We start from the raw sequence: 72089 nt of genomic DNA, 5'->3' as shown, positions 1-72089 counted from the left end.
CCACTTTAAGCTGAAAGTTCACTTGGGGTTTAAAGTAGTATTAAACTTTCCACTTTTTTGGGGTTGACTACATTCAAATCCACTAAGGAAACATTCCCCAATATTTTATTCTTAATTTATGGCCAGGCATTTATATTTTGTACTTTTGGAAGCTGCTCCTTCTGAGTCACTCAGGGCCACGTCCCTAAATTTCCGGCTGAGGAGTGGGCACTAAGCACCTTACAGAAAGGTCACGTGACTCCCTTCATGTCCCTTTGGACCATCTAAACAAAACATAAGTGTGCCCCGTCTTATAGACCTTCATAGTCGCAGCAGCTGCTATCAATCATCTGCCTTGAAAGAGGTGGGCAGGAGAGTGGTTTGATGTCATGGGCTTCAGACATACACTATATTGCACTATATATATATATATATATATACACAAACAAGTTGGAAAATTTGGTCCGACGGATATTCCGACGGAAACAGTCCGATGCATACCACACACAGTCGGATTATCCGACAACACGGTCCGATAGGACACATTCCGACGGATTCTCCGACCTTGTGTACGGGGGCTTAGTCCATAGGGTTCAACATCTTCAACTCTTCTGGGAAGGCTGTCTACAAGGTTTAGGAGTGTGTCTATGGGAATGGTTGACCATTCTTCCAGAGGCGCATTTGTGAGGCCAGTCACTGATGTTAGACAAGAAGGCCTGGCTTGCAGTCTTCGCTCGAATTCATCCCAAAGGGGTTCTATCGGGTTGAGGTCAGGACTCTGTGCAGGCCAGTCAAGTTCCTCCACCCCAAACTTGCTCATCCATGTCTTTATGGGCCTTGCTTTGTACACTGGTGCGCAGTCATGTTGGAACAGGAAGGAGCCATCACCAAACTCTTCCCACAAAGTTGGGAGCATGAAATTGTCCAAAATGTCTTGGTATGATGACAACCTTAAGAGTTCCTATCACTGGAACTAAAGGGCCAAGCCCAACCCCTGAAAAACAACCCCACACCATAATCCCCCTTCCAACAAATGATTTTGACCAGTGCACAAGGCAAGGTCCATAAAGACATGGATGAGTGAGTTTGGGGTGGAGGAACTTGATTGGTCTGCACAGTCCTCACCTCAACCGAATAGAACATCTTTGGGGTGAATTAGAGCGGAGACCACAAGCCAGGCCTTTTTGTCCAACCTCAGTGCTGACTTCACAAGTGTTCTTCTGGAAGAATGGTCAAACATTCCCATAGACACACTCCTAAACCTTGTGGACGGCCTTCCCAGAAGAGTTGAAGCTGTTATAGCTGCAAAGGGTGGGCCAACTCAATGTTGAACCCTACAGACTAAGACTGAGATGCCATTAAAGTTCATGTGCGTGTAAAGTCAGGCGTCCCAGCACTTTTGACAAAATAGTAAATCAGTGCATGTCAGTACACACACGCAAAGTTGGGAGGTCTGGCTGTGGTCCCTGTCGAGGATGGCTATGATGGCACTCCATGGAACCTTGGAATAGAGAGGATTTTCAGACACTGGTGCAAATGGAATCTGGTGCCACTGTGCATAGTGACCAATCAGCTTCCATGTTGTATTGTTAAAGCTTAATTGAACAAGTGGAAGTTAGAAACTGATTGGTTACCAGATTCCATGTGCACCAGTTTTATTAAATCTCCCCCAGAATGTCAAGCAGTGATAGTCTTCAAAAAAAAAAGGTCTGCAACCTGTATTTATTTATTTGATAGGAGTTAATAACAATTGAAAGTGCCATATACTTGCATATTCTTCACTCCTCTGCTAATCCCTTAAGGCTGCATTCACACCTGAGCGTAGCGTTTTCAAGCAGAAAATCGCGCGATTTTGCGGCGGTTTTTGCAGCGTTTTTTACCGCGATTCACTGCATTTTTTACCGCGATTTTGTGCTGGCCAAAAGGTCACCAATGTTAAAAGAAGAAAAACGCCCAAATCTGCTCGATTCGAGCGACAAAAAAGGGTCCGGAACTTGTTTGAGCTTCAGGCGTTCGGCTTCAGGCGACATGGAGTGGAGATGTGAACCATCTCCATTGAGAATAATAGATTTTTTCCCCTCCAGCGTTTTGTAGCTTCAGGCTTCAAGCTACAAAACGCTCAGGTGTGAATGGAGTCTTAGAGCTGGGCGCAAATATCTAGTACCTCCTGGTATTGAGGAACATGTGACTAACCCCATGTGATAGTTTTGGGCCAATCAGCAATATCAGTTCATAGCCTTGTGTAAGCTACAATTTTAGTAATTTTTTACCTTGCACAAGTCATAGGGTAGGGACCAATGTGGGTGTACAATGTACAGGGATAGGGGTAGACACTCACTCAGGTTGAACTGGATGGACTGGTGTCTTTATTCAACCTTAGTAACTATGTAACTAAGTCTGTCTTCTACTCCTAGCAGCTGCATAGAGAGGCCGGGGAGCAAAAATGAGGTAGGTACATGCTACTAGGGAGGGCTAGATTAAAGTGAATAGGTTATTTACAGGCACACTCCAATGCAGAACTCCAACCCAAACTATTTTTTAGGATGCACTGTGGGGTTTACATCCTATCAGGTTTTTACTTTTCTTTGTCTTCATTTGGGAGATTTCCCCTCACCTCCTGTCCCAGAAGTATGACAGTAAGGGACATCTTTGCCCGCTGTCACCCGGCCAGGTGCCATGTTTAGAATATGTATACTTTACTGCTGTTCCAACTGTACTGGACTCCCTCTCACATTTTTTTTTCCATTAACAGTAGTCAGGATCTGACCGATGTGGACACAGTCATCAATAAAAGCCTGATAGAGGTCTAACCCCTCATCACACCATCCAAAACTAGAACTTGTCTTCGGGCAGACTGAAGCCTCTGCTGATTACAGTATGCTCATAGGTTATCATTGATCGGGGTATCAGTTATATGGGCTGTCCTGAGCAGGTAGGGCTCACAGTCCTAGTAGGACAGACCTAAAAAAGAAAGGGGACCTGGTTAAGTTGCCATACATAGATGCCCACAGAGGTGGGTTAATGTAGGTGACGAAAAAACAGCAGCACAGCTCACCCTTGATTGATTACATGGCCATTGTTACAATCAAGACTACGTTCATGGAGGTCCATCATAAAAGTGTGCAACATTGTCTACTTATTAACAGAAATGAGAAATCATTGCTGAATCCCTCGGGGGACCAACTGCTTGTAGTACTTGGTCCCAATCTGATCCATGGCTGCACTGTGCATAAAGGCACATCTTTTCTATTCTGCAGGTAAAGTCTACAGGCTTGGAAAAAATCCATTTGTAAATGTATTTATTTCAGGTACCTTCAGTATCTAACAAAAGTAAGTACACCCCTCACATTTTTGTAAATATTTTATTCTACCTTTTCATGTGACAACTCTGAAGAAATGACACTTTTCTACAATGTAAAGTAGTGAGTGTACAGCTTGTATAACAGTGTAAATTTGATGTCCCCTCAAAATAACTCAACACACAGCCATTAACCACTTGCTTACTGGGCACTTAAACACCCTTCCTGCCCAGACCAATTTTCAGCTTTCGGTGCTTTCACACTTTGAATGACAATTACTCAGTCATGCGACACTGTACCCAAATGAATTTTGTGTCCTTTTTTTCCCACAAATAGAGCTTTCTTTTGGTGGTATTTGATCACCTCTGGGGTTTTTATTTTTTGCGCTATAAATGAAAAAAGACCGAAAATTTTGAAAAAAAAAACGCATATTTCTTTGTTTCTCTGACAAAATTATGCAAATTATTAATTTTTCTTCATAAATTTTGGCCACAATTTATACTGCTACATATCTTTGGTAAAAATAACCCAAATTAGTGGATATTATTTGGTCTTTGAGAAAGTTAGGGAGTCAACAAGCTGTGGTGCGAATCATACAAAATTGATCACATCTGATGTACTGGTGGACTATCTCAATTCTTGCGACCCGAACAAGTCAGGAAAGTACAAATACCCCACAAATTACCCCTTTTTGAAAAGTAGACATTCCAATGTATTTAGTAAGAGGCATGGTGAGCTTTTTGATGTTGTCATTTTTTCCCCACAATTCTTTGCAAAATTAAGATTTTTTTATTTTTTTTAATTTTTTTCCACAAAATTGTCTTTGTAATAGGTTATTTCTCTCACATGGCATGTGTATACCACAAATGACACCGCCAAAAGAATTCTGCTACTCCTCCTGAGTATTACAATACCACATGTGTGGGACTTTTCCACAGCCTGGCCACATAGAGAGGCCCAACATGCAGGGAGCGCCATCATGTGTTCTAGGAGCATAAATTACACATCTAACTTGTTGACTATTTATTACACTTTTGAAGGCCCTGGAGCACCAGTACAATGACACGTGACACTGATGACAGATGGCACTGATACGTGGCACTGATGACACTTATATGTGGCACTGATGACAGATGGCACTTATACGTGGCACTGATGACACGTGGCACCGATGACAGATGGCACTAATACGTGGCACTATTACGTGGCACCAATGACAGATGGCACTAATACGTGGCATGATGACGTGTGACACTGATGACAGATGGCACTGATAAGTGGCATTGATGACACGTGACACTGACAACAGGTGGCACTGATGACAAATGGCACTGATACGTGGCACTGATGACAGATGGCACTAATATGTGGCACTGATGACAGATGGCACTATGTGGCACTGATGACACGTGACACTGATGACAGATGGCACTGGGGACAAATGGCACTGACAACAGGTGGCACTGGGGACAGATAGCACTAACAGGTGGCACTGGGGACAGATAGCACTAACAGGTGGCAGATGGCACTGGGGAGGATGGCCCTGGGGAGGATGGCACTGGGGGCGGATGGATGGCACTGGGGGCGGATGGATGGCACTGGGGGCGGATGGATGGCACTTTTACACGGTCAGCACAGAACTTCCCCGATGCGCGCTCACGGGAGCGCGCATTGCGGAAGTTAACAGGAGGCCGTCCAGGGACGGCCTCCTGGCAGTTAGCGTCCACTCTGTAGCCGTCTTTCGGCTATAGGGCGGGCGCGAAGCGGTTAATGTCTAAACCGCTGGCAACAAAAGTGGGGGGTGCTGGGGGGAGAACCTCAGATAATACTTCCCTGGAGCAGACTTGGCTATCAGGCTTTAGGGAAGTCCTACGAACATTAAACATTGGGGAACATGGCAAATGAGGTTTAATGTGGAGGAATGTAAAGTAATGCTCTTGGGGTCAAAAAACAAATGAAAAATATTCACTATGTGGAGAAGGATCTAGGGGTGCTAATAGATGGCAGCATGCAGTGCCAAGCTCCAGCTACCAAAGCAGGCTAAATGTTAGCATGCATAAAAAAGGGGATCTACTCCAGGGACAAAACTATAATTCTGCCACTTTATAAAATTCTGGAGTTTTCCGTTGAGTTCTGGTTATTAGTCCTCTGAAGGGATGTGCTGGAATTGGAGAGAGTTCAAAGAAGAGCAACAAAACAAATAAGGGGACTGGAGGAACTCAATCATGAGGAACGGCTGCAAACACTAAATCTATTCTCGCTGGAGAAAAGACGCTTGAGAGGGGACATGATAACAATTTACAAATATCTCAATGGGGATCCCAGCATAGGAAATTAACAATTCAGTCCTAGGGAGTGTAAAAAGGACACGGGGCCACACAATGAGACTGGGGAAGAAGTGGTTTAACCTTAAACAGCATTACTGTCAGGGCAATAAGGATGTGGAATTCTCTCCCACAATTGGTGGTGGCTGCAGGGAGTATGAATATCTTTAAAAGACTCTTATTCATCTTAAAGGACACAACATACAGGGATATGGGAAACCATTATAGACACTGATTCATGCACCTACACAGGTTGACCTGGATGGACTAATCTCTTTTTTCAGCCTTACCGACTATGTAACAGCTTTGTGCTAACTAGGTTAAAGTATAACTAAAGGCAAAACGTTTCTTTTTGTTTTAGATAAAGTGGAGAGGGATTATTAGAACATCTGTCGGTTTTATTTTATGATGTCTGTGTCCCCATTAGGGAAAGTCACCCTCCCTATTTGTCCTGTTTACCGTTATCATCGAAAGTTGTCCCTAGAAAAATAATAGAGGGGAAATCTTCCAATGGGGACACTAGTTCTGGTGATCTGGGAGAAGGGGCGGGGGGTGGGGCTCCAATGGTTTCCCTTATATTGGAGGGATTTTCCTCTCACTTCCTGTTTGGCTAGGGGACAGGAAGTGAAGGGAAATGTCCGCAATGGAACAAAGAGTGAAAATAAACAGGTGTTATAACCCTCCCTTACTCTATTCAAAAGGTAAACTTTTTTTTGCCTAGAGTTCTACTGTTTCAGTCTTTTTTCTGTCTGTTCTATTCAGAAGAGTCATTATTGAGCGAAACAAGCAACAGAGATTGTAGCACCCTGTAGCTTAGGCAGGGAGCTACTCACAAATTTACTTGCCGGAAGTAGTTATCCTGGTTGATTGATAGAGATCCATTGATTTCTCCCTAAGTTTGGCCTTGTTGCACTTTTCTCTTCTACCACTAGGTGGCTGGGTACTTGGTGGTATTAGATATGAGAAGGGCAAACCAAGGTCAGGTTATGGGGTATCTCAGCCAATGGGCAGGGGTTTTCTTGAATCCCTTGGCCTTCTGGCAGAACCTATTTATTCAGGTGGAGTCAGGTGATCGTTGTTCTGTGCCACCTGGACGGCTGTCTGGGTGGATGTGTGTAGTGTGTCCCGGGCTGCTAGGACAGAGATTGGGCCTATCCTGGGGGCATCTGGCTGCTAGGCTGTCTGAGGGCCTATCCAGAAGCAAGAGAGTATTGCAGGGTTGGGACTGCGGCTTGCAGTCCAACCAAAAGTGACAGTTCTGCCGACCGGAGAACCTGTCAGTGGTCGGAGGTAGAAAGGAAGCTGTCGCCACTTAGGGACCAGCCACCTTATTACCAGGAACCACAGTGAGTAACTGAAGCAAGTACCGGAGCAACACTGTCACCGAACGGGCACGATGGAAAATCTGGAAACCGGTGATCAAGTCAGGGACCCAACCAGCGGAGGTGACGCTCGCAGAGCAGCCTTGGGTGTCAAGCCAGGGACAGAGCCGGTCAGCAGGGGTGAAGCCAGAGAAGTATCTGTGAGTGCCAAGCTAGGGATCCGGCAGGGGGTGACACTTGAGCAAGATACCACCGCAAATATTGGAGGAGATCAAGGGATTCAGAGTCAGTGAATCGAAGGGTCTAGTTACAGACCAGGAGCTCAGTATTGAAGAACTGCAAGGGGCAGTTGTAGTGAATCTGAAGGAGCTGTTACATTTGAATTGTTAAAGAATTTTGCCATAAGAGACAACATTCCTGCATGTGCAGATGTGGCACCTTGCTGGGGCCTTTCCCTCCATGGCTGTCCTCCCATTGAAGTCTCAGAGTCTGCCAAATGGATCTACAACAACATAAGGCTGCCCTGGCCTTAACCCTCTTTCTCCCAAAAATACAAAAAGGACTGCTAAGAGAAATAAAAACCTTTTTAACAACCAAGCATAACTCCCAACTGTCCCCTGATTTCGAGCGACTGTCCCTGATTTGGAGCAATGTCCCTCTGTCCCGCTTTCCTCCTCATTTGTCCCTCATTTTGGTCTGATCTATATAGTTGTATATAAAATGCACTTTTTATCTATCAAAAAGTGTTTCCCAGCGCTAAACCTTTCATCCAATTCTAAATTGCTGCATTTGTACATTTTAAAAGCCAATATAAAGAAATAGTAGTGGTAAGAAAAAACCCTTGTGGATTTAATTAACCATTTTTTTGGGGGTTAATTCTCCTTTAAGGGGGTGTGGCAGGGGGCGTGTCCTATGCCTACATATATTTGCTAGGAGGTGTCCCTCATTCCCATCTAAAAATGTTGGGAGGTATGTCCAAGAAGTGTCTGGCTTGGAAAGTTCTCATTAGACTGGATAAGGCCAGAGACCTTGCTACAGAGACTATTTCTAAATAAGACCTACCTAAGACCTTATTCTAAATAAGTCCTACCAAAGACCTACCTAAGACCTTATTCTAAATAAGTCCTACCAAAGACCTACCTAAGACCTTATTCTAAATAAGTCCTACCAAAGACCTACCTAAGACCTTATTCTAAATAAGTCCTACCAAAGGCCCACCTAAGACCTTATTCTAAATAAGTCCTACCAAAGACCTACCTAAGACCTTATTCTAAATAAGTCCTACCAAAGGCCTACCTAAGACCTTATTCTAAATAAGTCCTACCAAAGACCTACCTAAGACCTTATTCTAAATAAGTCCTACCAAAGACCTACCTAAGACCTTATTCTAAATAAGTCCTACCAAAGGCCCACCTAAGACCTTATTCTAAATAAGTCCTACCAAAGGCCCACCTAAGACCTTATTCTAAATAAGTCCTACCAAAGACCTACCTAAGACCTTATTCTAAATAAGTCCTACCAAAGGCCTACCTAAGACCTTATTCTAAATAAGTCCTACCAAAGACCTACCTAAGACCTTATTCTAAATAAGTCCTACCAAAGACCTACCTAAGACCTTATTCTAAATAAGTCCTACCAAAGACCTACCTAAGACCTTATTCTAAATAAGTCCTACCAAAGACCTACCTAAGACCTTATTCTAAATAAGTCCTACCAAAGGCCTACCTAAGACCTTATTCTAAATAAGTCCTACCAAAGACCTACCTAAGACCTTATTCTAAATAAGTCCTACCAAAAAAAAAAATATATATATATATATATATATTTTAAATAATATATATACCATTTACATAAGATTTTATCACAGTGGAGCTAAACCAACCAGCTGGAGATGTTGAAGTAGCGTAGGATATTGGCATGAACTAAATATAAAAGACAAAAATGAATGATGCTTTGTGTTCATTAAAATTAATATATTGTGGGTAAGTACCAAAAATGTGACCTTGTATCAGCAGCTTCCAGTTCCTGTACAGTACAGCACCGACTGAGGGAGGGAGAAGCAGCACAAAGAGCCAATCAGGTGTGCTACAGTGCTCATATGCTTACAAAGAACATGCCAAGTGGAGGAGAGAGCAGAGAGATGAGTTGATCAGTCTGCTGTTTTTCCTTTCACTGTCCAATCACAGACTGGGGGAGGGACAAGACCTGTAAGTGTTACTAAACTGCAGTAACAAATTAGGTCTCCGTCCCTGCCAGGCAGCTGTATAAATATAAGGACTGGATGGATGGAAATACAAATCCTTTATTAGGTAAAACAGCTCATATATATATATATATATATATATATATATAGCTCCAAACTGTCCCCGATTTGGAGCAATGTCCCTCATTCCTCCTCCTTTATCCCTCATTTTGGTCTGATCTATATAGATGTATATAAAATGCACCTTTTATCTATCAAAAAGTGTTTCCCAGCGCTAAATCTTTCAACTGATTTCTAAATTGCTGCATTTGTAAATTCCATAAGCCAATATAAAAGAATAGTAGTGGTAAAAAAGCACTTGTGTGTTTAACCAATCTTGTTTTTTTTTGTACAATTCTCCTTTAAGGGGGAGTGGCGGGGGGGAGGTGTCCTATACCTGCATACTTTTGCTGATAGGTGTCCCTCATTCACTTCATTAAAAAGGTGGGGTTTACATGGGCAGGGGAAAAAGGGGTGGAGTCAGGGGTGGTGCCAATTGGGGGGGGGGGGGGCGTCAAAATTAGGTTCCGCCTAATGGGTGTCAAAAATCCTTGCACCAGCCCTGTAGATAGGCACACATTTAAACCATTCCCAGCCAGTGTCATTAGTACTGTACAGTGTATATAGTTATCACTAATCACTGTATTAGTGTCACTGGTGATGTCAGTGGTAGTTAATCAGTCCCCCCCCCCCCTCCAGTGTCAGTGTCAGATTGCCCCCCCCACACTATGGCAGTCCAATTATAAGTCACTGATCACCACTATTACTGGTATAAAAAAATAAATACAATTCCAGTATATATCCTTTAGTTTTTAGACTCTATAACTTTCACGCAAACCAATCAATATTCACTTATTGGATTTATTTATTTTTTTTACCAAAGAAATGTAGCAGAATATATTTTGGCCAAAATGTATGAAATTCGATTTTTTTTATTGCATATGTTTTATAGAAGAAAGTAGAATTTTTTTTTTTTTTTTTTTTTCAAAATGTTGGGTTTATAGCGCAAAAAAATAAAAAACCCAGTGGTGATTAAATACCACCAAAAGAAAGCTCTATTTGTTTGAAAAAAATATAAATGTAAATTTAATTTGGGTATAGTGTTGCAAGACCGCACAGTTCTCAGTTAAAGCAGCACAGTGCTGTGCAGCAAAAAAAAAAAAAATGGCCTAGTCATGAAGGGAGTAAAACCTTCCTGAGCTGAAGTGCTTAATTAATAATATCAATAATTAATGTTAATAATTAATACATCGACTTTTTGGGTTAAATTCTTCAGTCATCCTCTAGCACAGGGGTCTCCAAACGTTCTAACCAAAGGGCCAGTTTACTGTCCTTTATGCCTTGTACACACGACCGGACATTTCGACGGACTAGGTCCGGCGGTCTTCCCGACGGACTTTTGGCGGAGTTCCAACTGACTTTGAGAACGAATGGACTTGGCCACACACTATCACACCAAAGTCCGACAGGTTTCAAACATGATGACGTACGACCAGACTGGAATAAAGAAGTTCATAGCCAGTAGCCAATAGCTGCCCTAGCGTCGGTTTTCGTCCGTTGGACCAGCATACAGACGAGCGGATTTTTTGACTGGACTCGGATCCGTCGGAAAGATTTGAAACATGTTTTTTTCTAGGTCCGTCTGACTTTTGGGGGGAAAAAATCCACTGTAGCCCACACACGATCATAATATCCAACGGATTCATTCCGTCAGACCTAGTCCGTCAAAAAGTCCGGTCATGCGTATGCGGCATTAGACTTAAGGCGGGCTGGACTATGGCCATTGGCAGTGGAATTGGGAGCAATTGTGCCCCTCTGTTGGTGTCATTGGGACCCATCATTGGTGTCATTAGGAGGAATGGTGCTCTATCATTGGTGTCATTGGGAGGAATTGTGCCCTTTTGTTGGTATCGTTGGGCCCCATCTTTGGTGTCACTGGGAGGAAATGGGCCCCATCATTGGTGTCATTGGGAGGAATTGTGCCCCTTTGTTGGTGTCATTGGGAGGAATTGTGCACCATGGTTGGTGTCGTTGGGTCCCATTGTTGGTGTCAGTGGGAGGAAATGTGCCCCATCATTGGTGTCATTGGGAGGAATTGTGCCCCTTTGTTGGTGTCATAGGGACCCATCATTGGTGTCATTGGGAGGAATTGTGCACCATGCTTGGTGTCATTGGGCCCCATCGTTGGTGTCAATGGGAGGAAATGTGCCCCATCATTGATGTCATTGGGAGGAATTGTGCCCCTTTGTTGGTGTCATTGTGACCCATCATAGTAATCATCGGGAGTAATTGTGCCCCATCGTTATGTTTCATTGTTGGTATCAGTGGATGAAATTAGTGCCCCAAGGCAGGGCTGTCTTTGATATTGTTTGGACCCTGGGCAAACATTTCTTGCACCCCCCCCCCCCCCCACATACAATTTCGCTCTCCACCTGCTCTGAGACCTACAATAAATAGCAGCTAGACATAAAATCAGTTTAGTGTATCAGATCAGATTGCGATTGGTTGCCAGAGGTTACAGTGTATCATTTCCGTTTACTGACTGGTTGCTAGAGGTTACAGCACACATTATGGCTCACTGATTAGTTGCTGGATGATACAGCAAATGCTTTCTGCTTGTTGATTGGTTGCTAGAGATTACTGTACAGTAATACTACTCACTGATTGGTTGCTAGAGGTTACAGCACATTATCTCCTCACTGCAGGGGGGCGCAATATATACATATGAATAGTGATGGACGAACGTTTCGCCCGGCGGTCGTTTCGCGGCGAATTTCCGACTTTCGCCGTCCGCGGGTTCGAACGCCTTTTTCCGTCGTTCGCCCCGGCGGACTTACGTGTTTAATGTATACAAGAACTTTAACCTTTCGTGACACGTTTATCATGTGTTACAGGACAACCAATTGAGACATGACAGCTCATGGACACTTGGACATTCCCCCTAACCTATAAATACACCCGATCCGGTGGCCATTTTACATTCTTTCTTCTGTCACTGTAGGGAAAGGATCCTGTGTGGAGTAGGGACAGAGAAAACGCTAGCTATTTGGTACACAAAAGTTCTTTTCAGGACTGGTATAGGTGTTAGGTCAGCAGCCTGAGTTTCTTTTGTCAGTTTAGATAAAGGGACAGAGCGCTGTATGCTGCTATTTTAGGGACAGCTCAGCCAGATTAGTCTTTCTTCATCATCATCATCATCATCATCATTAGCTGTTACTATCAGGTCCACAAAAGAGCTGTTCCAGCTAATCGTTCCAGCCTACTCTTTTTTGCCAATTTGTATAGGGACAGGCAGGAAGCAGTGTGTCAGGCAGTGAGGATAATTTTAAAGACTTGCTGTTACTATTAGTTCCACAAAGGTTCTTTTCAGGACTGGTATCAGTGGTACGGTAATAGGCTTGTACACGTATAATATTCTTTCTTCCAAATATAGAAAGAATATTATACTTGACTGCTGCCCTTCTGCTGCAGTCTGCTAATCATTCACAACTCACTTGTTCCACAAAGCTCTTTATCAGGACTGGTAACTTGGTCTGTCTAGGGTGCTACGGTACATAGGCTTGGGTGCGGTACAGTCTGCTGTTCTGTAAGGACCGCTATCGGTCCACAATACATAGGGTTGCCGTGCACTACTGCTGACCGCTGCCCTATACTGCAGCAGTCCTTCAGCGGTATAGGGACTGACGCACAGTCTGCTAAACACTAATACACAACCTGCTTGGTCCACAAAAGTTCTTATAAGGACTGGTAACTTGGTATAGGGTGCTACGGTACATAGGCCTGAGTGCGTTACAGTCTGCTGTTCTGTAAGGACCGCTATCGGTCCACAATACATAGGGTTGACGTGCACTACTGCTGACCGCTGCCCTATACTGCAGCAGTCCTTCAGCGGTATAGGGACTGACGCACAGTCTGCTAAACACTAACACACAACCTGCTTGGTCCACAAAAGTTCTTATAAGGACTGGTAACTTGGTATAGGGTGCTACGGTACATAGGCCTGAGTGCAGTACAGTCTGCTGTTCTGTAAGGACTGCTATCGGTCCACAATACATAGGGTTGCCGTGCACTACTGCTGACCGCTGCCCTATACTGCAGCAGTCCTTCAGCGGTATAGGGACTGACGCACAGTCTGCTAAACACTAATACACAACCTGCTTGGTCCACAAAAGTTCTTATAAGGACTGGTAACTTGGTATAGGGTGCTACGGTACATAGGCCTGAGTGCAGTACAGTCTGCTGTTCTGTAAGGACCGCTATCGGTCCACAATACATAGGGTTGCCGTGCACTACTGCTGACCGCTGCCCTATACTGCAGCAGTCCTTCATTGGTATAGGGACTGACGTACAGTCTGCTAATCACTAACACACAACCTGCTTGGTCCACAAAAGTTCTTATAAGGACTGGTAACTTGGTATAGGGTGCTACGGTACATAGGCCTGAGTGCAGTACAGTCTGCTGTTCTGTAAGGACTGCTATCGGTCCACAATACATAGGGTTGCCGTGCACTACTGCTGACCGCTGCCCTATACTGCAGCAGTCCTTCAGCGGTATAGGGACTGACGCACAGTCTGCTAAACACTAATACACAACCTGCTTGGTCCACAAAAGTTCTTATAAGGACTGGTAACTTGGTATAGGGTGCTACGGTACATAGGCCTGAGTGCAGTACAGTCTGCTGTTCTGTAAGGACCGCTATCGGTCCACAATACATAGGGTTGCCGTGCACTACTGCTGACCGCTGCCCTATACTGCAGCAGTCCTTCATTGGTATAGGGACTGACGTACAGTCTGCTAATCACTAACACACAACCTGCTTGGTCCACAAAAGTTCTTATAAGGACTGGTAACTTGGTATAGGGTGCTACGGTACATAGGCCTGAGTGCAGTACAGTCTGCTGTTCTGTAAGGACTGCTATCGGTCCACAATACATAGGGTTGCCGTGCACTACTGCTGACCGCTGCCCTATACTGCAGCAGTCCTTCAGCGGTATAGGGACTGACGCACAGTCTGCTAAACACTAATACACAACCTGCTTGGTCCACAAAAGTTCTTATAAGGACTGGTAACTTGGTATAGGGTGCTACGGTACATAGGCCTGAGTGCAGTACAGTCTGCTGTTCTGTAAGGACCGCTATCGGTCCACAATACATAGGGTTGCCGTGCACTACTGCTGACCGCTGCCCTATACTGCAGCAGTCCTTCATTGGTATAGGGACTGACGTACAGTCTGCTAATCACTAACACACAACCTGCTTGGTCCACAAAAGTTCTTATAAGGACTGGTAACTTGGTATAGGGTGCTACGGTACATAGGCCTGAGTGCGTTACAGTCTGCTGTTCTGTAAGGACCGCTATCGGTCCACAATACATAGGGTTGCCGTGCACTACTGCTGACCGCTGCCCTATACTGCAGCAGTCCTTCAGCGGTATAGGGACTGACGCACAGTCTGCTAAACACTAACACACAACCTGCTTGGTCCACAAAAGTTTTTATAAGGACTGGTAACTTGGTATAGGGTGCTACGGTACATAGGCCTGAGTGCAGTACAGTCTGCTGTTCTGTAAGGACCGCTATCGGTCCACAATACATAGGGTTGACGTGCACTACTGCTGACCGCTGCCCTATACTGCAGCAGTCCTTCAGCGGTATAGGGACTAAGAGTTTTGTCACAGGGTGATTTAAAAAATGACAGGCAGAGGAAGAGGCAGGCCCTTCCGCAGGGGTGGTAGGGGTAGGGCAGGAGCAACAGCCTTGAGCCAAAGTGGGAAGTTGCAGAAGGTGCGTTCAATTACTTTAAAGGACGCACCAGACTTGGTTGAGTGGCTCACTCAGCCTTATTCTTCTGCACCCTCCTCATCCTCTCGATCTGCACCCTCTTCTTCACTCTCTGCTATGTGCACCCCCAAAGACACTACCACCAACAACACGACCACCACCACCACCACCACATACCTTCCGCTTGAGTGCAAATGGGGGCCTTCATGCTCCAGTGTTTTAATAGGGACCCCCGTATAAAAAGCATGAGGGTCAAGGACCAGTACTGGGTGGCAACGTACTTAGATCCCCGGTACAAACACAAAATGGCGGAAATGTTACCGCCGTCGCAGAGGGCTGTCAGAATGCAGCACTTCCAGGCCTTGCTTCGAGAAATGCTGCATTCTGCTTTTGCGTGCGCTGGCAGAGGAGCAATTCCCACTCCCAGAGAAGGATTTGCGGGTACCAATCCAACAGCGCCTGCAAGAAGAGGCCGGTTTGAAGATGTGTTGGTGACTTCGGATATGAGGTCATTCTTTCAGCCGACCCATCGACAGGTGTCATCCGGATCCAGCATCAGGGAACGCCTAGACCGTCAGGTGTCCGACTACATTGGGTTAACGGCCGATGTGGACGCTCTGAGGAGTGATGAACCCCTAGACTACTGGGTGGGCAGGCTTGACCTCTGGCCAGAGCTTGCCCAATTTGCAATCGAACTGTTGGCTTGCCCCTCATCCAGTGTCCTGTCCGAAAGGACGTTCAGCGCAGCAGGGGGGATTGTGACCGATAAGCGTACTCGCCTAGCTCACGACAGTGTTAACTACCTCACATTTCTAAAAATGAATGAGGCATGGATCTCGGAGGAATTCAACACATGTGATCAGTAGACCATGTATATGTCTATAAACAATTTTTGGAATCAAGCACACAGACCTTCTTAATTCATTTGGCTCACTTCCCTGACCCAAAAAAGCACACCGTACTATATGCCCCTACCCTCCTCTTTGAAGAGGTTGAGCGGTGTCATATTTCTACTGGGGCTGCTTATTATGAGGGGTTCCCACCATCCCTGTGCTGTGCTGACTTCCTCCTGGGTGTTCTTATTATGAGGGGCTCCCACCATCCCTGTGCTGTGCTGACTTCCTCCTGGGGGTTCTTATTATGAGGGGATCACACCATCCCTGTGCTGTGCTGACTTCCTCCTGGGGCTGCTTACGGTGCTGCTGTCAGCGCTGTATGTCACGGAGCTGCTGTCAGCGCTGTATGTCACGGAGCTGCTGTCAGCGCTGTATGTCACGGAGCTGCTGTCAGCGCTGTATGTCACGGAGCTGCTGTCAGCGCTGTATGTCACGGAGCTGCTGTCAGCGCTGTATGTCACGGAGCTGCTGTCAGCGCTGTATGTCACGGAGCTGCTGTCAGCGCTGTATGTCACGGAGCTGCTGTCAGCGCTGTATGTCACGGTGCTGCTGTCAGCGCTGTATGTCACGGAGCTGCTGTCAGCGCTGTATGTCACGGAGCTGCTGTCAGTGCTGTATGTCACGGAGCTGCTGTCAGCGCTGTATGTCACGGAGCTGCTGTCAGCGCTGTATGTCACGGAGCTGCTGTCAGCGCTGTATGTCACGGTGCTGCTGTCAGCGCTGTATGTCACGGAGCTGCTGTCAGCGCTGTATGTCACGGAGCTGCTGTCAGTGCTGTATGTCACGGAGCTGCTGTCAGCGCTGTATGTCACGGAGCTGCTGTCAGCGCTGTATGTCACGGAGCTGCTGTCAGCGCTGTATGTCACGGTGCTGCTGTCAGCGCTGTATGTCACGGAGCTGCTGTCAGCGCTGTATGTCACGGAGCTGCTGTCAGCGCTGTATGTCACGGAGCTGCTGTCAGCGCTGTATGTCACGGAGCTGCTGTCAGCGCTGTATGTCACGGAGCTGCTGTCAGCGCTGTATGTCACGGTGCTGATGTCAGTGCTCTGTATTACGGTGCTGCTGTCAGTGCTCTGTATCTCCTGCACCCTCTTGTTTGCCTACCCTGGTCCCTGACCTTCCCTCTCCTCCATTGCCTTCATTAGCTCCATAGTCCTGAATTGTCAGAACAATTTCCCAAATAAAAAAAAAATGCTTGTAGTTATCGATCCCAAATTCACCTCATACATGTATTATGCTGTTGTCCAGGTGGTGGGACTACGTGCTACCCCCTAATAATTACCCCGTGGCCGCAAATTCGACCTAAAGGTTTGCGAAATTCGCCTCCCATTGAAGTCAATGGAGCCCGCGGCGAACGGTCGTTTTCGCGAACGTTTGTGTCCGTTCGCGTTTCGCGTTCGCGAAACGTCCCGTCGGAAGTTCGTCCATCACTACATATGAATCCCACCTTTATTTACATATCTATGCCACTATATCTATATCGGATGCAGCTATTTACATATGAATGTCTGTAATTGACATCTAAACACAGGGTCTGCAGGTGAGTCATCTGTACACAACAATAGGGCAGAGCTGGGCAGCATTAGTAGCAGCACTTCACACTGAGATATTGGGACACAGCACAGGACTAAAACCTCAAGCGACAAGGGAATTTAAACTGGGATAGTTGGCAAGTATGAGGCAGCTAGCTTCTTTGGGCCCCACAACAATGAAAGGGCCCAGGGCAGCTGCCCCTTTTGCCCTGCCTTAAAGATGGCCCTGCCCCAAGGGCCGGATAAAAACAAGCAAAGGGCCGCAGTTTGGAGACCACTGCTCTAGCAGAATAACTGTCGAATTTGCCATTTGGACATACCATTATATAACATGGGTGACAAATGGCCCCATGCCCAGGAATTGCAGTTTTTACAGCGCCATCAATTTCCCTAATGGACTGATAAGTGATAGATAAGACAGCCTGGGTTGAAGCTCATGGCAAACTCAAGGATGTAAACAAGCCATAAAGTTAAATATTTTATTGCAGGTCCACCTAGGAATGAAGAGTGCGGAGTTAATTATCACACAACCATCTCATTTCACAGTTAGCAGATAATCAGTAACCTGCTGATGAAGGATGAAACGGAATTGGTCACAAAGTGCAGTACCTGTGAGATTAGGCTGTGATGGAAGCATTCCTTTTCCAACTCCCAAGGTATTTCATGCTAGCTTTGTGGCAGAGATGTTACACCTTCCTGAATCCTGCCCACCCTAGAACTAGGAGGTGGCACCACAAGTTAGTTTAATGGCTGCCTCCGTCAGAGCCTAATCGTACAGGTGATTCGTTTCCTGGCGGTATCCAGTTCAATTATAAGAGTATCACAATTTACACAGAATGGGATTTGCTGAATTGTCTCATCCCATCTTCCAGTCTTTATAATTTAATCCATGGTTCAGAAACTTGGCCAAAGAGTGATGGTGGTTCCCTCAGCTCACAGCGCCGTGTCATCATCGTCCTTTGGTTGTGCTTTCACCTCTTCCTTTTTCTGATTATCCTGGAGAAGGTAAAAATACAGTTATTGGGAGGGGGGGGGTAATTATTCATAGGGATGGTGCATAGCTGGTTAAAAAAGCAGTATGGGGTTTAAAAAACAAAAACAAACTTACATACTGACCTAGGTGGACCCAATGCTGCATCTGTCCACCGCTACCTCTAAAGGTGGGTTCACACTAGGAAAGCTCAGAAGTGTAATTCCATACGAGGCACGATCGTTCGATATTCATATAGTATGTACACAACTGTACAATGTACAGGGATGGGGACAATTGTAGACACTCACTCAGGTTGAACTGGATGGACTGGTGTCTTTATTCAACCTTACTAACTATGTAACTATGAAACTTTCCACATCTGATTCAGACTTTCCAAATGAAAAATTCTGAAGGGACAAACAGCTAAATTTTCCTCCTACGTGAACAGAACTAACGATTCCGCCAGCAGAAGTCCGATGAGAGCTTTTGGTCGGAAATTCCGACCATGTGTAGGCTCCATTGGACTTTTGCTGGCGAACGTTCCGCCAGCAAAAGATTGAGAGCAGGTTCCTATCGGAAAAAAAGTTCCTGTCGGAAATTCCGATCGTCCGTAGCAATTCCGACGCGCACAATTCCTACGCATGCTTGGAAACAATTCGACGCATGCTCGGAAGCATTGAACTTCCTTTTCTCGGCTCGTCGTAGTGTTGTACGTCACCGCGTTCTTGATGGTCGAAAGTTCAGAGAACTTTTGTGTAACCGTGTGTATGCAAGCCAGGCTTGAGCGCAATTCAGTCGGAAAAACCATCCAAGGTCTTTCTGACGGAAATTCCAATCGTGTGTATGCGGCATAAGTGTGTACCGTTTTCGTACGATAAAATTCCAATGCGAAAGGCCGCGCATGCTACGTATGACCCGAAGAAAATAAACGTAACAATCATATGCATAACAGCAGGGCCAGGATGGAGGAGTGTTTCCCCTGGCGCTGGCATCGTGTGTGGTTATGGGGGGGCACCATGCCGAGAGTTCCTGCACATTTCTTTTTTTTTTTAAACTTTATTTGAAGTGTACACATCATTCATGACACAATGTGGCACATCATTCTACTGTTCGGTTACATGCAATGCCATCCAGTGCAGTGCAGAAAAATGACACACATGCGGTATTTTTCCACAGTGCAACACACAACAAATCATATAAGTGTTGTGGTGTGAACAGGGCACAATTGTTGTCTATGTGCCTAAGTGATACCTTGTATTTATCCAATGTGGAAAAATGCAGGTCACAGCCTTGAGGGTCCTTTCACACCATTCTGCACATAAAAACTTAACACAACACATCAAAAATGAATATTCATTGATGTGTGTTTTATACATCTACACCAGGTTCAGCTATGGTGAGTGGCAGTTTCATGCTTAAATATTGATGTGTGTTTAGCATGTATTTTCATGTGTTGCATTGCGTTATTGCTTCTTAATATACATTTTTTATTGGTTATTCTTTATTGGTTAGATAACAGCTGATACAGAAAACAAGATGCTAATGTATAATAGCTGATAGAAAAAACAAGATGCCAACGTGTTTCGTCCCACAAAGCCTTCCTATGAGGAAGGTTTTGCAGGCCGAAACACGTTAGATTTTGTCACCAATAAAGAATTTATATTACAAAGCATCCCGGGTAACATCATTATGTTGTGCAATGTGAACTCCCTAGCCATAGCACCGGTCACTTCCAATACAGCAGTTGAGCTAGGGGGAGATTTACTTCTAATTGCATTGCATTACTTTGCGTTTTTATGTGCGTTGGCATACGTGTTTTATGTAATCCATTTTGAAATGACAGGTCCTTTTTTTTTTATTATTTATTTTTTTATCTTTACTTTCAGTTGCATTGCACTTGCATGCATTTATGAATGTTGCAATACGTTAAAATGCAGACAGATTGCATATTAATGTAATGCACATGTAAACAATATTGTGGTGTCAATGAGGTACATAGAAATCCATTGTTTTTAATGTATTCTTGCAGTGACCTGTATTGATGCATTGCGGAAAAATGAACTTCACTGCATACGGTATGACTATCTGCGGTGACCACTAGGGCCTATAGACAGCAATTGTTTTCTATGTGCTCCATGCGCACTGAAACATTGCAGCATGCATTTTTTCTGTTGTACTCCAGAGGGCACCATATTTTACCACACAGCAGTTGCAACACATTGCGCTGCTGTGTACTGAAACGAATGAAGTGACACTTGAAATAAAGTTAAGGAAAAAAAAATAAGTATGCTATGCAATGAGCTGAAACAGGCAACACACTGCTCTCTGCTGGAGCCAGTACTGTGACTAGCGCACACAGTAAAAGGTTCTGTTTTACCGTGCAGGCTAGCATGAGCCTAGTTCTTCTCAATATGTGTGTGCGGATTTGCAGAGGTAGTTCATACATATGCATTTCTCCGTGGACACGATGGGTCCACACTTATATGGAAGAACTGGAGGATCAATGTTAATCTGAAAAACATCAGATTACAGCTGACCATGTTTAGGTGACCATTGTGTTATACAATTTAGGTCAATTATTGTAGATTGTACAATCTTTTTGTAAAATGTAGACAAAAAATATACTAATCTGACAGATGTCCTTCAGCTGACCCACACCTATTGTTGTATATTGTATGTTTATGTTTGAATATGTATAGTGGCACTATGTTGATACTGCATTGATAATCTATGTTCTGTTACATGTGTGTATTGTTTACTTCTAATACTATGTTCCTATATATAGTAGCATATTGTTGCATTATTTTAGAAGTCTCCCGAGGAAGTCAATAATTGGCAAAACATGTTAAGCTGCATTTACTGCATATTTAGAAGTCTCTTGAGGAAGCCAATCATTGGCAAAACATGTTGAGCTGCATTTACTGCATATTTAGAAGTCTCCTGAGGAAACCAATCAATGGCGAAACATGTTGAGCTACATTTACTGCATATTTAGAAGTCTCCTGAGGATGCCAATCATTGGCAAAACATGTTGAGCTGCATTTACTGCATACATGCTATGACCACCTGCATTTTCTGTAAAGATTTTTATCAAATTGTTGTTTTTAACATTTATATATTATAATAAAACTTGATCTTTTATATAAAAAATGTCAATTATGGCACCCTAAAAATCCCACTGTTCTTTTTTTTATACATTTGCTTGTAATATGTATTGTCAAATTTCAGCAAGTTCAAAATGTGTTCCCTATTGGTCACAAAAGAAGGTGATCATCTGCTATCTGTTGGTGTTTTCAATAAATTCAGCTTTAGGATGTTGACTTACCAGTTCAATAGGTTCAGGAGCTGATCTTGCTTTGCTTGGAGGTGTCTTTTGGCTGTCATCAGGTGTGTTTTTATTTTTGTCCTCAGGTGTGGGTTTTTTTTCGTCATCGGGTGTATTTTTAGTTTTGTCGTCAGGTGCGGGTTTAGTTTTGTCTTCAGGTGCGGGTTTAGTTTTGTCTTCAGGTGTGGGTTTGGTCTTGTCTTCAGGTGCAGGTTTAGTCTTGTCTTCAGGTGCGGGTTTAGTCTTGTCTTCAGGTGCGGGTTTAGTCTTGTCTTCAGGTGCGGGTTTAGTCTTGTCTTCAGGTGCGGGTTTAGTCTTGTCTTCAGGTGCGGGTTTAGTTTTGTCTTCAGGTGTGGGTTTGGTCTTGTCTTCAGGTGCGGGTTTAGTTTTGTCTTCAGGTGTGGGGTTTTTTTTGTCGTCAGGTGTGTTTTTATTTTCGGGCAGTGGGTCTGCCAAGGATGCCGTGATCTGGATCTTCTGGGATTTGTAGTATTCGCTGCCTTCTTTGGAAACCACCAGAAGTGTAACGGACCCTCCTGCATTTTTGATTCTCATTATGACGTCATCATAGCTTTCCTTCTCTACGTTGACGCCATTCACTTCCACCAACACGTCATCTTCTTTAATTCCCGCCTTGTCTCCTGGGCCACCTTCCACCACCTAACAAAGTCAATCGTTAGATTGGTCAAAAAGCCAAACCATTTTCCTTAAGGTCAAAAACCAACCACAATGTTTTATTTCGTTTTGGATAGAGTGGAGAGAGATTCAAACTTTTGTTATGTTTTTTTTTATTACGGTCTGATCTCCTCACTTCTTGGCAGCACAGAGCCAACAAAAAATATGTTTTTATTAGAGGGTGGGAAGGTATTTCTGTTCGTGCCTTCCTGTCACAGAGACAATGGAAATCTCCATTTTTGTTTCTACACACAGGGACATCAAACATTTTCCCAATGAGGGCTCACAGATATGAGGGAGCCTGAGCTTCACTGGTTGGAGAGCTAAAGGTCTAAATCAACAGGGGACATGTCAGGCCGCGTACACACGCAGGGACTGTTCGCCCAACTTTGTCCGTCAAACAGTTTCAGCAAACAGTCCGCTCAAAATTAGCATGGACGGACATGGCCACACACGACGAACGAACAGTTTGCTGAAACCGTGCGCGATGACGTGAACGGCACGTACGACGGGACGAAAAATACGACGTCCTATACACTGCATTATAACTTTCGGCGTGTAAATCCTTTCTGAGCATGCGCGGAACTTAGTTTGACGAACAAGCCTACACACGAGGGGACTGTTCGCTGAAACAAAGTTTCAGCGGACAGTTTTTCGGAATTTCCGAAAAACCTTGTTCAGCGAACTGTTCGCTGAAACTGTCCGCTGAAAGCCCACACACGGGCGGACTGTCCGCCGAAACACTGTTCAGCGGACAAAGTTGGGCGAACAGTCCCCGCGTGTGTACGCGGCCTCAGTCCTCTGCTTAGAGACCACTGCTTCCCCACAGAGGGCAATGGTCCTTCTCTACAGCATGCTGGCAGGGGACAGGCTTTTCTACTCAGGCTGTGGCTGCTTTCTAAAGAAAGATGAACTGTAAGAATTTGCACATCTTTTGCTTTGATGCACCTGGAATGTATTTAGGTCAGGCATGTCCAAAGTCAGGCCCGTGGGCCAATTGCGGCCCACGTTCCAGTATTGAACGGCCTGTCTGGTAATTTGGACATGTATATTTTTTGTGGCCCCCAATGAATTATATTATATTATAATGATAATCCTTTTTTCAACCTCTAAAACCTAGGTACGTCTTATGGTCAGGTGCATCTTATGGTCCGAAAAAAACGGTACTCTACCTACAGATAAGCCTTATTATAGGCTTACCTGTGGGTACAAGTCAGTCAAGAGGGATTTACAACCACTTTAAACCTTAGGTTATTACTAAAACCAGTAATATTCGAATGCAGGGGCAATTATTTAATATGATAAAGAGTAGACACTTTTTTTTAGCCTCACAGATACAACTGGTCCTTTGAGGGCAACCATAATTCTGATGCAGCCCACAATGAAATTGAGTTTGACACCCCTAGCCTAGAGAATAATACAGCCATCTGCTAAGCATGTGGCCAATTCTGTAGGCTCAGCTTACAGGTTTGGGGAGGGTATGGGGTTGAGAACCTACAGAAAGGCAGCAATAGCGACTGAGATACATTTTGTATTCAGTTTGATCAACTATTCCCCTAACAGAGGATGCGCAGTTGCCCTGGTGGGCACCCACATGAACAAGTCACATGACCAAGGGTACCCCAGGTCTTGCAGTCAATATTTGTATTAAATCCTTTTAAACCTTTTCCGTAACATTCATTATCATTCATAATCATTTCTACTTTCTTTCCCTTACTCCAGAGTCACTCTGTATTTACCTGCTTGATATACTGGCCCGGTACATCCTTAATCGCATTCAGGTTGAATCCAAATCCCTTGTCCCCTTTCTGTACTCTGCAGAGTCTGGGTTTTTGTTTGGGGTCCGGGGTGGGGGTGGGGGTGGAGGCAGCGGGCTGTGGAGCGGGAGGTGGTTTGGTCAATGGAGTTTCCACTGGTTTTGGCTTTTCCACTGGTTTTGAAGTCTCTGTCTTTGCTGGTGCAGGGGTCTTAATTTCTTTTAAATACACAAATGGAGAGAGTCCAGCCTGAATAGAGAATTAAAAAGAAAACAAATTTGATCATCTTTATTCCATGCTCCCTGTTCATTCTTTGTTGACTGCATTCAAGGTTCAGATTACGAAATGTAGATTCTACAGGCTCAAGGCAAAGCGGTTTTCGGGTTAGGTTTGCGTCTGCCTGGCTTTGGCCTTCCATCAGACTTTCAAAGTCCTTTAAATGTTATGGACTCAGTAGATGTCAATATATGGGTTCCTTCTACCCATACGCTCACTCAGTGCCGGGACAAGGTCCTCCAGAGCCTAGGGCAAACATGCCAAACTGCACCCCCGCCCCCAAGGTGTATGAGCATTATGCATCATCAAAAATCTGAGCACTAATCTTTTTCACCCCCTAAGAATAAATCCCCCCTCCTCCCAGTGCAAATCTGTTCCCCTGCTGAAATCCCCCCCCCCCAGCACAAATCGTATCCCCCCATCCCCCAAAGCCCCCCAATTCAAGAGCCCCCCAAAAAAATCACTCCTTCTAGCACAAATTCTCTACCCCTAAGATTACCCCTCCCAATAACCCCACTGCAAATCCCCCCTTCCAGCACAAAGTGCCCCAGTCATCCTTCCTAGCACAAATCTTCTTCCCCCATTCTTTCTCCACCCTAAATTTTAGCATACCCCCCCAAATTTCCCCTCCTAGAACAATACTTACTCCCTGCTGACCCCCAAATCCCCCTTTCCAACACAAATCCCCCCCTATTTCCTTGTGGTGCCCCCCCACCGCCCATGATACCACAGTGCCCAGGGCAGCCGCCCCTCCTGCCCACCCCTTGTCCCAGCCCTGCGCTCACTGTTTCTTTGTATCTCTTGGGTGGGGGGGGGGGGGGTTACGATCTACTGTATGTAAATCTTAACAATGAACTTCAATTATTGAGTCTCTTCTTTTAAATATACAATTGAAAGCATCTGTTTATCTGATAAGTAAAAAAAAAATACCAGTTAAACTTGCTAAGAACGTCCTGTGCTCTGTGTTGACTCATATCAATGACATGATTCTCTTAGAACTGGAGAACTAGGCCCCTCTCTATTAAGGGCAGTAAAAGCGGGTCAAACTTTTGTAGTCCTGTCTTGTTTCTGTTGTTCTAATAGAAAAGGGCAAGAAAAAATTATCCTAGGACTGGTAATGTGTTAACCGATAGAATCACCACATATAAATAACGGAAACTGTGATAGGCCCAACCTGGACAGAGGCTTTTGGAGGGGACTAGGGGGAAGCCTTCTACCCACTGACTATGGCCCATGGAGGAGACCAGGGATTTTGTCTGCTTCTCCCAGTCAGAGCATGGTGAAGAGCTCAGTTCAGCCTATGATCCCATGGAGAGAGCAGATCATTCTCTAATGATGGACAACAACGTGATGAACACTGAGAGCGAGACACAGACACAGCCCACTCTACTCTATGGGCCCTCTCATCTGATCAAATGGAAGGGGACAGATCCACTTTTCTTTTTTTTAGTAGATCTGATTGGAAGGAGGCAGGTGTAAACGGACACTAGTCTGTTTACATCTGCCGCTCCATAGAGGTGAATAGAGGGTCTGATTGGGTCAGACCAGGGGCGGACTGACCATTGGGCCTCTCGGGCACTGCCCGAGGGCCCCGAGCCACTAGGGGGCCCCATCAGGGTTGCCAGCCTCAGTAAAACCAGGGAAAGTATGTAAAAATCTGTGTTTTTTTTACATCTGTCTCTGAAATGTCCCTTACCGACATCCTTTTGGTCTAAAAATCCCGAGATTATAGCTGCCCCACCTCTCCAGTACCTTCTCAGCCAATAGAAGCATGTCTGTGTATACTGTGAGTACATGTATGTGTATACTGTGTGTGTGTATACTGTGTGTACATGTATGTGTATACTGTGTGATTGTATACTGTGTGCCCCCATAATCTCTGATTGCCTGGGGGCCCCATAATCTCCTATTGCCTGGGGGCCCCATGAGCTGTCAGTCCACCCCTGGGTCAGACAGATCATGTTAAAGGGGCCTAAGGCTACTTTTACACTGATGGTCTGCGATCTACCCGTACCTGTGGCTTTCCTGCAGGTTATCTGTACTTTGCCATAGAAGTCTATCATATCCTGCAGGTGTGGTGCACTTTCTGAAAGTGCACCAAACCCACAGGTAAAACCAGAAGTCTGTAGCTCAGTGCAGGTAAGCCGCAGGTACACAGTGCTACACCTGTGGATCAGTTTAAAAGCAGCCCAGTAACCACTGCAGAACAGATATGTCCATATATACACTGTGATTTTAGTAATAAACTTGCTGTCTCAGGCAGAGTGCATTTGGTATTACTCCACCTATGGCAGGAGCCGGTGCTATACAGTAAGCATTGGCTTATGCAGCTCTGCTCCGCAACTGCTTGCTTCCATCCTCTACTGCTGGCTTCATTCAAGACACTAATGCTCTGACATAGCGGATAGGCAACCCGCTATCCCAGAGCAGGAGGTTGCGGGCCACTGGTTGGGCATCCCTGTACTAGAGGACAAGGTTGAGAACCACTGGTCTAGGTGACTAGTTGTTAATTAGCTTACTGTTTAAATACGATCACTGTAATGCCGCGTACACACGACTGGACTTAGGTCCGACAGACTTTCGACGGAGTTCTGACAGAGTTCTGACGGACTTTCTGAATGAACGGACTTGGCCACACACAATCACACCAAAGTCAGACGGATTCGAATGGGATGACGTACGACCGGACTAGAATAAGGAAGTTCATAGCCAGTAGCCAATAGCTGCCCTCGCATCGGTTTTTGTCCGTCGGACTAGCACACACACGAGCGGATTTCTCGGTAGGAACTGGGTCCGGCGGAGTTCTTTCAGAAAAATTTGAAACATGTTCCATTTCTAAAGTCTGTCAGACTTTTGCGAATCAAAAGTCCGCTGCAGCCCACACACGATCGAATAGTCTGCCGGAATCATTCCGTCAGACTTTTGATGTTGAAAAGTCCGGTCGTGTGTACGCGGCATTAGTTGTTAGCTGTTAATTGGATTGCTGTTTGAAGTTTGCATTGTCCTGCTAATATCCCCAAAAGGGGAATGTCCTCCTGGAGGGTATAAAGTATGCGTCTGAGATTCAATAAAAAGTAATTCCTTTGGTTTTTACCTCAACATCTTGTCTGTGTATGATGCTTGTGGTAAAGGGCTGGTATTCGCTATCCGACAGCTGGAAGGGTTTGGAGGGCAGGAGGCACTGTTTGGCAAAGGCACGCAGGCAGGGTGCCAGGCAGTCCGTCACAGAAACAAAGCTCAAAAAAGGAAAACTAATACAGCCATTACATTTAGGGTCTGGTGAGTTGCAAAATGTTAAGTTTTTGGTTTTGGTTTTGGGTTTGGATACACAATGCAGTGCACTGAGGTGGCATGAATTTTAAAAGGCAACCCAACATGCTTGGCAGTGCAGTACAATGTACTTGTAGAGCATTGCAATGCTTATATGTGTGTTGTGGAACACTGCGTAAACCCCCCCCCCCCCCCAAAAAAAAAAAAACTGTGTAGCTGTACCTTGTGGTCTTTTTGCTAACCCTCACCTTAGAGTACAGATCATCAACCGTCTTGTCGGATATCAGCAGCGTGGTCTTATCTCCTCCCTTCCGGATGGTCTCCACCACCTGTTCATGCTGCATCTGCTCCACACTTTGTCCATTAACAGCCACAACGCGGTCAAAGTCTTTTAGCTTGGCTTTATCAGCTGGGCTTTGTGGGTCAATTTCCACAATGTAGTGACCTGTGGGCATCAGACAAAAACTTTATTATTTCATAAAAAATGGCTCAGGACCATTATAGCATAAAGAAGTCTTGCTTAATAAAATATGCAGGACATCACCCAAACCAGAGGTGAGCGATTCTGGATAAAATGAGAATCGCAATTTTTTTTTTGCTTGGAATAAAGATTAGGAATCTGAAGAACTTTTTTATTTTAAAGATTTACAACCCCTGAACATTAGGTTATCAAACAAGATGGCAATAAAATAAGAGATAATACTCATTGCTGCAATAAAATAAGACCTAATACTCTTTGCTTCAATCAAACAAGATGGCCATAAAATAAAACATAAAACTCTTTGCTTAAATCAAATTTAAAGAAATTTAATGAAAAATAATGCAATGTGTAAATAAATAAAAAAATGACCATTAAGTTATGTTAAGGTCTTTTTTTTTTTTTTTTTTCTAGTACTCGCAGATACTAATTACCAATACCTACTGCAACTTTTTTGTTTACACTTCAGCTGTCGGCAATGGTACAAAGCATTGAAAAGTTATTTTACAAATTAAATAAATGTATTTTTTTTAATTTGCGCTTTTTTCAATGTGAAATGTGTAAATATATGGTGAAAAAATACCAATGAACAAAGCAAACAAAAAAAAAGTTTATAAAATAGAAGTAAATAAAAAAAAAAATCAGCAGGAAAATAATAATTAAATGGATTATGTATATACAGTGGTGTGAAAAAGTGTTTGCCCCCTTCCTCATTTCCTGTTCCTTTGCATGTTTGTCACACTTAAGTGTTTCGGAACATCAAACCAATTTAAACAATAGTCAAGGACAACACAAGTAAACACAAAATGCAATTTGTAAATGAAGGTGTTTATTATTAAAGGTGAAAAAAAATCCAAACCATCATGGCCCTGTGTGAAAAAGTGATTGCCCCCCTTGTTAAAACATACTATAACTGTGGTTATCCACACCTGAGTTCAATTTCTCTAGCCACACCCAGGCCTGATTATTGCCACACCTGTTCACAATCAAGGCATCACTTAAATAGGAGCTGCTTGACACAGTAAGGTCCACCAGAAGATCCTTAAAAGCTACACATCATGCCGAGACCCAAAGAAATTCAGGAACAATTGAGAAAGAAAGTAATTGAGATCTATCAGTCTGGAAAGGGTTATAAAGCCATTTCCAAAGCTTTAGGAATCCAGCGAACCACAGTGAGAGCCATTATCCACAAATGGCGAAGACATGGAACAGTGGTGAACCTTCCCAGGAGTGGCCGGCCGCCCAAATTTACCCCAAGAGCGCAGCGACGACTCATCCAAGAGGTCACAAAAGACCCCACAACAACGTCCAAGGAACTGCAGGCCTCACTTGCCTCAGTTAAGGTCAGCGTTCATGCCTCCACCATCAGGAAAAGACTGGGCAAAAATGGCCTGCATGGCAGAGTTCCAAGGAGAAAACCACTGCTGAGCAAAAAGAACATCAAAGCTCGTCTCAATTTCTCCACAACACATCTTGATGATCCCCAAGACTTTTGGGACAACATTCTGTGGACCGATGAGACAAAAGTGGAACTCTTTGGAAGGTGTGTGTCCAAGTATATCTGGCGTAGAAGGAACACTGCATTTCAGAAAAAGAACATTATACCAACAGTAAAATATGGTGGTGGTAGTGTGATGGTCTGGGGCTGTTTTGCTGCTTCAGGACCTGGAAGACTTGCCGTGATAAAAGGAACTATGAATTCTGCTGTCTACCAAGAGATCCTGAAGGAGAATGTCCAACCATCTGTTCGTGTACTCAAGCTGAAACGAACTTGGGTTCTGCAGCAGGACAATGATCCTAAACACACCAGCAAGTCCACCACCAAATGGCTGAAGAAAAACAAAATGAAGACTTTGGAGTGGCCTAGCCAAAGTCCTGACCTGAATCCTATTGAGATGTTGTGGTATGACCTTAAAAAGGCAGTTCATGCTCGAAAACCCTCTAATGTAACTGAATTAGGACAATTATGCAAAGATGAGTGGGCCAAAATTCCTCCAGGACGCTGTAAAAGCCTCATTGCACGTTATCGCAAACGCTTGGTTGCAGTTGTTGCTGCTAAGGGTGGCCCAACCAGTTATTAGGTTTAGGGGGCAATCACTTTTTCACACAGGGCCATGATGGTTTGGATTTTTTTTCACCTTTAATAATAAACACCTTCATTTACAAATTGCATTTTGTGTTTACTTGTGTTGTCCTTGACTATTGTTTAAATTGGTTTGATGTTCCGAAACACTTAAGTGTGACAAACATGCAAAGGAACAGGAAATGAGGAAGGGGGCAAACACTTTTTCACACCACTGTATATATGTGATTCTGCACTCCCACCTACAGGGGGCGCACTGCCGGCAGGCTGCTTCTGCTGTGACCAATTACAGCTGAAGCCGATCTGGGAGTGCCGGAGACTCGATGTCCGCCAGCACCTGCCAATTGTCGGTAAAACACACAGAATGGAGAACAAGGGGGCAGGGATGGATTTTGTGTCCCTGCAAAGCAGGGAATAAAATCCATCTCTTCCCCTAGTAAAAGCAGCACATACAGTACACAAAAACACTGGCTAGGCTCACATTTAACCCTTTAATTACACTAGATGTTTAACCCCTTCCCAGCCAGTGTCATTAGTACAGTGATAGTGCATATTTTTAGCTGTATTAGTATCACTGGTTCCCACAAAGTGTCAAAAGTTTCAGTTAGTGTCCAATATCGCAGTTCCGCTATAAGCCGCTGATCGCCACCATTACTAGTATAAAAAAATAAAATTAATACTAATTCCATAAATATACACCATTGTTTATAGACACTATAAAATTCACGTAAACCAATAAATTTACGATTATTGAGATTTTTTTTTACCAAAAAAATGTAAGAATACATATTGGCCGAAATTAATGAATACATTTGATTTTTTTACTGGACATGTTTTATAGCAGAAATTTAAAAAAAAATTTCCCCTACATATTGGCCGAAATTAATGAATAAATTAGATTTTTTACTGGACATGTTTTATAGCAGAAATTAATTTTTTTTTCCCCTCAAAATTGTCAACCTTTTTTGGTTTATAGCGCAAAAAATAAAAAAAACAAAGAAGTGACCAAAAATGCCACCAAAAGAAAGCTCTATTTGTGGGAAAATTAGATAAATTTGATTTGGATACATCATTGCTTGGCTGTGCAATTATCAGTTAAAGTAACACAGTGCCGTAACACAAAAAAATGGCCTGGTCATCAAGGGGTGTAAATCTTCGAGAGGTCAACACGCATTGCATTAAGGTAGCCCATTGAAAACAATGGGCTACCAATGCACCAAAATGTCCTGCAATTCAGACGTGGCACAAAATTTGTCAAGCACTATGGTGAGATGTAACATGCAGGCAGGTGCAGTCTGCACTCTCTGCAGGTGGCACTCGACCGAAGCGGCATTGCAGTAGGGAAAAAAAGTTGTTAGGAACTTAGTTCCTCTAATGCCCTGTACACACGGTCGGACATTCCGGCGACAAAATCCGTCAGATTTTTTCAGACGGATTTTGGGCCAAACTTGTGTTGCAAACACACGGTCGCACAAAGTTGTCGGAAAATCCGATTGTTCTGAACGAGGTGACATCAAACGCGTACGTCGGGACTATAAACAGGCCAGTAGCCAATAGCTTTCGTCTTTTAGTTTATTCTGAGCATGCGTGACACTTTGTCCGTCGAAATTGTCTACACACGATCGGAATTTAAACTATCGCATTTTGTTTTCGGAAAATTTTAGGTCCATCTCTCAATTTTTTCCAACAACATGATCCGACCGCACATTTTCCGTCGGAAAATCCGACCGTGTGTACAGGGCATAAGACTTACTGCTGTTACAGGAGATAGCTGTCTGATTGGATGCTGGCACCCCATGTGACTCCAGCCACCATCTTGGGTCAGCCAGAGTCTATTTAAGACTCTGGCTCCCAGGTTTGGCATGCTTTCTGCAAGTGGCTAGTGTAGAGACAGTACTTAGAGATATGGAGAGGTTCCAGAAGAGTAGCGACAGTGCAGGGACTACTTCCACCTCACTTCAGGAAGCCTCCCCTTTGGACCAGCCAGGCTGCACTCTGCTCCTCATTGCAGATGCTTTTGGCTTGCACAGTTCGTAAGTGGCCCCGGACAGGTGTGCTGACCTAAGTTGTGTTGAACCTTTTGTACAATATAACTTGATTGCCTTACCCCGGACTCTGTGTTTACTGCCCACCACACCACTAGGGTTGCCACCTTTTTTTCAAGCTAAACCCAAACACTTTAGCGGCCTGGGACACCTTTGGATGCCTCAAGGAGAGTAGTAATGCAGTGCGCGTAGCGTGCCACACCAAACAGTGGGTGTAGCTAAACTGCTCTTGCTGACATCACCCTGCCACCAAGTGATGCCGAACCTGCCCCCGCAGCTCCCGGATGGCAAAACAGATTTGTGTGTGACTTACTTGGGGAGCTACAGCCTGGTCTGAATAATGTGTCCGGGTTTCAGTCCACTTGAAACCCGGACAAAAGCTTCAAAACCAGGACTGCCTGGGTGAATTTGGGACAGGTGGCAACCCTCCACGCTGCACCTTGCTCACAAACATGCTTTGCCACGTGTTGTGGTCAATGGGCGCATTACCACAACACACAAGCATAAATGGGCCAACAAGGATATTAGGATTCATTCACAATGAACTTTGGTAACGCACTGCCTGTGTTATACAGTTATATGATCATTGAGCTTTTTTTAGGAACCTTATCTTATCATTACCTTTGCGATGTTTCTCTTGCCTGAGATAGAACCCATATCCTTCTGGTCCCTTGGTCAGCTCTACGATCCGGGGAAGATGGGGCAGGAGGCTGGTCGTGGCCTGATCTGCCGTAACTCGGTTTTTGTTCTGCTGAAATTGTTTGTACGTAGCTTCATCTACTACCAGGTACATTACCGAATCTCCCGATTCCCTCACCTAGAGGCCATGGAGAACAAAACATAGAAGTGTGTATGTGTTACGCTGTGCCTGTGCTTTCGCCATTGACATGAAGTGCATTGAAGTACAGAAGAGGCCGAACTTGGCTGCCGATTTTTTAAAACTTTTCTGCGTGTCTATGTTGGATCTGTAGGGACCCCACAAAAGCTACCCTGTTTCCCCTAAAATAAGACCTAGCGTGATTGTCGGTGTTGGCTGCAATATAAGCCCTACCACCCAAATAAGCCCTACTCTGTTTCCTCAAAAATAAGCCCTACCCTGAAAAGAAGACCTACAAGGACTTTAACTAGGGCTTATTTGGGGGGTAGGGCTTTTATTGCAGCTATCACCGACAATCACACTAGGTCTTATTTTAGGGGAAACAGGGTAATACATTTTTTTTTTTAATCTGGCAGAACGAAATTTCCAGCAGAATTTTCCCCTGGGTGCGAACAATCATTTTATGCATGCCCTACATTACTAGGCAGGCAACTGGGTGTGTGACGCATTTCAAATTCTGCTGGTGGCTTTGTTCTGCAATTTTGTGAAGATACTTTTATTTTTATTGATACTTTTTAAAAATGCAGCAAAATTGCATTAAAGCTGAACTTAAGAATAAAAAAAGTTCATGGGGCCGGATACCGCCGGCTGTTTAATCTTCTGCCCCTGCATGCTCCACCCCCCCTTCCCGCCCACTGGTCTGCTGTGTAAATAGGAGTACAGCTGGTTTTTCTCATTCTCACTGCTGGCTGAATTGCTTCTGTGTGGACTCCTCTGCTTGGTTGTGTGAACCAGAGCCAAGGAACCGGGCGGCGGGTATTTGACATCTGAAACTGCTGACTGCCAAGTGTATGCAACCGGACCTGTTGCCTGTCAGGAGTGATGAGCAAAAATACTTCCTCCCTCTCCCTTACTCTTCCTCACTACACACAGTGCAACAGAGATTACTCTTTACATAGCAGCCCCTCAGCTATCCCTTACATACTCTTAAAGGGACAGCTTCATGTGGGCCACTTATAGAAGGGCCCCGCCACAAGCCAGCCAGCACTAACATCAAGGTGCCAAGGCTCTGTATTATCAGGAGATGGTTTTGGGGACAGAGGAAGAAGGAGAGGATCAGAGAAGACAGGATCAAATAGCCTTTTTACACAATGCAGAGGATTAACCTCTTAGGTTCCACATTGAGTATAACAAGCGTGCTTTACAGTATATACAGAATGATTTTACTGTTGTGGGTTTAGTAATACTTTAAAGGAGTTGTAAACCCTCACGGTTTTTCACATTAAAACCTTTTTGTAGCTTTGGATAGAGTGGAGAAGGATTAGTCCCCCTGTCAGTTTTTATTGCTGCCTGTGCCCCTGTTTATATGTCCTGTTTATAGGGAGATTTGCCCTGTTTATATGTCCTGTTTACCATTATCATTGAAAGTGAAAGTAAAAGGAAATCCCACATTTTGGGTTGTCCCCAGAAAAGTAATAGAAGGTAAATCTTCCAATGTTGGCACTAGTTCTGGTGACCTGGGGGGGTCCCCAAGAATTTCCCTTAAATTTCCAGGATTTCCTCTCACTTCCTGTTTGGCTATGGGACAGGAAATGAAGGGAAATCTCTGCAATGGGGCACATATGGCAAAAATAAACCTAACAGGGGTTATATAACCCTTCCTTGCTCTATCCAAAATGAAAAAAAAAAGTTTTGCGTATATTTCTACTTTAAGTTGAAAAACCTTCTGTACTGCAGCTGCCCCCCCAGAGCCCCCCTTTTTTTTAACCTTAGCCTGATCGTTCCAGGAATAAGGATGAGCACAGCAGCTCCAACCACTGTCTTGGGTCCTCGTTGGATAGATTGAGAGCAGCGGGAGTAATTGGCTCTCGCTGCTGTAAATCAAATCCAGTGACACGGGAGCTGAAGGGCATGGCTGTGTCCCGCTGTCTGTGTTAATAGACGCAGCAGCAGGACTTGGGAGTGCGCCCACATGAGTGCCGCCATGGAAAGCGGCTCTCCCTGGGGGCACTTGATGAAGAGGAGGAGCCAGGAGCGCCACCACGGGACCCAAGAAAAAGAGGATCGGGCCCACTCTGTGCAAAATTATTGCACAGAACAGGTAAGTATAAAATGTTTGTTATTTAACCACTTGCCGACCGCTGCACGCTGATATACGTCGGCACAATGGCAGCGGTGGGCAAATGGGCATACTTGTACGTCCTCTTTAAGAGGCGGGGATAGCAGACGCGCGCCCGTCGCGTACAGCGTGATTCGATGTCCGCCAGTCTCCCAGCGATCGTGTCACAGAACCTCAGAACGGGGAAGTGCGTATGTAAACAAGGCATTTCCCCGTTCTGGCTTGTGTCATGATAGAGATCACTGCTCCCTGTCATCGGAAACAGTGATCGCTGTCATGTGACTAGTAGCCCATCCCCACCACAGTTAGAATCACTGCCTAGGACACACTTAACTCCTTCATCGCCCCCTAGTGGATAACCCCTTCACTGCCAGTGTCATTTACACAGTAATCAGTGCATTTTTATAGCACTGATCGCTGTATAAATGACAATGGTCCCAAAATAGTGTCAAAAGTGTCCGAAGTGTCCTCCATAATGTCGCAGTCCTGGTAAAAATCGCAGATTACTGCCATTACTAATAAATAAAAAAAACACTAAAAATGCATAAAACTATCCCCCATTTTGTAGACGCTATAACTTTTGCGCAAAACCAATTAATATACGCTTATTGCAATTGCTTATTGCAATTTTTTTTACCAAAAATATGTATAAGAATATGTATCGGCCTAAACTGAGGAAAAAAAACTTTTTTTTTTATATTTTTGGGGGATATTTGTTATAGCAAAAAGTAAAAAATGTTGTGTTTTTTTTTTCAAAATTGATGCTCTTTTTTTTCGTTTATAGCGCAAAAAATAAAAACCGCAGGGGTGATCAAATAACACCAAAAGAAAGCTCTATATGGGAAAAAAGGAACGCAAATTTGGTTTGGGTGCCACGCCGCATGACTGCGGAATTGTCAGTTAAAGCGACGCAGTGCCAAATCGCAAAAAGGGCTGTGGTCAGGAAGGGGGTAAAATCTTCCGGGGCTAATGCGATAATTAAGCTTTAAACTCTATTTACATCTACGTGCATACATGTTTTCACACGATTTTGCAAGTCTCATTAAGGGCAGCCCAATCATTACAATACGTAACCCTCCATGTCAGGTTATGGCAGGGTATCCCCAGTGTACAAGTAGTGAGTGAAAATCTCCCCAATTTTTCCATTTTTTTTTTAAATCTCCCCAATTTTTTAATGTATGTCAAGGCAAAACCTTTTTTTCTTAGTTTCAGATAGAATAGGAAAGAATAAAAAAACCCTGTTGGGTTTTTACTCCTCCATTAGACATTTTTAGCTTGGTATACACTATAGGGGTTATTTACGAAAGGCAAGTGCACTTGGAAGTGCAGTTGCTGTAAATCTGAGGGGAAGCTCTGAAATGAGGGGAAGCTCTGCTGATTTTATCATCCAATCGTGTTCAAGCTAAAATGCTGTTTTTTTATTTTCCTTGCATGTCCCCCTCAGAACTACAGAGACTTTACTTCCAAGTGCACTTGTAGTACAACGTAGAGTTGCCTTTCGTAAATAACCCCCTATGCCACTCCTTTCTACTTTACCTAGAGTTATGCTCTAAGATTTTCTTTAATGACAAAGTGTGAATTGGTGTGACCACAATAGAGCTCACTACAAACTTGTCCAACGTCGGTACATTGACACGCGGATCAGACAACTAGGACTTACCAATTTGACAACCTGATCATAGGAGTCACTAATCACGTTCTTGCCATTTACTTCAATTATTCGGTCGCCTGTTTGGACTCCGGCCTTTACAGCAGGTCCACTAGGTGCCAGGTTATCCAGGAATACACCAGTGGTGCCTTCAAAGGGAAAACAGATGAACATTGGAGGTGTGAGACCGTGTAATTATACACATTATTAGTTCTATTCACATCCAAAAACATTTGAATAGGGCAGCACAGTGGCTCAATGTTTAATCCTTACAGCAACAATGGGGTTCTTGGTTTCTGGGCTAGGATCTGCATGGAGTTTGCATGTTCTCCCTGTGTTTAAATGAGGTTCAATGTAGAAAAATGTAAAATAATGCATTTGGGTGGCAAAAATATGAATGCAATCTATACACTGGGGGGAGAACCTCTGGGGGAATCTAGGATGGAAAAGGACCTGGTGGTCCTAGTAGATGATAGGCTCAGCAATGGCATGCAATGCCAAGCTGCTGCATGCATTAAAAAAGGATCAACTCCAGAGATAAAACGATAATTCTCCCGCTCTACAAGACTCTGGTCCGGCCACATCTGGAGTATGCTGTCCAGTTCTGGGCACCAGTCCTCAGGAAGGATGTACTGGAAATGAAGCGAGTACAAAGAAGGGCAACAAAGCCAATAAAGGGTCTGGAGGATATTAGTTATGAGGAAAGGTTGTGAGCACTGAACTTATTCTCTCTGGAGAAGAGACGCTTGAGAGGGGATATGATTTCAATTTACACTGGGTTCATATGCTGGCCCAAGCCATCTCATACTGCGCTGTTTTTACTGTTCAATTGAACTGTTTTTATCTTGACATTCATTTGTTTGGATATTTTTTATCCCAATAAATTCCATCAATAGAATTTACGCTATGTGAAGGCTTTTTCTCTTTTTTTATGCCTTGAATATATACCTATATCTGGAGGAGGCATTTGGAGAGCTGCGTTTACTATTGCCTACTGTTGGGAAGTTCCATCCATCCCCACATTTACTGGCTCATTTGGATTTCCATCAGCCTACAAAGGGGGGTGATCGTACGGCTCATCCTGGTAGCCTCACTCAATGTGTCTGGTTCCATGCCTGATAGATCCACCACCATATGGTGAGTTGGGTCCACTACTTCTGGTAAGATACCCTTGTTTTCTCCCCAATTTCCTGGAAGGTGAAGGCACTCCTAGGTGTATTTTTCTATTGTCCATATATCTATTCAAGAGACTGTTGGACATCTCTAATAACAGTGTGTTTTCATTTGCCACTGCTTACTTCGATGCTTTATGGACTATCATATGTCTGTTTTCATTCACATTTGAAATCAGTATTGGTTGTTCACTCATCACATGCCTATGGTTATACATTGGTTTGTTTCTCATTTACATAAGATATTGTGATTTTGGCAGTGGGCCATTATCATTGCTAATTTTATGTTTTTGATCACATGTGAGTATATATATTTTTTTAACACTTGTATACTGAGGTTTTTTTAGTCACCATATTATTTTTAATATATTTCATTACAGTGTTGCGACTTTTTGGCAACTCACTATCGCATGAGGTCTTTTTCCGTGCTCTCCACTATGAGAGATAACTGTGGCCAGTTATGGCTCTCCTCGCTGCCGGCGCTGTGATTGGCCAAGCATGTGGGGTCACAGTGCATGCATGGCAAATCATGAGCCAGCAATGCACTGCGATGGCGTAGTGCATTGTGGGCCGTTCGTACCACGCGTATTTGGTGCAAACGGTCCACAAAGTTCTGAATTCGTCGAACAGACGAACGGCCGATGTTCGAGTCAAACACCAAGCTCATCCCTACAGAAGGATGTTCCTATTGATGCACAACATATGATCATCACACATTACCCTAAGGGAAATTTCATAATGTAAGTTGTTGGTCACTTTTCACCTTTGATGAATAAGGCCACAGTGAAAGCTTCTTACATTTGTTCCTATATGATGTTGACTTTTTTTTCAGACACAGGAGACTTGCAGTAAATTCTAAATGTGAAGATTTGCCTATGCACTATATTGCCAAAAGTATTGGGACACCTGCCTTTATTCCGACGGAAAAGGTCCTAACGGATTATATTGTTGTAAAATCCGATCGTATGTGGGCTCTATCTGACTTTTTCCATCAACAGAATCTCAAATTTTCCGACAACAAAATCCGATCGGGCTTTTTCTGATCGTTTGTAGAGAATTCTGATCAGACAAAGTGCCACGCATGCTCAGATCAAAGTACAAGAGCAAAGCTATTGGCTACTAGCCTGAACGTAGTTCAGTCGGAACAAATGAATGTCATCACGTTCCGAATGATCGGATTTTCCGACAACTTTGTCCGACCGTGTGTAGGCAATCCCAGTTTCGGACAAAATCCGTCGGGAAAAAAAACTACAGATTTTGTGTTTGGAATTTCCAACCATGTGTACAGGGGCTTAGTCCGTAGAGTTTAATATTGAGTGGACCACCCTTTGCAGCTATAACAGCTTCAACTCTTCTGGGAAGGCCGTCCACAAGGTTTAGGAGTGTCTATGGGAATGTCATTCTCCTAGAAGCGCATTTGTGAGGACAGGCACTGATGTTAGATGAGAAGGACTGCCTTGCAGTCTCCGCTCTAATTAATCTAAATTTATTGGTGTGTGGTCATGTGGGAATAGGAAAGGGCCATCCCCCAAACTGTTCCCACAGAGTTGGAAACATGAAATTGTACAAAATGTCTTGGTATGATGACGCCTTAAGAGTTCCCTTCACTGGAACTAAGGGGCCAAGCCCAACCCCTGAAAAACAACCCCCACACCATAATCCCCCCTCCACCAAATGATTTGGACCAGTGGACAAAGCAAGGTCCATGAAGACATGGATGAGTGAGTTTGGGGTGGAGGAACTTGACTGGTCTGCAAAGAGTCCTGACCTCAACCTGATAGAACATCTTTGGGATGAATTAGAGCGGAGACTGTGAGCCAGGCCTTCTTGTCCAACATCAGTACCTGACCTCACAAATGCGCTCCTGGAAGAATGGTCACACATTCCCATAGACACACTCCTAAATCTTGTGGACAGACTTCCCAGAAGAGTTGAAGCTGTTATAGCTGCAAAGGGTGGGCCAAATCAATATTGAACCCTATGGACTAAGACTGGGATGCCATTAAAATTTGCGTGTAAAGGCAGATGTCCCAATACTTTTGGCAATATATGGTATCTAGAAATGGTAATAATGCTTAAAGAGGAAGTAAACCCTGATGGGTTTACTTCCTCTTTTTTTCCCTGCAAAGGTAAAGCATAATGGACTACTATGCATCGCATAGTAGCTCATTATGTGTCACTTACCTGACACAGGAGCCAGCGAAGTCGCCGCTGATCCCTGTAGTCCGCCGCATCCATCTTGCTGGTGGCGTCTCGCAGCTCCGACCAATGACATGCGCACGGGAGTCGCGTCTCGCAGCTCCGCCGCTGCCATTCGGCGAAGCCGCGATGACGTCACTCCCGCGCATGCGCACGGGAGTCGACAAATTAGGCAAATCCATTCTTGGACTTGCCGTATTTAGTGCGCCTGCGCGCCGCTGTCTACGGCGCATGCGCCGTAGACAGCGGTGCCCATTTTCGGGCAAATATCTCCTAAACCATATAGGTTTAGGAGATATTGCTTGGACCTACAGGTAAGTCAAAGTGGTTTGAAGGGGTTTACTTCCTCTTTAAGCCTTCTGATAAGAAAATATACAACAAATCTTTTATCTTTAGTTTCTCCTGAATGATATCATGTGTAGCAATGAGTTTGGGTTCAAGCTTTGGTTCAGGCTTGGGTTAAGTCCAAACTAGACATCTGCAATTTGTTTTGGTCCAAATACAAATTTGGACAAATTTTTGATTATTCAGGGATTCTAATGTATCTGAATCTCTGAATGAAATAGAAACAAATAGTAAAAAATGTAGTTGAAATTCGTTAAAATTCATTTACCGTATATACTCGAGTATAGGCCGACCCGAATATAAGCCGAGGCCCCCAATTTACCACAAAAAAAACTGGGAAACGTATTGACTCGTGTATAAGCCGAGGGTGAGACATGCCTGTCCATCCCTGTGTGTCCGTCCATCCCTGTGTGTCCATCCATCCCTGTGTGTCCATCCATCCCTGTGTGTGTGTCCATCCATCCCTGTGTGTGTGTCCATCCATCCCTGTGTGTCCGTCCATCCCTGTGTGTCCATCCATCCCTGTGTGTGTGTCCATCCATCCCTGTGTGTGTGTCCATCCATCCCTGTGTGTCCGTCCATCCCTGTGTGTCCATCCATCCCTGTGTGTCCGTCCATCCCTGTGTGTCCGTCCATCCCTGTGTGTCCGTCCATTCCTGTGTGTCCGTCCATCCCTGTGTGTGCAGCCTTGTGTGTCCAGCCTACCTGTGTCCAGCCTGCCTGCGTCCCGAGCCTGCGTCCCGAGCCTGCGTCCCGAGCCTGTGTGCTTCTGCCATGCCAGGATCGCCGCTCTTCTCGTCTGACAGACGGCCTCGGCGCCTCGGCGGCCATTCCACTGTTCAAAAGCCGCGCCTCCGTCTGTGATAGGCGGAACACTCAATTTCCCAGCAGTCTGTGTTCCGCCTATCACGGACATCCTCTCATCCTCGTCCGTAGTATGAGGATGAGCGGATGTCCGTGATAGGCGGACCACTGACTGCTGGGAAATTGAGTGTTCCGCCTATCACAGACAGGGAGGCGCGGCTTTTGAATAGTAGAATGGCCGCCGTCTGTCTGCACGACACGCTGATCGGGCAGGCAGACGGCGATGACTCGAGTATAAGCCGAGGGGGGCACTTTCAGCCTCAAAAAAGAGGCTGAAAATCTCGGCTTATACTCGAGTATATACGGTAAATCATTTGTTTTCTAGAGAATTCAGAACAATTTGAATTTGGATTGGCCGAAAAACTTTCAGCCGATTTGAATTCCGTGTGGGAAGCCGGCTGCCTGCGTCCTTAACAACCATGAGTCACCATCTGTCAGTGGGCTTCAACACTGACAGATTAATGTAAAGATAAAGAATGCCGGCAATAGGAAAATGTAAATAAATGTAAATAATAAAAAACGGCGTAGGGTCCCCCCTCAAAATCCATACCAGACCCCTATATGAGCATGCAGCCTGGTAGGTCAGGAAAGGGGGAGGGGTGGTATGAGGGAGCACCTCCTCCTAAACCATATCAGGCTACATGGGGGGGCGGGGGGTTGGAGGCTTTGGGGCATGAGGGGGCTCTGCACCCCCCCACCCCAAGCACCTTGTCCCCATGTCGGAGACAAGGGCCTCTTCCTGACAACCCTGAGCTGTGGTTGTCACGGTCTGTGGGTGGGGGCTTACTGAAATCTGGAAGGCCCCTTTAACAAGTGGGCCCCCAGATCTCAAAAACCAAAGACGTAACCCTCCTGCGCTCAGGTGTTATTCTCAAAGGAGAAAGGAGTATCTTAATCTTTGTTATCAACGCCTAGAGTCTTGCAGCCCTCTCAGGACCATGGGTCATGGTTGTCAGAAGGGGGGCGGTGCCACCAGGTGACATAACCGGGTGGCCCGACCCCTTGCCTATATAAGAACTGTCAAAGTCGAAGCGAGGGCATACGGAGAGTAGCCTCTTAGGAGGCAAAGTGTTTTTTTAAATGATTTTTCGGGTCGGCGGGCGGCGTGATGGATGATGGATGTACAGCAAGGGCACTATTTATTTTTTTATTTTAATAAACGACTTTTCAAAAACAGTTTCCTGGGTACGCTGTACTCAATACCCATTCACATGGGGGTGTCGGGATCTGGGGGCCCCCTTGTTAAAGGGGGCTTCCAGATTCCAATAAGCCTAAAAACCCACAGACACCAACAACCACAGCACAGCCCCCCTGCCCCAAAGCACCGACCACCCCCATATTGAGGGTATTTGGCCTGGTATGGCACAGAGGGGGGGGGGCACTCGCTCGCCCCCCTTTCCTGAACTGCCAGGCTGCATGCTTGGATAAGGGTCTGGTATGGATTTTGGGGGAGCCCCATGCCGTTTTTTTTTTTCATTTTGGCATAGGGTTCCCCTTAAAAACCATACCGGCCCCAATGGGGGGCTTCCCCACTGACATTCATCTGTCAGTGGGGAAGCCCGCTGACAGATGATGACTCATGGTTGGACGCGGATGGATGGCCAGCTTCCCAGCCCACTGCTTAACAACCAGCCATTTCTTCACAAAGAATTCGGTTTGGTCGACCGATCTGAATTCTAATAGTTTTGAAAAGTTGGAGTTTGTTAGAAAATGAATAAATTAATTCCATAACGAAATGAAATTAGTAACATAACGAATCTATCCGAAACGAAAAAAAAATGTTTTTCCGTTCTGCTCATGTCTAGTCCAAACCCAATTTCCTCCAAACCTGGAAGCTAGCTGTCATTGCTGGGCCAATGAAGCTGTGGGTAGGAGATTCCCTGCCCCGCAGCTTATGTACACAAGGGGGGTAGTTATTCCTGTGACATCATTTACCTAGTATGGGACATGGCCATATTATGTCAATGTCATTTTTCGGCCATGTTAATGTAATAGATCTGTTTTGTTGGCAGTAAACTAAAACCACATTTTGTGTGTGTGTATTTTGGTCACTTCCTTTTTTAGAAAATCTTTGATTTTAGATTCTTTTCTGCACATAAGACACATAAGAATTACGTTTCCTAACTCTGTCCCTAAAAGTTCCAGTATATTGCCATACCGCTGACCCTCAGACTAAGAACTTGGAACTTGCCAACTCACGGTTCACATTTGGATTTTTTCCTACCTTTTATGCACTTTAGGGAAAATCCAAAGGATCCATTGTCTTTCACCAAATAGCATAGTCTTGGCTTTAGTGTAGAGGATTCGCTGGTTTTTGGTGTGGAGGATTTGCTGGGCTTTGGTGTGGAGGATTCGCTGGGTTTTGGTGTGGAGGATTCACTGGGTTTTGAAGAAACAGATTCGTATGAAGGTGGTTTACCATCAAAATTCTCTGCACTATTTTGCTTCGACTTCTTGTAGGAATCTTTATCTAGAACTGACAAGCTGACTGAATTTCCACTGGCCTTAATAAGTTCTACAACCTGTTGGTTAACATAAAAAAAAATCAGTATTCACAAGAGAACGGTGAAATCACAGAGATTGCAGCCTATCCATTCACTAGAGACCGGTGACATCACTGAGAATGCAGCCTATCCATTCACTAGAGACAGGTGACATCACTGAGAATGCAGCCTTTTCTTTCACTAGAGACCGGTGACATCGCATAGAATGTAGCCTATCTATTCACTAGAGACCAGTGGCATCACTGAGAATGCAGCCTATCCATTCACTAGAGACCAGTGACATCACTGAGAATGCAGCCTATCCATTCACTAGAGACAGGTGACATCACTGAGAATGCAGCCTTTTCTTTCACTAGAGACTGGTGACATCGCTGAGAATGTAGCCTATCCATTCACTAGAGACCAGTAACATCACTGAGAATGCAGCCTATCCATTCACTAGAGACTGGTGACATTACTGAAAATGCAGCCTATCTATTTACTAGAGACAGGTGACATCGCTGAGAATGCAGCCTATCTATTCACTAGAGACCGGTGACATCACTGAGAATGCAGCCTATCCATTCACTAGAGACCGGTGACATCGCTGAGAATGTAGCCTATCCATTCACTAGAGACCAGTGACATCACTGAGAATGCAGCCTATCCATTCACTAGAGACCAGTGACATCACTGAGAATGCAGCCTATCCATTCACTAGAGACCAGTGACATCACTGAGAATGCAGCCTATCCATTCACTAGAGACAGGTGACATCACTGAGAATGCAGCCTTTTCTTTCACTAGAGACCGGTGACATCGCTGAGAATGTAGCCTATCCATTCACTAGAGACCGGTGACATCACTGAGAATGCAGCCTATCTATTCACTAGAGACAGGTGACATCGCTGAGAATGCAGCCTATCCATTCACTAGAGACCGGTGACATCACTGAGAATGCAGCCTATCTATTCACTAGAGACCGGTGACATCGCTGAGAATGTAGCCTAACCATTCTCTAGAGACCGGTGACATCGCTGAGAATGCAGCCTATCCATTCACTAGAGACTGGTGGCATCACTGAGAATGCAGCCTATCCATTCACTAGAGACCAGTGACATCACTGAGAATACAGCCTATCCATTCACTACAGGCCAGTGACATCACTAAGAATACAGCCTATCCATTCACTAGAGACCAGTAAAAGCACTGGCAATGCAGCCTTCACATTTGTTCACTGTAATCATCCAAATCAGCAATGAATTTACCTCAGGGTGTTCTTTGTCATCTACGAATACTCCGTTGACCTTCATTACTCTGTCTCCGTCTTTTAGCCCAGCTTTGTCTGCAGCACTCCCCTTTTCAATTGACCGGACAAGGTGGCCCTGTTCATCTTGTTCAACGCGTAGGAAAAATCCATAGCCCTTTCCTTCTGCTTTGTTTACTGTACATTCCCGAGGCTGGACGGTGGAGGCCATTTCTACAATAAATGTCAAAACTAAAGGTAAGAAAATGTTTTCAAATTCACCCAGTGCTGGCCCAAGACATGGTGCTGCCTGGGACCAAGAATGAAATGCTGCCCCAAAAAAAAAAAAATCACGCCCACCAAAAGGCCCCCACAGTCATTATTTTATATCATGATAACTAAAATTCAATTAAATCTTTCAGGCGCTGTAGGAGCAGTGCTCCTAAAGCGCCCCTGCCCATTGGAATCAATGGGCAGCGACTCTGAACCGCTGGCAAAGCGTCGCTGCCGGTGGTTTTAATCCTGCAGTGGCCGAAAGGTGCTGCAAAAATGATGGTAAAGCGCCGCAACACCTGAGTGTGAAAGTAGCCGTACTGACAATCTATCATGCACAGAGAGGGAGATGAAGCACAGCAGTAATTAACCTCTTTTATGCCTGTTCCCAATAAAATTCACCACTATTGTACCACTATTGAAGCCATCAAAATCATAGAAATCATTTTATAGTTTGTATGTAAAGCATGTTTCTTTTGTAAATCTGCATGATCATTTACAAACAGTACCGAAGAAAAGGCCTTATTAAAGTGTTTCCAGGGAAAACATGGGTACAATAGAAAGATCAGTCACATCCAATCCAGCTTGAGTCCCTTATAAAAAAAATCTTATGCCCCTTACACACGATCGGAAATTCTGCCAGCAAAAGTCTGATGTGAGCTTTTGGCCGGAAAATGCGAAGGTGTGTATGCTCCATCAGACTTTTTCTGGCAGAATTTTGGCCAGCAAAAGATTGAGAGCGGGTTCTCAACTTTTCGGTTGGAAAAAGTTCCGATCGGAAATTCTGATTGTACAAATTCCTACGCATGCTCAGAAACAATTTGACGCATGCTCGGAAGCATTGAACTTCATTTTCTCGGCTTATCGTAGTGTTGTACGTCACCGTGTTCTTGGCGGTCGAAAGTTCAGAGAATTTTTGTGTGACCGTGTGTATGCAAGCCAAGCTTGAGTGGATTCCCATAGGAAAAACCATCAGAGCTTTTTCTGACCAAAATTCCGATCGCGTGTACATGGCATTAGATCACTTGAGATTGTACTACCAATTCACCTTGCTTTTCAGATAGGCAGAGAGGCTGCCCAGGCTCAGCTCACACTCTGTCACGGGCAAAGCCCAACAGGCAGCTCTCCTCAGACCCTTCCTTCCCTCACGCTGGAGATGGAAGAAGTAGGTGGAGCAATGATTGGCGCGGAGGCTGAGCGATGTGAATGCTGGGGCGGCCGCGGCCTCTGACGTCACGGGTTGCTAGGCGCCGGGCGGTAGGCGATTCTAACAACCAGTGCAGGATCCGACCAGCATCCGCTCCGCTCCTGAGAGTCTTGCTGACTGATCTGGGATTCCTGGCGGTAACTTCTTGCCCTGTTACATGCCACCTGGAGCCATGGTCCCATTGGGTCCTATGGTAAGGACGGCCCTGAATACACCCCTATCAAGATACAACTAAATTAGCCAGTGGTGGTTGTGTAGTGGTTAGCACTCTCACCTAGCAGTAAAAAGGGCCACTGGTTCAAATCCCAACCACAACACCACCTGCCTGGAGTTTGCATGTTCTTTAAAGAGGAAGTAAACCCTGATGGATTTACTTCCTCTTTGTTTCCCTGCAAAGGTAAAGCATAATGGGCTACTATGCATCGCATAGTATCCCATTATGTGTCACTTACCTGTCACAGGAGCCAGCGAAGTCACCGATGTCCCCTCTTCCATGAAGCGTCCATCTTCTTTCGGGGGTTGTGGCTCTGGGAGTGACGATGACGTCACTCCCGCGCATGTTAGCAGCGGCATGCTCAGTGCACCTGCGCACCGCTGTCTATGGTGCATGCGCCGTAGACAGCGGTGCCTGTCTTTTTGCAAATATCTCCTTAGCCATGTAGGTAATTAATTGGTAAGTAGGTAAGTAATATCCGGGAGGCCGTCATATGACGGACTCCCCTGTGCATGCTCCCTGCGTGCGCTGTGATCACGGAGTCACTGAGACTCGGGTGATCACCGATCCGAGTAAGGGGCCAGTCCCATGTGATCAGCTGTCAGCCAATGACAGCTGATCACATGAAGTAAACAAAAGCTCAGTAATCTTTTTTTTTTCTCCTCACGCTGACAGCGATCGCCGATCACCGGCTTATGTTAAAGGGACATCGGTCCCGAAGAGGAAGGAACACAGGCACCTCATCTGTGCCAATCAGTACCCCCTGCCAGTGCCACCTGTTATTTCCACCTGCCAGTGTCCCCAGTGCCCACCAGTGCCACCTATCAATGCCCATATGTGCCGCCTATCAATGTCCAAAAGTGCCACCTATCTATGCTCACCAGTGGTGCCAATCAGTGCCACCTATCAGTGTAAGCAATCAGTACCCATCACTGCCACCCATCAGTGCCCATCACTGCCACCTATCAGTGTCCATCACTGCCGCCTCATCAGCGTACATCAATGAAGGAGAAAAAATTATCTGTTTGCAAAATTTTATGACAAAATATAAAAAAAAAAAAATAAATTAAATTCTGTCTTTTTTAATTTTTTTAACAAAAAATAAAAACCGCAGAGGTGATCAAATATCACCAAAAGAAACCTCTATTTGTGGGGAAAAAAATGATAAACATTTCATTTGTGTACAGTGTTGTATGACCGCACAATTGTCATTCAAAGTGCATCAGTGCTGAAAGCTGAAAATTGGTCTGGACAGGAGGGGGGTTTAAGTGCCCAGTAAGCAAGTGGTTAAACAGTGCTTTCCAGCGCCAAACCTTTCATCTGATTTCTAAATTGCTACATTTGTAAATTCCAAAAGCCAATATAAAGGAATAGTGGTGGTAAAAAAAGCCCTTGTCGGTTTAACCAATCTTGTTTCTTTGTACAGTTCTCCTTTAAGGGGGTGTGGTAGGGGGTGTGTCCTATGCCTGCATACTTTTGCTGATAGCCGTCCCTCATTCCCATCTCAAAAAGTTGAGAGGTATGCACTGGGATATACTTTTTGAAAGATAAAAAGTGCATTTTATATACAACTATATGGATCAGACCAAAATGAGGGACAGTTGGAAGTTATGGGACAGTCCCTCATAATCAGGGACAGTTGGAAGCTATGGGACAGTCCCTTGTAATCAGGATCAGTTGGAAGCAATGGGACAGTCCCTCGTAATCAGGGACAGTTGGAAGCTATGGGACAGTCCCTTGTAATCAGGGACAGTTGGAAGCTATGGGACAGTCCCTCGTAATCAGGGACAGTTGGAAGCTATGGGACAGTCCCTCGTAATCAGGGACAGTTGGGAGCTATGGACATCCATACCTAGATAAGCTGGTTTACGAAAATAGTAGGTAATAGGATTTAGTCCATAGCCCTATATCAGAGTCCTGCTCTGGGGTAACCCCAAACTTGGTGTAATGATAATTCCACGTACACACGACCGGACTTTCCGGCAGACTAGGTCCGACGGTCTTCCTGACGGACTTTCGGCAGAGTTCCGACAGACTTTCCGAACGGACTTGGCCACACACGAACAGACGTTCGAAAGTCAATTCGTTTTGAACGTAATGACGTAAGACGGGACTAAATAAGGAAGTTCAATAGCCAGTAGCCAATAGCTTCCCTTGCGTCGTATTTGGTCCGTCATACCAGCACACAGACGAACGGTTTTCCCCATTTTAGTCCGTCGGAATTGTGTCCTTCGGATAGATTTGAAACATGTTCTATTTCTAGGTCCGTCGGATTTATTTTTTGAAAAACAATCGGACTAGCCCACACACGATCGGACTGTCTGACTGATTGATCCCGTCGGACCTAGTCTGCTGGAAAGTCTGGTTGTGTGTGCGCGGCATTACATCTGATGTGTATGGTTTCACATCCAACTTCCCACTGGCCAAAGACCACAAGGCCCAACCTCCTCACGCTTCTTTAAAAGGGAAATTCCTCTGAATTTGGGAGATTTCCTTTAACGTCTTGGGATGGGGAGTGAAGGCAAATTTCCTTAGTTTTACACAGACAGCAAGAAACAAACAAAGCAAACCCTTCCCTACTCTTTTCAAAACAACAACAAAAAAATTTGTTGGCTATAGAGACACTTACAAGCATATAAAGAAAGGGAGAGGGGGAAAGGAATTTGTTGGAACTTTATATGAGGCAAATGAAAGGGTAAAGTTCACATCTAGATTGCTATGTGACGTCTGTATTATGATTATATTGATTATGAACCCCCTACATTTATTTACTGTACACAGAAGTATCCTTATCTTTATAATGGTTGTCAATTATGATATATCATGTATAATAAATTGTTTAGGCGTTCTTTATCTCATTACATTATTTCGTTACTATCTTATATTTTATATACAGTATATCTCCGTGGAACCCACCATCATGTGACTTTTAGTATTTTCGTTGTGCTTCACTCAAAGTCCCAAACTTTTTTCACTTATGACTTACAAGCATATCTAAACCCAACAAGAATGTAATATCTATCATATTTCCAGTCCTCAGATGTGGTGGCTGCATTCGTTTTCTTATTTTCAGGCCCATTGTTTTTATCTGGTGATCCTGCAAACAACACACTTCCTGTCTGGCTTTATGGCTACAATTATTTCCACTGTATCTATGGAGGGAGCCATGGTTGCTACATATCCTGGGCTTAAAACTGTCTCCATTTGTTCATCACCATTGCATGGTTGCATACCGCCCAACATTTTGAGATGGGAATGAGGGACACCTACTAAAAAATGTATGTAGGCATAGGACACGCCCCCCTGCCACACTCCCTTAAAGGAGATATGACCAAAAAAAGGTTAATTAAATCCACAAGGACTTTTACCACTACTATAACTTTATATTGGCTTTTAAAATGTACAAATGTAGCAATTTGGAAGTTGGATGAAAGATTTAGCACTGGGAAACACTTTTTGAAAGATAAAAAGTGGATTTTATATACAACTATAGAGATCAGACCAAAATGAGGGACAAATGAGGAGGAAAGAGGGACAGAGGGACATTGCTCCAAATCAGGGACAGTCCCTCCAAATCTCCAACTCAGGGACAGTTGGGAGCTATGTGGTTGGAATATGGGATTAGAAGTTTAGATAACAAAGATAAAGATTAGGATTATTTTTATCATTGTCTTTTCGGCTCACAAGAAGAGACATAGACACAGCATTTCTGGCTAGGATACACAGGAATTTTCTGTACTTGCTGAAAACATTCTGAAAAAATGAAAGAAAATGCAGCCACCACATCAAAAACTGCAGTATAGAGGCAGGTCTCTGGTACCTCCTCCTGGATGTAGACATTTGGAGAAACTTCTAGAAGTTAGTGGGCAGAGACCAGGAAGACCTGATCTGCATATGTCCTGGCAGGGTGGATGAGTCAGCCCGTAAATATGGTTTAGCCATGCTAGCAGGAGAGTCGGGGGAAGATGGAGCTCTGAGGAGGCTGTTGGTGGCCTAGGAGGGTTCCAAGGTGGTCCGGTGCCATCTCAGTTTCGGAGAGACCCAACAACTGAGAACATAACCAGGGGAGGACTCTTGAGAAGAGGGCCACGCACAAGGCTGGCTGCTCGGTAAGAGCCTGGATGCTAAGCTGGAAAGGACACCAAGGTGAATCCACATTCTTACGGTATCGCCGGACCGGCTGCAAGACAGTTCCTAGTTTCATCCTTCAGTTACAAGCAAGTCTGTGGCAGAGACTTTTCTCATTCTTAAGTTCTACAACCAAGTCTGTGGCAGAGACTATGCTTATTTGAATCACCTGTCGGTTGCTAAATCCAAAAAAGGGGAGCTGTAACATCCAGTTGCGAATGGCTATACATATATATATAAATATATAAAAATTACAAAAGATTTTATTGATGCCAAAAAACAATTCATCGTTTACAGATAAAACATCATAGCTATACACAGTATGTTACCAGGGAGTGTTCACAATGGGACAGTTGATCACAGATATAATTTTCCTCAACTAGTCCATTCTTATTTTGGTATTATTTTATAAGAGTCCATATCTATTTTCCAAAAGCTCAGGTGTGTTTAAAGAGACTCTTTAGTTTTAGATTTCCTGCAGTGGCTTTAACCTTTTGGCTGGTCATAGACGACTTAAGAAAAACAAGCAATTGTTATTGCCTAAAGACGAACGTTCTGTTTTTTAATAGAGAAAAGAAAAGAAGCCTTGGACACATTTGTGCTACCTCCATCCTTTCACACATCTGGAAGAGGATTGCAATAAAAAGTCCATTGAATCCAGTGCACTCCTTACAATATAGAACCTAAATATAAATGAGTGCTATAAGTAAACATAATAAATGCTTATCGAAAAGTACAGAATTTTATATTGTTACTAGCATGTAGGCAGGTGCGGTCTGTTATCTCCACTGCAGGTGGCGGTCAACCGCAGTGGCAATGCAGAGGGAGAGGAAATCTTGAAGAACTTGGTTCCTCTACGGTTTCTCGAGTCACTGGGGCAGTAATCCAGTTGGATGCTGGTCGCCCATGGGGCTCTGGTGGTCATCTTGGGTGTAGTAAAGTTTATTTAAGACCCTGGATGTGGCATGCATTCATGTGTGGGTAGCATAAGATCAGGTCACCTGTCTGTCAGAGACAGTACTAGCAGCAAGGAAAGGTTCCAGGTGAGTAGGGAAAGCTTAGGACTCCACAATTTTCTTATACATCTTCCCATTTGGGCATATAACAGCCAGGCTGGATTCCGCCCCTGCAGATAGATGCTGTCCGTTTGGCTGATACCTGCTCCACTACACGCTGTTGACATCCGTGAGTGTTCTCGGTTGGGCCTTCTACCATCGGGTTTGCTGTGAACTGTTTGTCTTTACTTCACTACAGGTTCTCCTAGCTGCCCCGGGACTGTGTGTGTGGTATTGCCGCCGCACTACGCTGCACCCACCCACAAGAACACCAGAAAGTACAAACAAGGAGGCATCACTGTACCCGGAGCAAGGGGCCCCGAAACGTTATACTTTGCACTATGGTAGTGGCAAATAGTTGTTCCATTTTGTTCTTTATGGCATCTGGTGACACTTTGAATTTGAGGACTGAAGTAGGTCACAGCAACAAAAACTATTGTCCATTGAGGAGAACTGAGGCTGTTGTCAGTTTACTACAGAAGCTCAGGATCTTCAGAATCTGTCAGGATCTATGGGTGTTTTTTCTGTAATTAAACATAGGGAAATGTGCATTTATTGCAAAGATGTATATGCTGTTCACATGGTGCACTGCTGTGCTGGGGTCCACAGTCCCACTTTTTGGTCCAATTTGTCATTCATTCAGTATACTTGACTTGAGTTCAGCAGTCCTGCTTACCCGGTCTGGGCCTCTGTTTCCTCCTGTACTCTCCTGTTCCATGATACAGCCTGCTCTAGAGTATTCTGCAGTTTTAAGTCTCTCTCCAAAGCACAGTTCCCTTCTCCACAGCTGCCACTAGAACTCCCTTGTACTTATTTCCTTATACAAGTGCAGGTTAGTCTCCACACGATAAAGCAGGATGAACCTAGGAGTTGAAGAAAGGGTTTCTAATTCACACGATGGAGCTGCGCTTTGTTTTTGTAGAGAAAAAAATTGGCCTTGCATTCAATACAGAGTACTATGATATCCACAATAGCCCCCTTCTGTCTCCTATCCTTGTCTCTCATTTTGGAACCCTTCAACAGATTCTGGGGTGATCAAATTTTATCAGTCTAGAAGTCAGAGGGGCATTTGATCTAATTAGCATCTAGGAAGGGGACATGCATAACATGGCCTTCAACACCAGGGATGGGCATTACACGTACCTTGTGATGTTCTTCAGGTTTCGCTATTGTAGTGCTGACATATTTTCGCCTATTAATGTAATGTTAGTGTTCTGCAATGTAAGCCTATGGACAATTCTATGGCTTAGTATCTAGCAGTCAAATACAGGAATTGGACTGTGATAACTTCTTTATTATTATTATTTATTTTTCTTAAGTGTTTAACACAATACAGGAAGTGACTGTTGTTTTGTTTAGAAGGTTGACCCTTTTACCCAGGAGGCTTGATGACCTACTCATGTACACTTTCCCTAGCAGTGCATGCTGGGCAGGACATAAAAGGAACCCGAGTGGCCATTTTAGGTCTCTAGGGATCACGTGGCCAGCCTGTGAGGATCTGTGCGGAGGCTTCCTGTTAGAATGGGCCTACAGCCGTCAGAGATCGCAACTTCTACAGGTTGTGTGAGCGAGCTGATTGTGCATGAAACACAGTGACCAGATTGGAGACATCCAGGGACACTTGTTTGAGCATCGGAAAATCAAGTTCACCCAGCATAGCGGAACGGAGTGATGGAGCCAGTTGACGGAAGAACAAGCTACAGTCACCGGACCAAAGCTTCTACACGGAGTCCCGATCCAGTTGGTGAGCGGGTCACAACCCACAGTTTATTAACTCTTAAGCCGCGTACACACGGGCGGATTGTATGGCCTACTTAGTCCGCCGAAACACATTTCAGCGGACAGTCCGCTCGTGTGTGGGCTTCAGCGGACTTTTTCAGCGTGCAGTCTGGCGTACTAAGTATTTCGGAATTTCCGTAATACTGTCCGTCATACTTTGGTTTCAGCGGACAATCCGCTCGTGAGTAGGCTAGTTCGACGGACTAAGAATGGCGCATGCTCAGAAAGGATTTACACGGCGGAAGGGTGCATTGCTGTGTATTGGACTTCCTATTTCTAGTCCCGTCGTACGTGCTGTACACGTCATCGCGCAAGCTTTCAACGGACTGTTTGTGCATCCGTGTGTGGTCAAGTCCGTTCATTCGAAAGTATGACGGACTGTCCGTCGGATTGTATGATGGACTAAGTAGGCCATACAATCCGCCCGTGTGTACGCGGCTTTACACGCAGATAGACTCATACACAGGTCTCACTTGGGATTTATAGTTCCACAAAGGAGGAGCCGGGTAACTGACACTGAGCAGGTTTTAGGCCTATCTACTCTGACGTTTCTAAGTTTTGTAACATAGTTACTGAAGCTACACCAGGAGCACCTTTACCTCAACTTAAACTTACCTTAACCTGTGGATTACAAAGAGTTACTTTAGCTAGCGAAGACAAGAAGATCAAAGACTGAGTACTTTAAGTGAGATCTCACGCATAGCTTTAAAAGTAGGGGAAGCTCCCAGGAATCAATATATATATATATATATATATATATATATATATATATATATATATATATATATTGTTTGCGATTGTTTATGTTGAAATCCATTGTACTGTTGTCCTATGTTGGGGTGACAGCACAATTACTGTAATCACCTTTGAAGTATATTCACAGTAAAATATATCTGATTAAGTATCCAGCTTGTGTGGAGTGTTGTTTTCTCCCAGCAGGTGGAGCCAGAGGATTCTGAGGTTACAATACAGGTATATTGTATTACACTATATTGTACTGTATTGTGTTGCACCACGGCTGTGCCAAGGGGACTGATTCAATTCAAAGGGGGGATTCATTAGCAGAGTGCAGGCCCGAATCAAATTCAGCCGCTCCTTCGGGGGTAAGGGCTAAATGTGGGGGGCCGTAGTCCGGGATTTGCTGTTATCTCTCGCAACAGAGGAAGATATACATGTGAGTTTGTTACATGTGACTTTAATGGAATAGTGGGTGAAGTTTTGAACTGCGCCATCTTTACTAAGGCAAAGACTTTCACTGTGGTGCGTAAGCGTGGGAGGAGTCCTACAGAAAGCCCACAAAATTGCGCAACCGGAGGAACCAGTGGGAGGAGTCTATGCCTGTTTTGTCTTCCAGCACGAGGCACCGCAAGAGTGTGTCGCAGGAAGAGAGTGGAGTTAGTCACGCTTGCTGAACAGCAACTATGTTCCCTGTCCCTGGTGTGCCGTCTGTTCCAGGACCTAGGATGCTGGCGGTCAGAGGTCCTACCAGCATACAGATGGCTGGCACCGTATTGACAGACATGGGAATCTGCCTGCTGCTGCAGGGGTGGTTCATACTCTATACCCCCGTGGATGTTGAGGCCCTCGGTATACTTTGTGGAGGATGTGGCAGCCCGATTGCGAGTCCTCTGCCGTATGCTTACTGTCGGAGGTGAGGGGACTATGCTTTTAAAGTGGAGCAGCCTACCGGATCACCTAAGGCCTGTCATATGGACTGTGCCACGGGCGTGGCAACCGAGGAGACTACTGTGTATGCTCTGGCTGTGAAACCTACTGTTTCGGCCCCATCCACTGTCGCTGATACCTTAACCGAGGACCTTGCCTCTTCGCAGATTCGGAAGTCTACCCCGGAGGACGTGGAGATGACCTCAGACATGGACACCACCACTACTGTTCTGCCTGGTCCCAAGAAGGGAGTAAAGCTGAGAACTCCCTTTCGTCAAGGTAGCGGGCCGCTCTCAAGTCTGGCTGGACCCAACAAGTGGAAGATGGTCGCCACAGAGAATCACTGGAGAGCCGTGAGCACCACGGTAAGGAATTACTTACCGGCAGAGGAGCTAACAGACTCGGACATAGACTCCAATTCTGATGCGGGAGATGACGAGTATTTTGAGCCTCGGCTGCTGTGAAGTATTTATTATTCTTAACACAATAGTGTTATTCTAAGAAAGATATATACAAAAAAAGACTGCCTGTTAATGACAAGACTTGCCAGGTCTCAGAGACTTCTGAACAAGCGGATGGCAACAGAGTATGGACTTGAATTTCCTTATGTGCCCAGGGAAATCATGGACATTATTGAGGAAAATCGTGAGAAGTGGTATGCAGAAGATGTCTGGAACTACCTTAAAGTTCCAAAGCCACTTCGCAAGAAGGCATTCTGCCCGGAACTATGGTCGGCACATTTATACGGACAAGGTGGTAATTTGCAGGCCGGATAAAGACAGTGCCGTGTACTTTATCACTACCGTGGATGAACACGGAAAATACTTGGTTTTGAAAGATCCCCGATTTTACTGGTGAACTGCTTTTGGACTGAGCCTTTGATTGCAAAAAGAGTTCTTCTCCCTCTTCTTTGCATTCTTTTTGAAAAGTATAAGAACTGTGGGTATTCTAGGCAGGTCAGCTAGCGAGAAGGCTGAGTGTCAAGATTACTAGTTGGGTCACAGTACTTATCTTTCAAAGAAAAGGACTTGTAGTTACAGTGGCTCTGACCACTAGGTGGTGTGGGTCACTGCAAGACACAGTGGTTCTTTGTTTTTAGGAAAAAGCAAGTTTAAACACTTCGTTTTAGGGAAAAAAAAAAGAAAAGTTTTAAAATTAGAGAAGAGAATTCTATTGAGTCTGGGATAGAATTCTGCTTTCTGCACAGTGTAATATGTTCGTATTGCTGTTGTTTTTTTTTCAAGTCTCACCAAGATCGTCTGTCAAGCTGCCGGAGAGTGGGTGGTGTGTGTACATTCTGCTGATGTGAAATGTTTTGCTGTAGAAAATCTTAGACCTGTTATTACTCTTTTCCCTTTCTTTCCTCATACCAACACCTTCAAATGCTCAGGTGCTTAACAACATTTTTTTTAGTGTTAGGAAGTTTTCTCCTTAGCGAGACGATGAGAACATCATCTCAATGACCGAGGGGAGTGTGTAGCGTCGGTACTCTTAATAAGTACGCGCTATGTGTTCAAATTTAGTTTTTGCACAAAACTGTAGTGAGTTTTGGGGTTAATTGTGTTAAATTGTACTTTGGCATCAGCTTGGCTGGGTTTTATAGAAGTTCTGCCTGGTCATAGGTGGGGTTGTACACCTGTGGGAGGCTAGTAGAACGTAGTCTGGTTGGACGCATTGGGTACCAATCTTTATCTCGGAGCCAATCAGTGGGCACGTTTGTCTCATTGTGTATTCGGGGAAAGGGTACTTAAGGTGCCGAAGTCACGTGGTTTGGGGTTCCAATCCAGAAGTTGTTACTAACTCCGTGGTCCTGGTCCTTCTGACCAGCCCCCGGGGGCCCTCATGGCCTGGGGTGTGGATTCATCCGTTTCTGAGCCTCAAAACTGCCTAGTTTGAGGCGCAGTAACTGGAAGGAGGATTCTAAGGTGTTCCCGTGCCATCTCGGGTTTGGAGAGGCCCAGCAACTCTACACACGACCAGGGGAGGACTCTTCAGTAAGAGAGCCACGCACAAGGCTGGCTGCTCGGTAAGAGCCTGGAAGCTGAGCTGCCATGGACATTGACTGAATCCATAATTCTTACAGTATCGCTGGACCGGCTGAAAGATTCTGGTACAGTAAGAAAAGTTCCTACTTCTACCCTTCCAGTTGTAAGTTTCCAACCAAGTCTGTGTGAGAGACTTTGAAAAGCTAGAATTATCTGTGGCTGCTAAACCCAAAACTTAAGGATTTATCCAACAGTTAAAGAATCCAGTTGCGAGCGGCTGTTCCCTGGATTGTGTACATAGAGAGAGACTTTTATCGAAGTCAGCAGTTCCAATCACCTGAGCTAAACTTTGCCCTGATAACCTCTATTCCCAACTTAGAGACTGAGTTTGTTCAACTGTTTTATGCAAAATAAAAATCCTAACAAGGAATTCAAGTGTCGGTCTCTACAGTTACTGGATTACCAACCCTGGGAACCCCTAGACAAGGACAACGAGTACGACCTGGAGGAGGTAATCGGTAAGCCCAGAAAAATTCAGCAACTCATTCGGGGGTTAGTGCTACACTATACACTGATAGTGTTTTGGATCTTCATCACTGAGGTCTACCATGACCTCCTGTATACTTGTGTTATAGCATACTTAGATGAAAGTGTTGTTTTCTGCCCAGACCTGTGCACCCATTGTCTTTATTTGAAAACTGTCCTACCATGGCTTTGCGGCAACAATCTCTATGCCAGTTTGGAGAAATGCCTTTTCCGAACTCTGTGCATTTCTCTCTCAAAAGTTTTTGGATGCTAAGAGAAACCACCCCATTGGAGACTGAGACTTTTGGCTATTAAACTTGACTTGCGAGAATTGTGATATCTACTGAAGGGTTTGCCACATCACGTCTTTCTACAGTATAAACAGATCACAAAAATCGTATCTGCAATCAGCTTGGTGGTTGAATGGACACTCTTCTTTGCCAGATTTCATTTTGACATTAGCTTTTGGTCTGCTGATGGTCTGTCTTTTGACATTGAAGAGTCACGTCACCCACAACCTAATATTCCTTCCAACCTGATTCTGACACTTTTCATTTCTAGCACTCCCATGTTCCCCCAGGGAACAAGTTGAGCAAATGATTCCAAACTTTCTGGACATCCTGGTGTACAATGTGCTTATGATCACTGGTAGAAACCACCTGCCACTAGATGCACCTGCACTCCTCTGCTTTTGCAAGTGTGGGTTTGACTCCACATGTTGGTGCAGGGTAAATCCAAGGTTCGTGGTCTGGGGTCAGCACACAGCTAAGTCCTAACCTGCGTGTTCCTAATGAAACACTGACTCACCCTTAAAGTGGTTTTAAACCCCAGACATGAAATATGAACAAAGAACTCTATAGTATGTATTTGTCTCAATCCAATGCACTAAGTGTAATTTCTGTCTGCTGCCTCCTTCCTCTGCGATCTGCATGAGTCATTTCTGATAAGTTTTCCTCAACACCCCTTGTCATTCCTCTGATGGCACTTTCTTCCATATGTTTTGGTCCTGTCCTAGTAAAGAAGAGAAGGCTGATAGACAGGCACAACTTATGTAGGAGGATTTGTTTCATCTTTGTGTATCACCCGAGGCCAATCACTTCACTGGGTATATTTAAGGGTTTACAACCACTTTAAACTTTGCACCCTGGGGGGGGGGTCCCACATCACCTGTTCACACATGGGTTCACTTCATTCACCTTCATGATAAAGAGCGATGGAAGTACAACTTTTTCTTTGCTCTGCTTCAGAATTGTCATTCTAAAACAATATTCTGTTTTCTATTAGAATTTTCCTTTAATACTTACATAAGAAGAATCACGCAAGTGATGCCACAAGTTTCGATGTGCCTGATCTTTGGCCTTTATATAATCCTAGGCTTGAAAGTGACACTTCGGCAAAAACTATGCAGCTTATCATAGCTCACTACAAAGTCTAAAGTGCTTGAAAATTTGCAGATATAAGGCCGAATGTATTGAACAATAATGATCGGTACTTGACCCTCATTAAAAAACTGAAAGCAAACGTGTGCTGCAAATATCAGCCAACACAGACTGTTAACATAAATTATGGCTACTGCAAGTGAATTAAGCCTGTAGATTAACCATGACTAGTTAATTAGTTGCCTCTCTATACAAGTATTAATCAGTCATCCATATACTAGAGTTTTCTAAAGATAACATGATTTCCATACAGTTACCTAGTAGTTAATACTCTACCTTTATAAAGAGACCCTGTCATGTCCCCAAATAAACCAAACCAGCACTCCCCTGCAAGGGAATAGGTAGTATAATCACCTCTCCAGTGGGCCATGTCTCTTGTGCACCAACTACAAACACCCTTTACCTAAAGATTAGTTAAACAAGACAAGGGCTTGTCAGCATAACAAAACTCCCAAATATCTGTTGCACTCATGAAAGCCTACCAAATATTCTGACCTATAACTCCCATCCCCCCTTCCAGTGTCAGCTCCTGTTCCTAACACCCTATTACCTTCATCCAGTGGTGGCCGCTTATGCCGGTTGCACGGGCGCCACCCCCCTGTGCATGTGTCCAGCCCCCTAATCTACATGTGGGGTGCCAGACGCATGGATTCCAATGGGATTTTTTTTTTTAAGCATGTGATTAGAGCCTGATGCTGTAATTGGCTTCAAAAAAGGTTGGATCACCCACTTGTGTGACAATAGCAAATTAAGATTTGCTATTGTCTTCCTGTTTCTCCTGGCCAAAGTCAGGGAGTGTTAGGACTCACAGCCAATCAGGTCTCAGTCAGGACCCACTGCCTGTTCGGCCTGGAGGAGAAGCGATGGCCCCGGAGCAAGGAGCTGCAGCCCAGATCCATATCTGTCTCCTTCCTAAGGTAAGGAGGCCTCTGATCGCCGCCGCATTCCCGTCCGTCTCCAGCAGGGGGAAATATTCGCTGCATTCCCGTTCATCTCCCATGGGGAGGGGGGGGGGGGTTGGGTAGTTGGCATTGATTTGCCACCCCCCCAAAAATATTGAGCAGCAGCCGCCACTACCATTATCTTAAGCCAGTGCTCCACCACCATTAGCTCCCATTAAACTCCCATCTCCCCCTTTCCAGCATCACCTCCCATTCACCTCAATCAGTTCTTGTTTCTCAACCAAATCGATCAACTTAGGTATATTCAGCCTGCCTATCTGGGTTTGGTGAGTGACTCAGGGAGGGCTGGATGACTCAAAGGCTCCGAGACCTCCCCCGACTTCTGGAATTTGCTGGAAACTTCCAGAAGAATAGAAGTGGAGGTGAGGAGGAGCTGTCTGGGAGTACTTTGAGGGCACTGACCAATCCCCAACAGATGGGTTGGCAGGAGGCAGCCCCCCCAAATACTCAGGGTCAGCCCAGCTAGGGCAGTGGAGTTCAGTTAGAAGCTGGAGATGAAGTGCTTTCGGTGGCTCTTGAGGGTAACCCCCTAGTCTGGGAGGGGGGTGTGACCTTGGGCCTGGACACTGATGCAGAAGGGACCCTCTTTACGACACACAGGGATGTCCTGACCAGAGGAGGAGAACGCGGCTGAGCAAATCACCAGAGAGTAAGACAGCCGGGTGGCTGGTGAGTGAGACAGTTGAGAGGACGGCAAGGTATCCTGAGAGGTCTGAGTCAATCTGGGAGGACTGTGGAAGAGTAGCCAGGAGGGCTTATGGAAGGGGCAGCAGCAGCCAGGTGGTCTGGCAGTGCCTGAAGAGGTGGTACTGGGAGCAGTAGCCATAGGAGGAGCTGGGCTGGGCCACAGGAGGAGCTGGGCATTAGGACTTTGCTACACAAACAAGGGGCGGTGTGCCCGGCTGTGCAGGGTGGAGAACCCTTTACACTTGCGTCTCCTTAGGGGGTGTGCTACAGGAGTGTACCACGTGGCCAGTTTTTTCTGCTATTTGAATAGATTGTATAATTGAATTTAGACTCCTGTAATATGACAAACAAAACAATCAGACTGTATAGTGCATGGCCAACTTAAGAACGATATACGGCCCTGCTTTGAGTATAATGAGCACTGACAATGTGTGATAATAGCCAACAAGCAACAGCTGCAGCTGTCATTCATAAATACATCTAATAATAATGTTGCGGCGTAATTAAAGAAACGTAAGGTGCTATTACAGAAACAAAACCAATGTAGTGCTGAGTGTCAACGAAACAAAAAAAAACAAGTAATTTGCTGCTGCCCCTTTAAAGCATCGTAAGCACGATCGGATTTTCCGAAGGGAATTGTGCGATGACAGGCTGTTGGCGGAAAATCTGACCATTTGTATGCTCCATCAGACAATTGTTGGCCAACTTTCTGCGGACAAATGTTGGATGGCAGGCTTTACAATTTTACGTGGACAAATGTCTATTGTCAGACTTTCCGTGGACAAATGTTGGAAGGCAGGCTTTAAAATTTTCCGCCAACAAATGTCTGTTGTCAGATTTTCTGAGCGTGTGTACAAAAGTCTGTCGGACAAAAGTCCAAAGTACAAACAAGCATGCTCGGAAGCAAGGACGAGCTGGAAACGGTCGGTCTTGTAAACTAGCGTTCGTAATGGAGAATTAACATTCATAACGTGGCAAAATATGAAATCTCCAAATGCAGCGCACATTCTCTTCTTTAATGGGATAATAACAAAGCTGCTTTGCTGGTGATAGTGATGGAGTTATGGCAAACACATTTTCAAAGGCTCTTCTTTTCTAGTGATATCAAGAATAATATTATTATCCTTCTCTTTTTTTTTTTTTTTTCTATGTTGGTGTCCCTTGTTAATTTTACATTGTATTTTTTAAAATGTAACTGCCTACTCCCAAACTGTCATTTGAAGTAAAACACATAGCCAAGTATTATTCTCCACAATTTTTTTTATTGTGCATTATAAAAAAAACACAAATAAAATTAGACATGCTATCTGCCACTAGAACTTAACCAAAAAGTGCATTCATTATTCTTCAACCAAAAAATAAAATAAAAGCCTCATGCATGTGTTCTGCTTCTTAATATAGGGGGTCAACAATGCCAAGAGTTGGTGAAAGCTGGGGTCCGTCATCCAGAGATAATTCCGAAAATCACCCTTATTATTCTCCTGGAGCTCCAGCAGCAAAGGTATATGACATAATTGGTTACGGTTAATAAACCAACTAATTTTTGGTCCAAGAAATCCTCCTCCTCCTGTTCCTGGACTGGACTTGGATCAATGCAATAACTCCAAGGCCAATAATAAATAACATGTTATCTCCTCCGATTCCGCAGTATGACTAGTTGACAAACAGCCGTTCAGAAACAAACTGAAAAGTGCAAACTGAAGAGTGAGAAATGAAAAGTGCGAAATGAAAACTCACCAAACTTCTACTAACACAAAATTAGCAGGAGTACAAGGGGTGGCGCCTGACAATCAAGCTTCCTCTTTTTCGTCTAGTAGTACGTCACTATGCTCGTGTTTGTTGGCCGACAATTGTGTACCATTTGTATGCAAGACAAAATCCAGACACACTCCTTCGGACAAAAGTCAGAGGTTTTGTCTGAGGAAAATCTGATCGTGTGTATGAGGCTTAAGTGTTACAATACATTTTAACTTTGTTCAGAAAATATATAAAGTAGGCGCTTGCAATTTTCAAATTATACAACAATATTGACAACAATATGCGTGTTCAACAATCAAATGCAAAAGTCCATAGATAAAGAAAAGTCCATAGCAAAGAGTTGGTGATTCCCCAACACCTGGATGGAAGGGATTCTTGTGACAACTTTTCACTTAAAACCAGCCGCTGGTGCCACCACATAAAGCGTGAAGTCCTCATTCACCAGAAAATGTTGACCCCTGAATCCAGGAAGGTCAATATGCGCTTTATATGACAACAGAAGAAATTCCAGTGCTCTGGGTGCTCTTCCCATTGGATTCCCAGTAAAGGTTGTCCAGTATAAACCTACATCGCTCCTTCACAGCTCAAAGGAGATACCAAACAGGAGAAATACTCATAGTGTAATATTGTTTATTACCATAATAATCCAGTTGAAAGCAGAATTTATAACACTTACGTGATTTGGAGCCGATAAGGGCACTAAAAATATACAGTCAGTAATAGGAGGCCATGCCGCTCCTCTCCCACCAGAGTCGGCATGCGCTCCAAGTACAGGAAGTACCACGCCGCACGTGGCACCAGTGGTTGCTGGAAGTGACCAAAGCCCACCTCAACGTGTTTCACCAATCGGCATCCTCAGGAAGCTTCTGAGGATGCTGATTGGGGAAACACATTGAAACAGGAAGCTTTCTGAGTATGCTAATTGGCGAAAAGTGTTGAGGTGGGCATTGGCCGTCACTTTCGGGAACCATTGGCATCAACTCTGGGCCAATACATCCTGTGTTTGGAGTGCACTGGTTTCCTCAATGCATTTTGCCAATCGGCATCCTTTGGAAGCTTCCTGAGGATGCCAATTGGCAAAACGTGTAAAGGCAGGCTTTGGTTGTCTTCCCGCTAACCACTAACATCACATCTGCGTCGGTACTTCCTGTGTCCATAAAGACATGAATGAGCGAGTTTGGGGTGGAGGAACTTGACTGGCCTACACAGAGTCCTGACCTCAACCCCATTAGAGCAGAGACTGAGAGCCAGGCCTTCTCGTTCAATATCAGCGCCTGACCTCACAAATGCGATTCTGGAAGAATGGTCAAACATTCCCATAGACACACACCTATACCTTGTGGACAACCTTCCCAGAAGCTGTTATAGCTGCAAAGGGTGGGCCAACTCAATATTGAACCCTACGGACTAAGACTGGGATGCCATTAAAGTTCATGTGTGTGTAAAGGCAGGTGTCCCAATACTTTTGGTAATATAGTGTACATTAAAAAATATTCACAACCTATATTTAAATGTTTTTACATTCAAGTTAAGATACATCTTCAGTATGTGGTTTCTAGAGGGATAGTATAGTTTTACAATAAGGCAAGCTTAATATTTTTTCAAAAGGCATCATACAAGAATTCACCGGTATGAATTTTAGCACTGAAGACAGCAATATAGAACTCTTGGATGCAACAACTGAAAAAGGGTGACGGGTCCTCACAATTATTTTTTTTACTGGACTTTAACCTTAGTATAGTACTGAACACATAAATGCTGCAGAGTAGAGCTGACCTGATGAAAGGGGTTATTTTGTCAGTTAACAATGTGAAAAAAGGTACAATGTTAGAGGCACGCAAAGCACAATATAAATAGTCATTTAGTATAAATACGTTAAATATGAACATTTGACATTTCTAAAAAAAAATCCTCAGCATGTGCATTATAGCTTTGCTCTATTTTATAGCTCTTTGGTTTTTAATGCTCTTATTGTGCAATAACAACACACTGCACTCAGTTTAATGACCTGCAAATTATAATAACTCAATATGCGAAAGTTAAAAAAACAAATTCTATTCCCTCTCTGCATAAGCGGAGCAGAAAATCAGACTTACCTTTCAGATGTCCGGGGGGAGGCTGGCTGAGCTCTCTTAGAGACGAAGAGAAGTCTTACCTTGAGTTGGCACCGATCACTTGGACTTTGGTTGGTCAAAGGTTGATTTAAAAGATGATCTATTTAACTCTACTCTAGTGGATAACCTGCAATGTATATCTACTCTGGATTTGATCATGCTACTTTTTTCCTTTTCTGTTATATTTTATAAGCGTTTGCTATTTATGATTTTATAGGTGAAGTTTTTACAAAGCTGCTCCTCTGGATTTTAATATCTACTTTTATCAAATACACCTCTCATTTTTTTTCTCTGCATTAGGGGAGTGGAGTTTAAAGGGTGGGGGAGAAGGGGGTATAAATAGAATTGGGGAAGGAAATAGGGGTGGGATAGGGTGCACAGAATTAGGGTGGAACTAGAGTGGGGGCCTTTGTGCAGCCATCTCTAGACGCCCCTCCAAATTACCGTATTTATCGGCATATAACACGCACAGGTGTATAACACGCACCTTCATTTTAGGAGGGAAGTTTCAGGAAAAAAAACTTAAATTTTAAATGAAGAACTTTGAAGCAAAATAAGGGTCAGTGCCCATCAATGCAGCCTCATCATTGCCCATCTGTAGCCTGATCAATGCCATCTGCAGCCTCACAATTGCCCATCAATGCAGCTTGATCAATGCCCATCTGCAGCCTCACAATTGCCCATCAATGCAGCTTGATCAATGCCCATCTGCAGCCTCACAATTGCCCATCAATGCAGCTTGATCGATGCCCATCTGCAGCCTCACAATTGCCCATCAATGCAGCTTGATCAATGCCCTTCTACAGCCTCACAATTGCCAATCAATGCAGCTTTATCAATGCCCATCTGCAGCCTCACAATTGCCCATCATTGCAGCTTGATAAATGCCCATATGCAGCCTCACCTTTGCCATAAATGCAGGCTGATCAGTGCCCATCTGCAGCATCACCTTAGATTATTACTGCCTCGGAGAGGACAGGGATGGGGCGGGACGAGTGCCATCAGATTACATACAGCGCAAACATGTTTACTCGGCAACCTCTTTAATACAAAGTTCTATGATAGACAGAATAGTGGTCCAATGCCGGCCCAGGAGACGGGACTTCCTATTACAGAGGCCGCTGAGTAAACAGGAGACTCTCGCTGTATGTAATCTGATGGCTCTTGTGCTGTCCCCTCCTAGGCAGCCCAAATTGCAGTATCGGCGTATAACACGCACACACTATTTGCACCCGATTTTCAGGATGAAAAAGTGAGTGTTATACGCCAATAAATACAGCAAATATTTTGATAACACTTCAGATTCATATAGCTAAAAGTATTGGGATGTGTGTGTTTTTTTTTTCTTTTTGGGGGGGGGGGGGATGAGAACACAAAACTATAAGGGTGAAATAGGTTAGAGGATATACATATAGATCAGCCGTCATTAAATGGCGGCCCGCGGTCCGAGTCCGGACCGAGCATCGCTTTTGCCCAGACCGCCATGCCGCCAGTGTAGTAAATGACAGCAGCAATCACTGGTTTGCTGGGACCGCGGGTTTCCCCAGCAACCAGTGACGCTGCGCGCATGCGCCCGCCCCCTGCTCCTGGCCGCGTCTCTCGGAGCTGAAGAGACACTCACGGGCAGTAGGGGTGTGACGTCACGTGCGTGCCCCGCCCCCCTGCTGCCCGCGGTTTCCGATTCCCGGGTCCTGGATCTCATTGCGAGGCAGCTTCAGTTGTGCCCACCCTCCTGCAGTTAAGGTATGTGGGCACATTAGTCATCTATAAATAAGAATGTTTTTACTGTGCACACTGTTGGGCATATTTTAAGGGGCACACTAGTATACTGTTGGGCATATTTTAAGGAGCACACTGGTATATTTTTAATATGCACAATGCTGGGCAGGGGCACGCTGATGGGTATATTTTTTATGTGCACACTGATGGACATGTTTTGTTAAGGTGCCTCTTAACAAAATATGCCCATCAGTGTGCACATTAAAAATATACCCATCAGCGTGCTCCTTAAAATAAAATGTGCCCATCAGAGTGCCCTTTAACATAAAATTTTCCCATCAGCGTGCCCCTTAACATAAAATAAGGGTCACGCTGATGGGCACCTTTTATGTTAAGAGGTAATCCGATGGACACATTTTATTTTACGGGGCACGCTGATGGGTATATTTTTAATGTGCACATCGATGGGCATATTTTGTTAAGGGGCACGCAGATGGGTACAGCAAAATGTGCCCTACAAAATATGCACATCAATGTGCACATTAAAAATATACCCATCAGCATGCCCCTTAAAATAAAATTTGTCCATCAGAATGCCTCCTAACATAATAGGTGCCCATCAGTGTGACACTTATTTTATGTTAAGGGGCACGCTGATGGGCAGATTTTATTTTAAGAGCAACACTGATGGGTACATTTTATATTAAAAGGGGCACTTTGATGGGCAAATTTTAAGTTAAGGGGCACGTTTTGTTGTGTCCATCAGAGTGCCCCTTAAGCATGACACTTATTTTATGTTAAGGGAAATCCTGATGTGCACATTTTATGTTAAGGGACACTGTGATGGGGACACCTGATGTAAAGGTGCACTGTGATGGGGACACCTGATGTAAAGGGGCACTGTGATGGGGACACCTGATGTAAAGGGGCGCTGTGATGGGGACACCTGATGTAAAGGGGCGCTGTGATGGGGACACCTGATGTAAAGGGGCGCTGTGATGGGGACACCTGATGTTAACCACTTCCCACCCGGCCAATGCATATATACAGCCGGGTGGGAGCCATCTACTCCTGATAGGACGTTCAGGAACGTCCTTCAGGAGTAGCGGGATCGCGCGCGCGCGCGCCCGCGCAGCGGCGCGATCCCGATGTGCTCGTGTCACCCGGACACGGCACATCTCAGATCGGCAGGAGGGCTCTGTGATTGGCCCTCCTGATCACATGACGGCCGTGTCCAATCACGACCGTCATGTGATGTAAACAAACAGCCGGTTGCTAGGCAATCGGCTCTCCTCTCCTCACATGGAAGTCACCGCTGAGGAGAGGAGAGCAGAACGCTGCAGCCGGCTGATGATCAGTGAGTATGGGCTGCTTTTTACAGCTTTTTACTCACTGATCATCAGTGTAGTGTAAACACACAACACACCACACAGTACAAACACAGTCCCCACATATGTCCCCAAAACACACATGTCCCCAAAACATACATGTCCCCAAATAATAAAAACACATGTCCCTAATAATAAAAACATGTCCCCCACATATGTCCCACTAAAATCACATGTCCCAATGATTATCTGCACACATGTACATGATCATTTGCGTACATAGGTCCGTGATCACACAAACCAATTATTATACACTTAACGGAATTTTTTTTACCAAAAACATGTAGCAGAATACATTTTGGCTTAAATTTATGACAAAATTTGATTTTATTGGATTTCTTTTCAAATAGAAAAAAGAAAATATTGTTTTTTTTCCAAATTTCCGCTATTTTTGCGCTTATATCGAAAAAAAAAAAAAACGGAGTCGTGAATAAATAACACCAAAATAAAGCTCTATTTGTGCGAACAAAATGATAACAATTTCATTTGGGTACAGTGTAGCATGACCGCGCAATTGTCACTGAAAGCGCTAGAGCGATGAAAGCTGAAAATTGGGCTGGGAAGGAAGGGGGTGAAAGTGCCCTGTATTGTAGTGGTTAAGGGGCACTGTGGTGGGGACACCTGATGTAAAGGGGCACTGTGGTGGGGACACCTGATGTAAAGGGGCACTGTGGTGGGGACACCTGATGTAAAGGGGCACTGTGGTGGGGACACCTGATGTAAAGGGGCACTGTGGTGGGGACACCTGATGTAAAGGGGCACTGTGGTGGGGACACCTGATGTAAACGGGCACTGTGATGGAGGCACCTGATGTAAAGGGGCACTGTGATGGAGGCACCTGATGTAAAGGGGCACTGTGATGGAGGAACCTGATGTAAAGGGGCACTGTGATGGGGACACCCGATTTAAAGGTGCGCTGTGATGGGGGTACGCTGATGGGCATATTTTATTTTAAAAGCAACACTGATGGGCACATTTTATATTAAAGGGGCACTCTGATGGGCAAATTTTAAGTTAAGAGGCACGTTTGGTTGTGTCCATCAGAGTGCCCCTTAATATAAAATGTGCCCATCAGCGTGACCCTTAACATAAAATTTACCCATCAGTGTGACCCTGATTTTATGTTAAGGTACACCCTGATGTGCACATTTTATGTTAAGGGGGACTCTGATGGGGACATCTGATGTAAGGGGACACTCTGACAGGAATGTCTGATGTAAAGGGGCACTGTGATGGGGACACCCGATGTGAAGGGGCACTGTGATGGGGACACCCGATGTAAAGGGGCACTGTGATGGGGACACCCGATGTAAAGGGGCACTGTGATGGGGACACCCGATGTAAAGGGGCACTGTGATGGGGACACCTGATGTAAAGGGGCACTGTGATGGGGACACCTGATGTAGAGGGGCACTGTGATGGGGACACCTGATGTAAAGGGGCACTGTGATGGGTACACCTGATGTAAAGGGGCACTGTGATGGGGACACCTGATGTAAAGGGGCACTGTGATGGGGACACCTGATTTAAAGAAGCACTGTGATGGGGACACCTGATTTAAAGAAGCACTGTGATGGGGACACCTGATGTAAAGGGGCACTGTAATGGGGACACCTGATGTAAAGGGGCACTGTGATGGGGACACCTGATTTAAAGAAGCACTGTGATGGGGACACCTGATGTAAAGGGGCACTGTAATGGGGACACATGATGTAAAGGGGCACTGTAATGGGGACACCTGATGTAAAGGGGCACTGTGATGGGGACACCTGATTTAAAGAAGCACTGTGAGGGGGACACCTGATGTAAAGGGGCACTTTGATGGGAACACCTGATTTAAAGAAGCACTGTGATGGGGACACCTGATGTAAAGGGGCACTGTAATGGGGACACCTGATGTAAAGGGGCACTGTAATGGGGACACCTGATGTAAAGGGGCACTGTGATGGGGACACCAGATTTAACTTTATCTGGGGACACTAGATGTAACTTGACAATAAATATTGTTGAAATGCTAAGGAAATTGTACATTTCTCATGTTTTTGATAGATATACAGTTACTACAATATTTCTGAGTCATAGCACAGACTTGAGATTCGGACCTCGGCCCAAAGAAAATTTTGGCGAACGGACCTCCTTGAATTTTAATTCATTACCCCTGATATAGATGTTTCACCCCTAGAATCACCCCTTAAATAAAGTAATTAATTAAACACACAAGTGGATGGAGAAGGAAAGGAAAAGGGAAAATTACATTTTTATTTATTTTTTCCCCCGAGGGTAGTTTACCGCCTCTTACTCTCAAAAGTGGAGCAGATAGAAGGGGGACCTCAGAATTGTATGTCCACACTTGGGACAAAAAAAGGTGCATTGTTGTCAGAAACCATGAATCAGACCAAGACAGAAGTACAATTAAAGCACACGTGTTTATTAAATAAAAATAAAAAGGTAAATAAAAAAAGCATAGTCATAGCATAGCCAGAGTCCAGTAACCGGATCGAGTAGTCAGCCAGGTCAGAGTTCAATAACCAGATTGGGTAATCAGCCAGGCCAGAAGTCAGGGATCCAAGTAAACCAACAGCAAGCAGGATAAGGAGCCAGAAGGGATGTCAGCAAACCAGTCTTTAAACAGAACCGCAGGAGATGGTTTCTTGTGATGTGACCAAGGTGAAGGCAGAGGTGAAGTGAGCTGGACAGCTTTAAGTAGGCAGGTCAGACAAGCATCATCAGGAAAAGCTGGTAACTGTGGAGAGAGATGAGAGCTGGCAATTAGCCGACAGCCCTGACAATTGTAAAATAAGGACGACACTACTTTATGAGAGGTGTATTTGTTCAAGTTGTTTTTATTAGACATGTGCATTTGTTTTCGTTTGAATGCATTTTCATCCGAATTTCGGGTATTTTCGTTATCGTTTGTTAAACGTGCAGAATCCGAAAACCGAAAGTTCCGACATAAACAAATGCTTTATTTTCCTTTTTCGTTGTGACAATAGTTCGATATAGATAGGAATTTCGACATGACGCTGACAATAGCGATCTGTGTCCATTGAACCTGTGGTCGAATGTGCTTAACCTTAGCGCTATTAGTCCGAGATTATTCGACATAGAGAGAAAAGATTCGACATAGAGGGACAAGATTCAACATAGAGAAAAAAGATTCGACATAGAGAGAAAATATTCAACATTACAGAGACAATAGCAAAAAAGGTTCGACTGTGCCTAACCTAACTCTATTAGTCCAAGATTATTCGACATAGAGAGAAAAGATTCGACATGAAGATTCGACATGAAGATTCGACATGAAGATTCGACAAAGCAGTCGCCGCGAGTGGACATTTATGGTCAAATGCTCCACCCATAGGCTCTAGAAGAATTGTAATGTTGGTTAACTAGCCACTTGAGATCCGCGCTATAGCCAAATGACGGCTACAGCGCGGATCTCCTTTTCCGGGACTACGTCTATTGACGTCGTCCCGTGCACGAGCGGCCTGCGCGCCCCCTGAGGGGCGCGCGCGGCGCGCTCTGTGATCGGCGAGTCTATGAGACTCGCCTGATCACCGATCCGTGCAAGGGGTCGATCCCGACCCCTTATCACGTGATTAGCTGTCAGCCAATGACAGCTGATCATGTGATATAATGGAGCCGGTAATCGGCTATTATTCCTCCTCACGCTGTCAGCGCGAGGAGAAAAAAAAAAGCCGATCACCGGCGGCTGTGATCGGAACATCAGTCCCGATCATGGCCAGCCCTGCTAGTGCCCACCTGCCCCCTGCCAGTGGCACATTAATAAAAAGAAAGTGCCCCCCGTCAGTGCCACCCAGCAGTGCCCACAGTGCCACCCAGCAGTGCCCACAGTGCCACCCAGCAGTGCCACCCAGCAGTGCCCACAGTGCCACCCAGCAGTGCCCACAATCTGCCTCATCAAAGGTGCTGCACCCCAGTGCCACATATCCATGCCCAGCAGTGCCGCCCATCAGTGCCCAGCAGTGCCACCTATCAGAGCCACCTATCAGTGCCACCTATCAGTGCCCATCAGTCCCA

At 44.7% G+C, this 72089-nt stretch overlaps 1 protein-coding gene across 1 annotated transcript; it reads right to left on the bottom strand.

The window, feature by feature from the left end:
• Window positions 1-17840: 17840 nt before the first annotated feature.
• PDZK1 (PDZ domain containing 1) lies at window positions 17841-65015 on the bottom strand. Its single transcript, XM_077479788.1, has 9 exons — window positions 64924-65015; window positions 45173-45384; window positions 43646-43943; window positions 36854-36990; window positions 32879-33074; window positions 27900-28096; window positions 24088-24354; window positions 21674-22333; window positions 17841-18371 (listed from the first exon to the last, which is right to left on the bottom strand). Exons 2-9 carry the CDS (start codon window positions 45380-45382, stop codon window positions 18309-18311), a joined length of 2028 nt encoding a protein of 675 aa, XP_077335914.1. The 5' UTR covers window positions 45383-45384; window positions 64924-65015; the 3' UTR covers window positions 17841-18308.
• Window positions 65016-72089: the final 7074 nt, after the last annotated feature.

This window comes from Lithobates pipiens, unplaced genomic scaffold, assembly GCF_037356315.1.
Source record: "Lithobates pipiens isolate NorthernLeopardFrog02 unplaced genomic scaffold, aLitPip1_a1.2 Scaffold_16, whole genome shotgun sequence".
Classification (NCBI taxonomy): domain Eukaryota; kingdom Metazoa; phylum Chordata; class Amphibia; order Anura; family Ranidae; genus Lithobates; species Lithobates pipiens.
This window is presented reverse-complemented; position numbering and strand designations above follow the sequence as displayed.

What these genes read in the sequence shown, in the direction of transcription:
- PDZK1 (XM_077479788.1), bottom strand. Translation starts at nt 45,382, where the DNA reads ATGGCCTCCACCGTCCAGCCTCGGGAATGTACAGTAAACAAAGCAGAA. An exon ending in TTCCCTAAAGTGCATAAAAG is followed by an intron (nt 36,991 to 43,645) that starts GTAGGAAAAAAT and finishes TTCCCTTTGAAG; the next exon opens with GCACCACTGGTGTATTCCTG. An exon ending in CGGGCCAGTATATCAAGCAG is followed by an intron (nt 22,334 to 24,087) that starts GTAAATACAGAG and finishes TGACTTTGTTAG; the next exon opens with GTGGTGGAAGGTGGCCCAGG.